This window comes from Calidris pugnax, unplaced genomic scaffold (genome assembly GCF_001431845.1).
Source record: "Calidris pugnax isolate Ruff unplaced genomic scaffold, ASM143184v1 scaffold111, whole genome shotgun sequence".
In the NCBI taxonomy this organism is placed as follows: domain Eukaryota; kingdom Metazoa; phylum Chordata; class Aves; order Charadriiformes; family Scolopacidae; genus Calidris; species Calidris pugnax.
In genome coordinates, this window is record NW_015090872.1 from 8,770,760 (window position 1) to 8,842,848 (window position 72,089).

Consider the following 72,089-nt stretch of genomic DNA (forward strand, 5'->3'; position numbering starts at 1 on the left):
GTCTGGGGAGGCTGAGCCATGCAAAGGAGCCTCAAGAAAAAGACTACAGGGGAACAACTGATGCACAGCAGGAGTTGCCTGGAAGTGGTGCCCCTCTGCCCGCTGTGAAGGAATCATCTAGGGAGAAAAAGATGGGAATGAAACTGACTTAGGAAAAAGGTGAAGGGGGAGGCTGAGAATAAAAAACATAGCTTAGAAATACGTTAATCAAACTTAAGGTTTACTTTTAGTTCTGGCTTGCTTCCTTTTTACATCCATTCTGGAGGTTATTTAAGAAAGTCCTCAAAGACCAGTCTAAGGTCTGCTGCTGAGAATAAAGCCACTGAGATGGATAATATTCTTGCAACAAAAGAGTTTTTAAAAAAAATGTGGGAACATTTTCTTGTCATGACTGGGTTGTCTAGATTCTCTATAGCTCTCCTAGAAATAGACAGGAGCCGCTCCTTGCTTTCAGTGAAGTTACTCATTCATTTACTCCCTCATTCAGCTTAGAAGCAGGACTTTTTTCTTTAAAGTTCAGAAAGATGTAGTTCAGCAAGTTTCCTTCTGCAGAGAACTTAGGAGCACTGTTTGAGAGAAAAGCCCTTGAGGCTGACGTGCTTTGCTTGGAGTTCTGCTGAACTGAATTTGCACATTAAGTACTGTACCTTGCTCTTGCCTGCTAAAGCATCCCCTGTTTAAGACTACATGTGTGTGTAAATAAAGGAAAGTGGGATACAGCCTCAGGATTTATGCTGTGTCATCTGTGAACAGGCCCTTTGGGCTGCGTGGGGAGCCAAGAATTGCTGGGTTGTGGATATGCAAGCCATATTGTCCTTTCTCAGTGGTATGCTCCTGCAGCAGTGATTAGAAAGGCAGCCCCATACCACTAGAAAATTCACCAAGCCAGACTTCCCACAGCTGGATTTTTCTAGTTTAAGCTTACTTTTGGACCAGGGCTAATGTAAAGCAGACTTAACATATGTAAGATATAAGTCTGTAGGTTCTTTAGTAATCTTCGTTCTCTCTGCAAGAGTATTCTGTTCCAAATAATGACATATTATTATTAATAATGAGGGGATGGATTTGTATTGCTTACTCATATCGGTGAAATATTGCCCAAGTGCATGATCCTCACAAAGATAAGAATGCATAATTGGACTTTAGATTGATAAGTAACACTAACAATTAAACACTCGTCTTGAGTAGATGTCCTGAATACAATCACTTCAGACTTTAGTGATAGTTTTCAGGCAACTGTCACCAGGTTTGTGGACATATAAATGAGATCAGAGTTTGTCCACTTATGTTTCTATACTCTGCTTGGTTGCCTATAGCCGAGAAGGCTGACATCTATTAATGGAAAAGCCTTTGACAATGACACATCTCTTTTCGCAAGAATCTGAATAGCAGTGACAGATCAGGATCCCCATTTTGATGTTCACTGTATATATTTCTTTTCTCCTCAGTTCAGCCATACTCGTTTCATTAATTTGGGTCAGTTAGGTCAGGCAGCCTTATAATTATCTCCCAGGACCAAAGCTCTGGCTGAACTTTTAGTTCAGAACATTGTATCTTTGCTGGGACCTGGTGGGGTTATCCTCCATTTCACTTCAAAATTATGAGGACCAATTCTTCTGTGCTTGTGTATACTTTGTATACCTGCCAAGTCCTCTCCTTCCATTCCTTCAGGTAGTCTCAGAAGTGACTGATTATAAATGCTGATCTGACTCTGTAAGCTTTCAGCAGCACACCTGAGGTTCCCGTTTTCTTTCATGGTGAACAGTTTTTCTTTCTTTCTTTGACTTTTTTGAGGAACTGATTCCAAAGATTTTATTCACAGTAGTTAACAGGTGTGAATTGGTGTTTGCTAGCATAAGTGTCGTGCTGGGTAGCCCTTTGTTCCCTTCCTGCTGCTTCCCTGCTCTATTATGGCAAAACTTACTTTAATAGGAGTTTTTTTTAATGGTTTGTACAGTGTGTATTTTTAAAGCATATTATGGAATAAAAGTGAATACCTATCAGAACAATGTGTTCCTATGAACCTCTAACAATTGGGCAGATCCCTTGATTTCAATGGACACACTCCAGAACAAGGGACTTGTACCACCTGAGCAGGAGTGCTAGAATCTGGCCCTCAACAGATGCATTTTTGTTTCCACCAGCATGTGCCAATTAAAATTATTCTGCTGTAATAAAATATCAGGAGACAGAAAAGGAACCGTTGTGAACTGAGGCAATACTGAAGAGTTAAGCGTCTTTTCAGCTGACACAGATCCCCTGCTCCATTGGTGATCAATGGTAATAATGACATCCCCTTTCCAAGGCAGTGCTGGACTGCTGAGGGCTGATTCTGATGCCAGTGGCTAGTGGGAGTTGTTGAGGGATATTCAAAGACCATGTTGGATGGGCGGCAGGAAGATCTGAAGCCACCAGAGATGTGGAGCAGAAATAATAGGAGGAGTGGTAAGAATGACACCATTTCCAGAATGTCTGAATTAAGAAGGTAGGCAGGAGAGGCTGAGCTATGTTTGAAATACTTTGTCAGCTCAGTACCAAGTAATTGTACACCGTTTCAGCTACTAGTGCCTCAAAAATGAAAATGAACAACTGAAATTTTTAGTTCTACAATTCATAATGAAAATGGTTTTAGACAGCAAACAAAACAAAAAAAAAGTGTTTCTTCTGAAAAGTATTTTCCTTTAAACGGGAATATATAAACTGCTGAGTTGAGTCTCCAACTGTACTCCTGTTTCATGTCTTCATAACATGATCCAACCTCATGTACACTTCTGATTTCCATAATGTGAATTGACACTGAATTCTGGGCTCATACTTAAAGAAATTTCTTATTTAAAAAAAACCCAAACAATACTAAAGATGAGAATGTCTACACATTTGGGGCTTTTTAAATTTATTTATTTGCCTGTTTCTCTTTACTGTGGCTGATGTTGCTTAATAAGAACTGCAATGCTTATATTTGCTGGCTCTTTCTGTAATTACAACTCAATTTCTATGCTGGTAGCTGTCACACAATTTCAAGCTGATTTTATTGTTACAGAATTTACAAGATTTTACTACTTTAATAGCGACACTTGCCCCTCACAGTTCATTTCTTTCTCTGTTTTCCTGCTTGAGAGTTTTAATTCTAGGTTTATATTTTTTTATACATGCCTGTTTAAAAACTGATTGAGATGGGAGAAATCCAACATCAAACAGTACAAGAAAAAAAAAAGGAAAAAAACAAACAGAGGGCTTATAAAAGCAAAGAAAAAATTCGTATAAAAAAGAGGAAACTTTGCTGTATCACCAGTGTGCCAGAGTACAGCACTCCTATACTCTTCAAACATGTTTCCTTTTTTCCTCCCCATATTCCACCTCTGTTAAGAGCTCTCAGGCTTCTTGCTTTTCCCATAGACTTTGTAACAAACCTTGCAAAATACCTGGTGCTGCCAGAGGCAGGAAGGAGACCTCGATAAAGAAAAGAAAGGTTTATGCTTTGAAGTAGAGAGCTCTTCAAAACTAAAACTCTTTGTGAACCTGCAGAGGTTGGTTGCCAGTAACTGGGAATCAAATCTAGAAGATCCATTTTTTAAAGGTAGGCGTTGGAAATGATACACCAATTTAGCCATTGGCTACTGACATGAAAAGCCTTGCAAAAATGAGCTATAGCAGAAATTATTTTTTTTTTTAAATTGTTCTTTTGTTGAAAGCTAAACATATTGCAACAAAATCTTCCTATTTTTTACAGGAATGATTGCTGTTTCTCTAAAGTCCAATATGGATGCTGAAGGAGGAGTAATATGGTCCTGCATCCCCTCCCCACGTGCAGACTCACACTTGAACATCTAGAATCATTTTGCCTGGAAACAGACATTTTGACACAAAACATTTTCTCAAAAATAGTCATATGATTGTTTTCAAATAGTTAGATGAAAAATCAACATTTTGAAAGTCGATGCAAAGTAACTTGTGTTCTCCAGATAGCTCTATTCATGTATTCTTTAGCTGTCAGAAGCAGAACTGTAGTTCACAAATTACCTGCATTACATTCATATCTTCCATTCTCTGTTAAATCATGCACACACATTTTCAATTTATTAGCACTGGATAAGTGGCCAACTATGTCTAGAAGCCTTGTAATGTGTAAATTACCCTAGCCAGTTCTAAGAAGGGATTTGTGTCCATGAAAGTGAATTACTCACAGATCACAAAAGAAACCACCTTTTCAAAATTATTTCAGATGGTCTAATTATCTGCAAAATGTAGGATTGGTTTTGTGCTGTTGAAATTTGTTAATATCCACCAAAAATGCTCGTGGCATTTTTGTATGCACAGCAGGAAAATCAGTATGGAACTGGAACTTGTTGTTAATAAAACTTGAAAAGCACAGCTTAAGGTCTTTGCTGAACTATAAATGGTTTAGGCCTCTCAAGTCTACATACTGTCTTAGGGTGAGAACATATGGAAAAGACACATGAAAAAGCAATTACAGAAAAATTTGGGTTCAGGGTATTGATATTATTAATTAGAGGTGAATAATGCTGATTTGAAAACTTGACACTCTAGAAATGGCGAAGCAAAGCAATCACTAACATGTCTGGAATTCATATTACCTGTCCAAGCAATTTTCTTTCTCCTCTGTAAGTGCACGGTATTGTTCATTTCAATGAGATATTACAGACAGACACTAGACACTCAATTCCCCCTTCTTCAGACAACTGGGATTTAAATATCCATTCAGTTCAGTAAATGGTATGTCTATCATGAAACTCCTTTTTAACTCTGTGGTTGCATACGCATGGTTGATATATAATTAATAGGCATTCTGCATCCTTCTGAAGAGCAGAAATATGTAGAGTTTTGTTTTTTTAATTTTTGATACAGACAATGGATGAAAGGCACCAAATATATGTAAAAATTATAGTGCTACATGAGGAAGAAAACCCTTTTACAGAGGGTTAGATCAAAGACAATGAGGTTGGTGATATACTGAAAATTAGTATCTACTTCTCTCTTGTATTAAGAATGGTAGGTTTCTCTATCAATAAAAAATGTTCCTTTGTTATCCACATATATTTTTTTATTTCATTTTTCTTGAATTAGATTTAGCACCAATAGTAGGTGCATGCTGGGAGTGGTTCCTAAAGATTACCTGGGTGTGGTACTCGGTAGGCACATTAAACATGGTGCGTTGTCCATTCATACAGTACAAGGGGTGCAGCAGAGTCTGCTGAAACTCCTGAAAGGAGTTCCTGGAGCTCAATGTTGAAAGTATAAATAGAACATTTAAGTAACGTCAGGTCACAGCAGGAAAGATAAATTAAACTTTGGAATCAGCATTTAGCACTAAGACTATAAGGAGATTCTTTTCTTCCAGGTTCACTTTTACAGGACATGAATATGAGAAGCTATTTTGAGCTGAAGAGTCAATAGAAGAGATTTTGGAAGAAATAGGAGAAAATCAACAGGATCTAATGATGAGGATCAGATGCTGTTTCTCCAGATAGAATTCAATGGGAAAATTACTGAAGTTTAACTTCTGTACCAAGTAAGTTAGTATGATTGCAGTTTTTATGAGAACAGATACAATTTTGTAGGAGTTCAATGAACAATGTGAGTTAAGATTGTGTGGTGAAGATAGTAAATCTGTGATTTCAAAAAGCCTTATAAAGGATCTCTAACCCAAAAGATCTTTAAGAAACTAAGTTCTTAAGAAATACGAGAAAACGGCTTGGATTAATAACTGAATAAAAATAGGATACAGTGGGCAGGAATAAAATAACTATTTTCACAATGAGGAGAGGTTGCTGTTGGAAGCACAGAGGAACTATGCAGTATGTATATCCGTAAATAACTTTTATAAAGGGAGGGGAATGATTCAGAAGGTGCCACTGTTTGCAGATAATACAAAATTATTTAAGGTTAATGGTTCTACAGCTGTCTGTGAAGGTTTGGAATAGGATTTCCTAGCCAAGTGGGAGACAAAATGATATAGGACGTTCAGGGTGTGTTCCAGTTTCTTGAAAATAGACATCTGGAGTCACTTGAGAGGGTACTTGGCATAGCCATGTAATTGTGGCAGAAGTCAGACACACAGCTCGTCCTTGTCTGTGACATTAGATGCTTATGTTTGGGAAACAGAGTCCCATTCTTAGTGCCTTCTAATATATTGTAATACTTATGGAGAAATATAACCTTAGGCCTCTGCAAAAATGGCTTGAAAAATGTTTAGATAAGAGGTCTTGGAGCCAAAATGTGTTATGATTCTCTGAAAACGTCAGTAGTGGTCAAAATTGCAAATTGATTGTTAAGCATTATTAGAAAAAAAAAAAAAAGGAAAAAACAATTACTGTGTTCCTGCATGAACCTGCTATGAAACCACAGTGTCATGAATACTGTGCTCAGTATTGATCTTCCCACCCGCAAAAAGATATAGGAGAAGTGGGAGAGGAGTACAAGGGAGACAGGAAGAATGAAGCGGCTTTCCTGTGAGTTTGTGTAGATTAGGACTCTTCGTTTGCAAGAACTGTGTCAGAGAGAGAGAAGACAGATAACTATGAAAAACCATGAATGACATCAGAATGTGAATAAGGACTCATCATTCACTATTTCTCACAGCATGAGGCAAGGATCCCACAGTAAATAAGCCTTTTAGATTTAAAATAGAGAAAATGCTGCCAGTTGGCGGACTTTGCTTCTACAGAAAACTGTGGAGGTTAAAAGTATAGATGGGCTGAAAAAGCAACAAGGTAGTCATGTAACGTTAGTTCATCAGTGATTCTTAAACAAGATGACCTGGAGGCAACACCAAGCTTAGTAAGTTTATAAGTCAGTAGTATCCAGAGTGGAGGAGGAGAAACTGAAGGAAAAATCACTTTTAAAAAACCTGCTCACTTTAAAACTTTATAACACTGCCTCTGCTTTTCTCCAGCCAGTGACTAGTGTCGGAGCCAAGAAACAGAGTTATGGAAAATTTGGTCTAGCCAGCATGACTGATTCTGCACTTTTATTATGAGATCCCTCCCTTTGATCTGTAGCACACTGGCTTCTCTGTAGCGTAAGAACATGGAGTAAGCATGCAGGGTCTTTTCTTCCACGTATGTACAATTGAAAGCCAAGAATAAATTTTTAAAAAGACAGAATATGCTAAGAGAAATAAAAGAACCCTTCAGGAGGCTTCGCCTCAAAAAAATTCATTGTCTTGTATTTGGCTATATCAACATTAAATCATAGAAAATACATAATGTATCTTCTACTGATAGTCCTGACTGCAGACACAGCCTGAAATCGTCACTGAGTTAGAGACACTGTTGGAAGACAACAGCTTTTGAGCAGTTACAGAAACTTTACACAATTGTTCAGGACAGCAGGTGTGCAAGGGAAATGCTGGATGATGTAGGTGCACATGCTAAATTCAAACTTGCAGATGTTGGTTAAGAGAGTAGGGATAACACCGGGGAGAAACAGAAACAATTCCAAAGGTCATAATCTTCATGGATTTTAATGACCAGAACTACTAGTGGTTGATTCCATAACTCCTATTTCTAATTGGCAGCTGAAATGACAAAATACTTCCACACTGTTCTGAAGTGTTGTGCTTTCCCCTCTTATAGGTCCTCCACAGCCTTTTTCATCCAAACAAGGGTACCTAAAGCTCATTCATACTCGCATGAAGCAGTTACGCCCAAATCAAGTATATTCCAGAACGCACTGGAGGAAGCATCTATTCAGTCTGGCTCACTGAGTGAGTTCTGCAGGGTTTGTGTCAAATCAAATGCCACTAGAAAGCCTTTATGAGAAGTCATTTCTCTCTGACGTGCCTGCTAGATGTTTTCTGCCACCTGGGATTGTTCTGAGCTTTTGTCTGTCCAGGTAAATGTGTTGCTCTTTGCAAGGACAAGTGACATCAGCAGACAGACTTTAGAGATGCAGCTCTCTTTTAGCCACAGAGTATACTCATGAATAGTGTTCAACTTAGAAATTTTTGCAACTCGAGGCAATGTAATGGTTACAGCCACAGTCCTGATGTGAACCATAAACAAACAAGTGATAGAATAAAGTAGGCTCCTAATATTTGATATGAATATTTCCTAAAATTGTGATTCATTTCTACTGTAATATCTGCTGATCTCTTTACTAATAAATCTCAGTAAGTGTTTTAAATTTGCAGACAATTGTGTGTGTGTATATACACACACATATATACATATGTAAGTATATGTATATATACATTCACACACATATATATGTATGCACATTTTTTATATATAGATATAAGTTTCCTGAGCAAGGGAAAGATGAGCCAAAGTCATAAGTGATACTCTTGTGATTGTGCTTGGATCCCCACAGCAATGAAGCTGGATCTCCCTGCCTAAGGAGAGCTTTGTGCACGCTGGGAGAGCAGCCACCATAACTGCTGCCAGTGCAGCAGGACCGTTGCCTGCTGACAAGCCCTTTGGCATTGTTGGCCCCTCAGGGTTTACTGGATTGCTGGTTTGCAATCTCTGTGAAAAGCTAGGAGCAAAGAAAGCCACAATATGGTAGCAAGATGCAGCAAGCTCCCGGTGAACTATGAAATAGTTATAGCAGGTAACACTGAATGGTTTGGTCCCACAAGGCAGGCAGAGAAGACTGTACTGAGAGAAGAGCTAAGGAGCACAGGGGATGCACTTGAATAGGCAGGGCATGATAAAGTCTGTACTTTGTTATATTTTTGCAGAAGACTTTTTTGCCTAGCCTAGACAAGAAAATGAATGTCACTAATGGGGAGGTCCAGTTTTTTCTCACTCAACTTATTTCTTTACTAGGTAATTATTGGACCAACAAGGTGATGTGCCACAAACCAGGAGGACTAATGTGTGGGACTGTACACCTTACCAGGTAAATTACAACCTCAGACAGCATACAATAAATAACAATAAATAATAAAGGCCTTACAAGAAATGGAGGTGGAGGAAGGACAGTTTAGCAAAAACATCTTGACGCTTCATGAGGATAGCGGTACACAGAACTGGCAAAAGTCGATCAGAGTCAGACCTTGGAAACCACATTAAACAGATGGCAAAAGCTTTCTCAGTCATATGAGGTGAAAATAACCAAGAGAATCACTGTGCACTGAGGATAGAATAGAAATTAAATATGATAGGTGTGACCCAAAAACTAAATTAAGACTTTGATACGGAAAAAAAAGATGAAAATGGGATTAATTGAAACATGAATTTGTTTTTTAAAAAATCATGCAGATAAACTTATCGCACCCCCTTTATTTTAATGACAACTTGATCACTGAGATAAAGCAAATGCAGTAGATTCAACCTTTCTGCTCTTCAGTAAAGGATTTGATACATTACTACATGGGGAATTATTACTTAAATTGAAAAGATAAGGACAAGTATCAGGACTGTAAGATAAGTGAAGTGACTGAATAGGAGACGAGAGTTATGTTGAAAGGATTTCTCTCTCTCCCTGGAGGAAAGTTACTAGTGGAGTTCCTTTAGGATTGGTCTGGGGATTAATTTTATTTAATATTTTCCTTAATGACCTAGGCAGAAAAAGTAGGAGTGTACTAATTAATTTGCTGATGATACAAAACTGGGAGAAGTCATGAATACAGAGGAGGATTGGAATATTATACAGGAAGAATTAAATGACCTTGAAGACTGGAGTAATAGAAATGGGATGGAATTTAAGGTCATGCACTGTAAGGTCATGCACTTAGGGACTAATGAAAAGTATCTGCTATGAACTGTAGGCTCATCAGTGGGAAATGACAGAGAGAAAAACCACCTAGTTGTAACAGTCAATCACGGAATTACTGTGAACTACCACTGCACTTAAACTACAGAAAAGGAAAATGCAATTTAAAGATATATTGAGGAAAATATTTTTAATGAGGCAGGAAGAGTATCCATGCCATTGACCAAGGTGCTTGTTAGATATCACCTGAAATTCTGAATCCCTATGCTTGGGGTGCAAATATTTTTGAGTTTGTTTTGTTTTTTTTTTAAAAAAAAAAACCAAAAAACAGGTGCAAAGAGTGACTAGTATGGGGATCAGAAGAAAGGATGGCCTGTCTGAAAAGAAGCTGTGCCCAGCAAAGCAGAGGTTGAGAGGGGAAGCAATTGCTGTCTATAAAAATACAATGAGGTAAACACCAGGAAGAAACAAAAGCTCTTGAATTCACATGATAATTTTGACATGAGAACAAACGGACATAAATTGGCTATGGATACATTTGGACAAGAAATGGAGAAAAGCCTTCTAGACACTGGATCCCTAAGTACAGGAGTGTGGGAGTAAACACAGGGCTGGATAGATTTATTAACTGGGTTTATGTGATGTGATTCATGTGCTGGCACACGTTTGAACTTGATGACTCCTGGTCAGTCCTGTGTCCTATTTTTCAGGCAGTCTTGCTTCACAGTCCTTTGCTTGGCTTATTACATTTTCTTGTACATTCTCGGTTGCACTTGTGGATGTATTTTACAATGTAACCTCCTCCTATAATACAAATATTGAATATTATCTTTCGTTCGTCTGTTCTCTACTTTCCTGAGAGGCAAATAGCAACAACAGCCCGTGTCTTGCAATGACCAGAACAATGGAATGAAATAGAAAGAAAACTGCTATTTCTTTACAACAAATCTGTTGTATTGCAGCAAAGAATATAAAATCAGAATAAAGTTGTTCAGAAAATAAACATCTTGAGTCACATCCACTCAAAAAACACACTCAGAGGTAAGAACAATTTGATTGAAAGACGGTCTCTGATTTTTGTCTTGTTTCCATTCTGTATATTTATACACATTTTTGGAATTTGCGTGAATACTTTCCAGATTTAAAGTTTGCTCAGTAGATAGACCAAACAGTTTTCATGATGACCCGTTACAAATGTTATTAAGTTCTTATGTTCATGCAGTTCCTGCTCAGGCAATAATTACACTTGCAATATTGATAGGAATTTTTTTCTGTGAGGACGACAGAGTAATATTTTATAACAATAAGTTTGTTTCTTTGTCCGAATACAAATATTTTCTTTTCTTAACCAGACCACAATTGTTAGGTTATAATTCCTCAGTTTTACTGCACTGCTATCAACAAGAATAATTGGGGGCAGAGGGGGGGAAACCCTCAGTTCCCTCTCTGTTGAGTGACATGGCTTAATCATAATGAATGGAAATACTCCCAAGGATATGTACTGTATTTGTGGTGTAAAATCAAAACAGTCATATTGTGTCTTTAATGCTGTCTCAAATGGATACTCTCATTATTGTGTTCTGAGAAATTCTCTACCCTAGTATGTCTCAAATCTCATTCTAATCATTATAAATTAGCAATGCAGAGGCTGAAAAGCAGCAGCAGCGTACTCTGATACTGAGTAAATAACGACAACCCTGTGTTTCCCAGGAGAGGGTCCTTCCTTTATGATAAACCAGTAAATTGAAGAGGTTTCTCACTATTTGATTGAGGAATTACAACTATTAAAAGTTTGAGATTATTTACAGTGACTACTCTATCTGACAAATATCGAGTTACAATACTTAGTCTGTGTAACCAACAGCTTATTCCTTTTTTTCATGTGCTGTTGTGTTGTTTTTCATCAACTTCAGAGACAATGATGCAAAATAATGCAATGTGACACCATGAAATACAATAAGATGTGACATAACACATTAGAAATTTAAAGAATGAAAAGCTTCAGTCACTTCAGGAAATAGGAACCCTGTCCAAATTTATTGTGACAAGTAAGAACAGTGCAAACACTAAACACTGTTTTCAAACCAGAGGGCACCATTGTTTTTTGACCACCCAAATTGCTTGCAGATACTGCCGTCATCTTTATTTTTAGTTTAATTTAATAGGCGCAGAGCTGGGAGCTTTTTCAGTTTGGGTGGTGTTTTTGTTGTTTTGGGGTTTTCCTCTCCCCTTCCCCCAGCCTGGCATTAGTATTTAAATATCTAAATTGGCATCTGAATGACTTGGCGTGATTGTCGGCAACTTTCCATTCCAAACAAACCCGTTCCTTGACCGTTTCAAAAAGATGCATTGCTAACATGCTTCCAAGGATTTTGTAAAAATCCAATTCTGTGAACACAGGCTCAAAATGAGTGAACAAAAAAGCATCTGTGTTAGCAGGAAAGAAGTGTTTTCAGTTCATATCTAGGGTATGCTAATTGAAAATCTAGAAACAGGCTGCTTTCCTGTAGAGTACTAAAATGAATTGGAATATGAAACAACTCTCTTAAATCTGACTACTCCAGACTTTTCTTCCTCACATTTTCACTGTCATCTATTCATATCTGTCTGGTGGTATTTAGGTCTGCATTAATGGATTAAAGTCCACATTGATCTCAGTCGGAAAATATGAGTTGCTGTTGCTGATCACCCTATGCTATTGCCAAAGCCTTCTCCTTTGCTAGTAAAGTCAGATTCTATTGAAGTCTATCCCAAATAGTCATCTGTATAAACAATGATATGTGATTCTAAACTTCAAGCACATTTTCTGACCAGCTGTACTAACCATTTTTATGTAAGTTTTATTTAAGGGCAGCACTACCATGCCGTGAAGTCAGACAATGAAGAGATGAAAACTATTTTTTTTAAGCCATTTTAGGGCCTGGATGGCTCATTTGATCGGACACTGGCCTTTCATCACAGTGAAAAGCAGCTCATATCTAGCCTCAACTGTTGTGTCCAAAATTAATCTTTATGGGATGCTTATAAAATGTTTATAATGAAATAAGTACAGGGATTCTTGGTTTACTTGCCAGTACAGCGGAGAAGAACAGGGAGCTGTCAACTAGTGTATATGCAGGTGAAAATTACGTCTCCTGAAAGGGATTTTTAAAAGTGCAAAGCTCATACAAGAACCTAGCTAAATGAATAATAGACAGGTGACTGCTAAAAAACACATCTTTCCTGGCAAATCAAAATTAAATAGTACAGCAAGTCCTTCTAAATCAATAAGTGCTATAAAAGTCTCTGTGGAGATTTATTTTTGTGCACAAAAGGGTAAAATCCAATGTTCGTTGAGATGGATGAAGAAATGAATTAAATATATGTTCTTATGTGCTGCTTCTGCCACTTTTAAAAAGATAATGATTCTGGACCAGATCCTTAGCTGAATGACACATCTGATTAGCTCCAATAGGTGGATTTTGTGGTAAATCAGATAGTAATATATAATTATGTAGCTATTTATTTTTCAGAGTTATATCTGTCATTAATTGAGTTCTATTTATTACATCAGCCGAGAAAATGGCTCAAAAATATTCACCTACTTTTTAACATAAATTGAGATCCAAATGGGTACAGTTGCAGCAGAAAAAATGTTCTGCAGTGAATGTAAGGCTGCTTGAGCAGCTTTCTAGACTTCATTGCCCTCAGGCAGAATAAAATTTGATACTGATGTGATTTAAAGCCAGGTTTTAATGTATTTAGGTAACTAGCCACAGTTCATTTAAAATCTGGCCTGTAAGTGTTATTGTCTATTTAAAGAATTACTCACAATCATATGATCACATGATACTGAATTTTCAGTACAGCCAGGAAAACAATCCTCCAACTTTCCGTATTTTTTCACTGTAGTCAAAGAGCACCTTAACTATTTTTTTTTTTTTAAATCTGCTGGAATTCAATTAGGTTTTTTCTCCTTATAGGTTTAATGATTATTATGAACTTGGCAAGTTAAAACTAAGTATCAAAAATTTATAGGCTTTGCATGAGCTAATTGTTGGATGACATATTAAAATAAATAGGCTCCTTTAAAAATACAAGAACTTTTGTGGAATAGTCAAATTATTGTCAGCCAATGAGATTCTACATGTATATATAAACATATGTATATGAACATATATAATGCGTTCACGCTATACAGATAACACTGCTAATGTAGGTTTAGCTTTAGTTGGTGGCGGGAAAGGCTCCAATAGGTTTCTGGGGCTGTTCCTATTACCCCATCCTATGACATGGGTGCAGATACATTGCAGATAACCTCCCCCATTCCTGTGCTCTGCTGGGAGCTTCAGGCCGGAAGAGGGACAGCAGGGGTGGGTTAGTGATAGAAGAAGAGCTATTGACTTTGTCCTTAGCCAGTGGTCTTCAGAGCTGGCTGACTGCTTTTACAGAAATACTAGTAGCACTTTTCTTTTATACAGGGAAGTTATTTAGGAAGCTGCAAGACTCTTCTTACCCCCCTGGGATGGTTTGGCTTCAAACTGTGCCTTCCAAAGAGCAACTTGCAACTGGCGCGGCCTACTGCTTGTATTGTAATTTATGAACCCAGTGGTGAGTAAAATTGTTGTGTATTCTCTGTTCTTGCAGTTTCCAAGTGCATGTTCCTCTGTAACAGCCTGCCAGTTGAATGAAGGTAAAGGTTTGGGGGGAGGAGGACTTTGCCTATTTATTCCTTGGTTTCACTGCTACAGCTGCCAAGAAGAGAACAAATTGTAGTGGTATCTTTTGTGATATGGACATCTGCCCACTGAATCCGGATAAGCTCACCAACACGTTCCATGTAAGTCTCCAGACAGCCATCATATGGTAATGACTTCCAGTCATCAAGGACCCATCCAGATTCAAACCTCTGACCCAGAGGGGAAAGTTTTTCTGTAATTCATGTTCCTCTGAGCTCACCAGTACCTCACCAGTTCGCACTTTGATTAATACAGTCAGAAAAGAATAAAAACACTCTGCAGACAAAACTGATTTTAAGCACAAGATTTTGGAATCGGGTTCTCCACTGTGTTTTCTGCAGCTTCAATGCCATCAGCAGAAATGTAAGTTGCATAGCCAATGTAAAAATTATCTATACCAGCTTTTGGTAGAAACAATTGATTTTTTTTTTATATTTTTAAATGTATACCTCCTCAGTGCTGACTTCTGGAAAAAAGCTGCCTTGCAATTTGTAAGGATAACTAGATGACACAGACCTTGCTGTTTCATGGGCTGAAGGATCAGTTTCTTAATACTTGTCTGTACTGGAATTAGAACTATAGCAGGAAAGGTCTATGAATTGCGCGACATTTTGAAGCAAACAGGAAACTGAACAGCAGGTGTTGTTTCCACATACACCAGTATAAATATGGATCAGCTGGTATTTGAAAGCTGTGGAAATGCGAAACAGCAGAATCTGACCCGTTAGTTTAAGCACTCCTTTTACAGGTGTTACTTTGGCATGTCCATGTGATTTTAGTAACAGCTTCAAACCATGCAGCAGATGGGAAATGAGTTGCTAGGACTTTAGGCAATCCTAATATTGCTAATAGAAATGTGTTTCAAGTTCCAATTCAAAGGATGGCATGGCTTTTTCTCTTATCCTTTCATGAATTAGAGGTTGCAAACAGGAAGTCAGATATTAGAAAACAGAACTTCTTCCCTCCCAGCTTGAACAGCCAGGGGTCCTGAGAAAGCAATATGCAACCACTGCCACTTTCAAAGTATCTCTATAATGTGTATAGCTTTAGGTCCCACAAAGGCAAACAACCTCTTGACCTCACGCGTCCATTGGTGGGAAAAAGGTTATATGTTACTGGGGCTGTATTTTGCCATATCACAGATTATTACAGCATGCAAGGTAAAGATACTCAGCAGGGAAAAAAAATATAAGAAAGAATGAAAGAAATGCTAAATTTTAAATTGTGAAACCACCCACCCTACTGCTTATTATTTTAAAATCCTCATTTAGCGTTCAGTGTAACAAACTGAAAGGCTGAAGAAAAATATTTTTAACTCCACATAGTGTTATTTTCTGTAAAATGGCAAGGAGATTTTTAAATGGTTTCGCATTCTAATGTGAGTACTCTGCCTTAGTGTATAAATGAAGGGAAAATAAAAATCAAATAATAACTGATCTTTGCCATGGTGTCCAGATTAGAACCATGTTCTGTGCAGAAGTGATGGGCATGTAAACCCTTCGTATCAGGAGATCTGTCTGGCACTCATCAGGCAGTGTTACTTGATCACAGCTGGATAAAAATGCACACCCAGGGCAAATCTGTAAACACCAGCTTAATCTGCATGGGAAAAGTTACTGTCATCTCCTCCGACAGAAAAAGCCTCCAGGACACATTCCAGCAGTAACAGTCACTTCAGTTTGTTACAAATGTTGTCAGATTTAGACACAAAACCATTATAGATGTCAAAAAGCTACAATTGAAAAAATAAATGTATTGCTTTTTAAGTATTTTATTTTAGAAAAATAAGGAAAGTCAGTAGTTTTATCACTATGACCAAAAGAGTGTGTGTGTTGGGGGGGAGGGTATCCCTATTGTACAGCAGTAGCTAAAAAGCTACATTTCAGACTGTAATTCACAGTTCTCTAAGATAGCTTCTTTTTTACATCAGGATATTTTAAAGAGATTTTTCCTTAGGGAAGGGATTGTAATTTGATAATATTTTGCAGGAGTTTTCTTTGTGCATAAATTAAAAACAACTCTCTCTTTAGGACATGCCAAAACCTACTTTTGGCTTCTTATGCCTCTATCAGTGGTCATATTTGCAATTTGCATTACTCTTGTAATCAGCCGTGGAAAACACCCTGAATCACTTCATCATCAGAATAGGTATAAACTAATGGAAAAAAAAGCCAGGCTTTAATCAACTCTAGACAGTTTAACTAAAATAATGCAGTTAGAGATTTACAGCTGGCTTGTCTTTTCCAAGCAGATATTCCCAGTTCTTTCAGAGAGATTATGCATATGTGCAAAACCAAAGCAGGCCTTGGGACTTGATTCAGCTGTCCAGGACTGGCAATGGGAAACTTTCGCTTAAATTTAATGTGAGTTGGACCAGACCCCAGAGTTCCCGATATGAAAATCCTAATGCCACAAATTCCCTCTTCGGTCTCGTATCTTCCCTTCCACCCTCCCATGCCCACACTCCTGCATAACAAAGTCTCAGAATGACTGGTTTCTGCAATGTGTTAAGTGGGAGGAAAGGGAACATTGAGAAGAAAACTAGGTATTTGGGGCTTTCTTCAACCCAAGATTAATGTCAAGAGATTTTTCTTAGCATTAGTGTCAGTGCTAGCCAGGAAAAATGATCCCATTAAAGGCCCCCTCATGAATAATTCATGAGGCCCAATTTAGTGTTAGTACTGAGGGTGAGAGATAAACAGGTGATAGAGTTTGTAGGGAAACCATTGCACTTGGCATGGTCTTTTGGTGTTATTAATATTATTTTTTTCCTAAATCTCCATATGTATTAGAGGAAAGAGACATAACATGATTTTTAAAACTCAGGTTACTGTTCAACTTTGAGTTGAGGATCTATGTGATCTGTAATTCCAAATCATTAGTGATGAGCTATTCCCCCTAAGTGCATTAAAGTAGAAAGCTCCGTAGACAAGCTGGTAATTTAGAGGCTGTGTTTGGCAACAGGATTCCTCACTTTCCTGTTCTCTTCTAAGTCCATTGTGAATATGGAAGAATAGTCACTGAATGTAGCAATTAAGGGGTTTTTTTCTCCCCAAATTAAAAGTTACATTTTTGCAATAATTGCTGTAGTTGAATAATTTATATCCATTTAAATGGAATAGCACTTAGCACTGATGTTTACTGAAAACCTTTTTGGGTTTAGTGTAAAAAGGTGAAAACAAAAGTGGTGTAGAAGAGGTAGGGGGAGGCCTGTAAGCATGAGATTATTATCGTGCCTGTGCCATTCATCAGAATTCAATCTACAATTGACTTCTTTAAATTATAGCATGAGTAGGTATATTTCAGCCAAATAGAAGGTATGAGATGGTATTGGGGCTGGTTGAACCATTCCGGCTGGGCACAGAGAAAGTTCCTAGTGAGGCAGTAGTAAGGAGTTTTCAATTTAAGTAGTATGTCCTGCTGATTATCATGCATTTAGAAAACTAAAAAGTAGAGACGAGATGCACAGTAGCTAAAGGTGACTGTGTGTCGTGCCTTTTCCGTGCTGCCCCTCCTAAGGCCAGGCACAATTAAAATCTTTGTGTCCTTGCTGTGCCTGTGCTCTGCAAGCTACTTTCTTTCTGACCAAGCTAAGCATGGGGAAATGATTACCAAATACTCAATGGGTTTGTTTCATACTGTATATTTTGCCCTTCTCACTTTTAGTTAAAACACCAATAAAAAGATTAATTCAAAATCCCTGGTAACTCTGGATGGACAAAACAAGACACAGCTGACTATACACGTGCTTGCTGGCCCTGGTGATGTGATTGTTTCTATTTTATAATACCAATTTTTGCATTCAACCATAGCATATTCTGATTTGCACCAGTATAATTCCATTGCTACATCCATATTGCAAGGAAGGCAAGTGAGATCAGCATCCATCCTCCGGTGTTTATTTTGATAAATATTTACTGAAGATTGAATTCTACCAAAAATGCCACTAGGATTTTGCTATAAATAAAAATTATGTCATTGGACTTGTGGCCTCTATTGCCAAGATCTGTGAGCTGTCAATCCCAGATGCTCTTTCCCATGCAGTGGCTTCGGTTTGCATGGTTGAGCTGGTTTAATCCAAAACTAAGATGTCTCCACCAGTGAGTGATTGGCCTAGAGGCATGAAGTGACAGGACAGTACTTCAAAATTAATTTACTTAAGTGATGTTTCTGGTCTTTCTAGAGTGGTCACCTCTGTGGGACATTGGTTTTATAAGCTAAATGCACATTTCTCAGTGTATAATAATCACTATCCCCTTAAGCCCCATAGGGCGACATAAATCTACTTTAAAAAAATTCTGCAGTGACATGTCCATGCATATGATAGTTCAAGTTCCTATAGTAAAAACACCATCAACTGTCCAAGTTTCTGTTCTTGAAAACAATATCAATATATTGCGTCTGTAGTAAAAAAGTTGTATTTTTGTAACTGCTTCGTGAATCATTGCAAAAATTGAGCAAATAAAAATATTCTCTGCTTTGAAATTTATGTTTTATCCTCAAAGTGGATAAAAAAAGAAAGTGATATGCAGTCTCGTGATCCAGATGTTGAAGTGAAGAAGGATACAGCACACAGAAAATAGGTTTAAAGCATCAGGCTGAAAATGTATTAACCTAATTTTAGAATTCCATGTTCCAATCAGTCCCCGGTTCTTAACTGTAGAAGATATGGCTTCATGCCGATGACAGGAGATGGTTTTCTTTCTACCTATGCTCTTCAAGTCACTGGGAGATTCATCTCATTGCTCAGCAGGAGTAAGGATAGGGATAATGTACTGTTCTCTCTTCACTAGGCTTGAAAGGTTCCTCCTGCTGCAAGGATCATGGTCAAATATCACCTGGCCCCAAACCTGAGTTTACCTGGGGATCTACTCCATGGATTTGTTGAGAAGCTAAAATCGTGATGATGGTACACAGTTATCATCCTGCCCCATGTTCCTGCAAGTCCTCACAGTGAGTGGTACCTTTGACAATGATGTTGCTTTCTTCCTTCCTTCATGTTGGTGACTACAAGGTCTTGCAAGATGGGAGTAGGCAAAATCCAGTTTTCACTGCAAGAATGGTCTGTCTCCTTCTCTCTGAGGCATTACAGGTTTCTGGGAGTATATTTGCTTGCTTCTCCGGTGAAGCACTATTCCTCAGGAGCAGGAGGAGTGGCATTTTGATACACTGACATCTGGGTATACCTTTCTATTCTAAAGATGATTCTTTAGCTCAGTTGTACAAAATTCATGTGTTGAATATATATTCATTTCTTTGGATGGTTGGTAGCTATGTAACCTCTATGCTGTATGCATTTCTTCAGGTATCAAAAATATGCACTTTTGCAAGTTTGGGAGCATCTGTGTTTTCTGTTGCATTTTTTGAGGTGCTGTGTAAACATTATTCTTCTGCAAAAACGCTTATACCTTGGATTATGCTTGGCACCAATTTACATTGTAATATTACTGACACTGCCATTTAATTTGCCTAGTTGCCTATGGTCTAAGTGTAGGTAATTTACAAACCTTTAACAATGTTCAGCTTTCCTAAATGGTAGGGAGAACTGCAATTATACTTAAAATGCACTGGTGCACTATGTGTCAGCAAAAAAGGACCTACAAAAGACATAATTACAATGTAATTGCACACAAGTTCATGAAGTAAACATACATTATTAGAAGGCACTCATCTATTCAATTTAAGTGACATTACAGATAACATATTGCATAAATAGGAAGCCATTTTGTGACTAGTTAGTATAATAATAGGAGTTGAAATTAAAATGTGGTATATGTATTCGTAAGAGCACTTCAAGCTTAGCATCTGCTCTATAGTGGCTTGCATTATGCTCCATTTCCATTTTTAAACATTTGAATATTCTCTAAAGATATACACCAATAAATAATGACACTATTTGGTACCTCCTTAAAAAAAAAAAGTTTCAAACAAATGTTTAGGCTGCCTAAGGCTATCTTTAACCAAGAAAAATCTCGGAAGCAGGAAATGGTCAGAGACAGCAGGGAAAATTTTCAGTGGTTGTTTTTGATGAGCAGAATTATTCCAAACTATGCAAAAATCAAGCTCTATTTAATTTTTGGTCATTTGAACATCACTGTAATAAAAGCAGTATTACTGCAGTCCACACCCCATTCCAAATGTACATCCAATGGTAACCACCAAAGATGCAATACCAGCATCCTCTTGCCTCTGCTTGGTGAGATGTGGGTACGTATGGGGGTCAGTGGTTATCCTACATGGCACCAGGCAGAGGATCTAAGGTGTCTGCAAACTTTCTTCTTGGAGGCCAAAACTGCAACCTGAATTGCATATTTTAGGGAATTTGGCCTTGTACCTCTTTAATATATCTGTTTAATAGCTGTTGAATAAGTATGTAGATTAGATTTGGTCACTGGAAGTGAATGGTCCCCCTGGATCACATCCCTTCTGAATTTTCCTCCTGAGCCTGACAATTTCTAGCAGGATAGACTTTGCAGGAATCTCAGGCAAATAACTGACTTATTCTCATAAAATCTCTGGAATACCTGTTCCTCACATGATGACACCATATTCTGCTTAATAATTTTGTTGGTTTTCCTGCTTGCTAAGGAAGCAGTGTGGATCCGATGTTCCTGGTCCCTCGATGAAGCAATTCAGCTCTTCATGCAACGCCCAGGACGTGTTATGCTCCATCTCAGCAAGAACGTAGAGCCAGAATTGTGAGTTCAGGGCCTGTATTGTTACCAAAAGCAAAGTTATCGCCTTAGACTATGCTTGTGTTGTTAAGGACCTAATTAGTGTAAAAACCCACTTTATTATATTAAAAAAAGTTTCTTTATTATTAAGCCCTTGTTATTTTCTGTGCTCTCCCAGTGAAAAACACAGCTCAGTTTGAAAGTCAGGCAAATACCTTAATGCTGCTGGAGACAGCTATTTAATGTTTTACTTTTCTCGTGCGACCTTATAAGCAGTCTGTCACTGTGTAGGTCCAGAGTAGATTGTTTACTTTTAATTTGCTCATAACAGCCTTCCTTGCCAACTTTTACAAACAACGTGATATCATAGATTTTTACTTGGGATTCCACTCTGTTGAACGCAGCTCAGATTTTTTTTTTTTCTTTTCACTAGATAAATATAATAGTAGATTACAAACTTCTTAAGTATTTCCTTTTGGAAGACATTGTCTGATACTTGATATTGTACCAGGGCTCAACATAAATTGGTTTAATTCCTTGTACCTGCTGTGTAGTTAGATGAGATCAACTAGACAGACCTTTCCCATTGGTTAAAGGTCAAAAATAGCCTAAAGACATGTTGTTTACAGCACATCATATTGAGAAATATACTTTTCGTAGCAGGCATGACTATATTTTCATTAGCAGTGATAAAAAAGCTTAAACAGCTCTGCGGATATAATTACAGAGGATTATTTTTAATCACAAACCTATTTTTAAGAAAATGGAGAAGAATAAATTTTACCAGAGAATATTTTTATTATTATTTTACTATAATTATTACTATATTATATAAAATGTTTTTTTATTTCCTAATATTTGAGAAACTCTAGACACTTCAGAGTAAGAGTCCTATTCTGATGACATTTATATAACTGTAAATAACTTCACTGATGTCTGGTCCTATGCAAAATTATAATAGAGTCCTTGATGGCTGGAAATGATGGCTGACATTGTTGGATTTTCTCATTTTAATTATTGTTAGATGACAAGATGGAAACTAATCAGTTTATTTAAACTTTCCAAATTATTTTATCATTGCAAAAACAATGACATTATTTTTAATGTTTTGTAAGGTAATTTTATAAGTGTTTTATAATCTTTCTCTTGCAGAACTGAAATTCAAAGATTAAATGCATCTTTGCAAAGAGTGTGTAATTTTTTTTAAAACTCCAGTTTAAAAAAAACCACAAACAAGATTAAGAAATATAAAGGCTGGGTTGTTGGGGTTTTTCTGGATGATGCCTTGTATTTTACACTGATCTATAATGGTTGGGATTCAGTGGTCACCAAAATATTGATATCATCCTGTTTTCAGACGTTGATATTACTTTTTACCTTTTTTTAGGAAAAGTTCTCAAAATTATTTGCTAACTATATAAACATATCAAGAACGCACAGCAAGCACTTTAGCATTAGATTTTATATTTAGTATATATAGTTTCATATGCAAAGACTTATTTCTATTATATTTTCTACAAAATAGACACATTACAGGTTTGTCACTTTTCTTTTATACTGGAGCCCAAAATCTCAGTATTTTTACTTGACGATGGTTTATATGAACCTATGAAAACATTTGAGGGTTTTCTTGAAGCATTTAAGCTGGAAAATAGCTTTTTATTAGGCTAAAATGTTTCAAGTTGACAATTTCAAAACAAGTCAGTAATGTTTTTTATTTCAGAAGTCATGTTCATTGGTAGGTGACTACTTCATTAAGCTGGCCTTTCATTCTGATGAGACAAACAGAAAAGTGTTGAGACTCAGATGTAACCATTATTACTTTAAAACTGGGGGGTTGCAGAAACCTAAATTTTTAAGTAGTGTGCTAATATTAACTGGAATTTACAGCAATGATAAAAGCTATTCACATGGTGTGGGCGAGGGACCTGGATTTAGAAGCCTGTGATCCTTCTGTAGCTGCGGAAGACACAGACATCTCCAGGGAAGGATTTGTCAAAGTTAAATGATTACAGGATTTCATTGCAGGGAAAAGGGCTGCTCGAATGGACCATGTCAAACAGCATAATACTAGTAGAGTGAGAGTTATGTCTAGAAGATACGAAAAAGGTGAAGGTTTTGCAGTGAGGTATTAGTTATATGGTAGATAGCATGCCAATGATGAATTTGACAGTTAATAACCTATAATGTCCAAATGCAATATCTGAAGTAAAAATGGACATGATTTTTCCAAAAATAGAGGCATTGTTCTGTGGTGTTGACATCCTCCCAACAGTCATATCTGTTCACACAAGTCATATTTGAGAAGAGGGAATAACATTTTCAGTTTTATATGGCTTGACATTTTCGGAAAACTAGACGGGGGAAGATCTGGTAATCCTGCAATTTACAACATTAGATAATTAAAGCACTGAAGAGGAGGGGAAAAAAACAACAAAATGATGATGAAGAGTGACTTTCAGACATTTGTGATGGCAAACTTGCCTCTCGTGAAATTTCCCGAGATTTCATAAAAGATATGTGCTCCAGCCTTGAAAAGCCTGATTTTACTACAGAGGAGAGCTCTCGACTCCAATGATCTCCAACCTGCTACTTGACAAAACACCCTTACATGATGACTTCTGAGGTGCTTTGGAAAATCACGATTAGCTAATTTTTTGCTGCATTTATTGGTACTGGAAGCTGCCGATGTCCTAAGATGTGAAAACAAAATCAATAGTAATGTCAGACAGCATACAATTTTTGAATATTCTTTATGATATCTTGAAGTCACTATTATGCTTAATTATTCTTGGTTTACCTTTTTAAATGATTGTTTAACAAAAAAATTGATACATATATTACAACAGGGCTTAAATGCAAAGAGTGGATCTTAAACGTTCAGCAGGTGGTGAGTATGTGTCTAATGTGGACAGCAGAGTCCATGTTTGTATTTTATATGACAAGAAGCAGTAACTTGGTAATTAAGTAAATATTGTAATAAGTATGGCTCTGACATCCACTTGAAGCTTATAACTCCCCAGGGAACAGATGCTTAATTTGTGGCCGTGATAATAACAACCTAATGAACCTCCCATCTTACTGGATAGCTTAATAAACTTCAAAGAAAACAAAACAAGAATCTATGAGTAAAAGTACATCCTTAGCTTTTCATTAAACAAAATGAGCATGAGTCAAGGCCCAGCATGGCTTCCAAAGTTAAAGCTACCAACTACAAAGCAAATGTATGCAGAGAAATGTACAACAAAAGACATAGCTTTTAAACCTCCAGTTGAGTTTCCATAAATGTTGCTTACAAAAGCTACCATTCTCTATGTTAACAAAAAGTTGTGGATATGTTCTTCACTAAATCCTCTTTTCCCATATAATCCACCTTGTGCACTTTATCTCAAGTGTGTTTTATCTGATCTAATCCTGGGCTCATTCATTCTCAGATAGAAGCAACAGGATTATTTCACACTTAAACTAGGCCCAATCTTTCTGTGGGTCCATAAGAGGACACCTGGGTAATGAGAAATTATCTATGGAACAAAAGATTAAGCAGGTGCTAGGAAAAAAAATAATTCTTTCAAATTCAGCAATTTTTAAGGAAAACATAAAACATTTTTATCAGAAAAATGTTCATAGGAGGCACAACATTTTAAAAGGAATGAGCTTACACTATATTTAGTACCAATATTACTTGGCACAAGTTGTAGTAGAAAAAAACAAATTCTGTTTCGCTCACCCTAGAGTGACATTGATTTCCCTGGAGTTAATGGATGTAAAGTGTGCAACATACAGGATACATCAGAGTATGAGTTTTAACCAGGCCAAAGAGAGCAGTCATACCCAGTGACATCTTTCTTCCTTGTTCTACCAGCCCTTATTTTAGCGCACTCTCAGTTAGGGGGAAGAAGAGGAGGAGGGAGACTTCGTGGCTCAGTAAATTAGCTTCAGATATTTTTGTTTTTTCTTTGCAGTACTGGTCAAGAGAATTTAGGAATAAAATCAAAGCCCTCTGTTCCCCCCCCCCCCCAAGTTGTGGGACATGGATTAGCATGAACCTAATTCAGTCTCCTTTGCTTGACTCAGCAGAAACATCACATAAAAAATTTATATGTGCATGTGTATCTATATCTATTTAATCCATATTTATCACTATATCTATAGCTAAATCTATGTATCTATGTCTGTGCATCTCCGTTGGCTTTTAGAGACCACAGGATCACCTCAAATATTGTCTTCTACCTGTTTCCAGTGTATATCAAACTCTTGATGTGAAGATGTGAAAGCAGAGCAACAATTTACTGTTTTAAAACTCTAGACCAGTTCCTTAGGAGACATAAACTGGTATAGTATGTAATTATTTCCCAATCATTCCCTCCTTCCCCAGCCTCCTCACAGACCACTATACAACAGCAGAGAATCTGTCCCTTAATTTCTTGAGCGCAGTGGGACCGTGTACTGATGACTTGAATTTTGGCATGGTGGTCTTTTGAGTTTTCTTCTTTCCAAAGAAATACCACAGAAGTACAGTATGTTTCACAGGATTCAAATGAGTACATTAGTGACTTATTACACTAGAGATTGAAGACAGATACACTTTAGAAAGAAAAAAAAAAAAAAGAGTGGATGCAATCTAAATCCTCAGGCCTCAGGATACAGACTGATCTTCTGCTTAACTGGCTAATAGGGAAGAAACATCCAGTAAGTTATCATACAGCTGCACAGTAGAGGTTTGTTTCTTTTTTCCTTTGTAATATGACATGACATGATGTCAGTCACAAAACAAAAGATGGAATGGTCAACAGATGCAGGATTTTTATGATCTGTGTCTTGCTCAGGTGTAAAGATGAATCTGGAATTTTCACTGGGCTTGCAGTTTTGGCAGGGAGGGCCCCGCTGCTGTGAGATTTCAGCTTCTCTAGATTATGCAGGGAAATGAGATTGTTCAGCACCTTGCAAGGGTACAGATCTATGGCTTGATAGAAAGCAGAAGTGTGTTTTCCCAAAGCACTCCAAAAATAAAATAGTCTAGCTTTCGCATTTTAAGTTATTACTTAACTCACGATGTATGCTTTGTAGAAGTAATGATGCCTTAGCAATACGAAGCTTCAGTGGAGAATTTTATTATCAAAGCTAAAATGTTATATTGAGAACTGAAGTGAAAAGCTATAAGTGCTTTCTCTTTTGAATTGTATACAAGTGCAGTTATATTCATTCTCAAGGCTTGCAAGCCACTTTTCAAACTGACGTCTAGGTGAATCTGTATGAATAACCATTTGTTAAGTGTATTTCCATATAGGCTGAAAATAAATGAATAAATAAATAAATAGACGTACTATTATGTAGATGAAAAAAATCAATGTGACTTAAAAGATTGTTTGTCCCAAATCAAGTTCTTTAGATCCTTTAAATACTTTAAGAACATGACATGAAATAAATGATATCAATTTATATTATATTATATTTCTTTGTGAAAATAATGAAAAGTTTCAGTTTGAAAATATTTCTTTCTGATTGTGTAGAGGCATTTTTCTAAGTGGAATAATTCCCAAATTCATCAACTGAGGATGGTTGCTAAACTTTTGGGTTTGGTTTTTTTTTTTTTGTGTGGGACAGCTCATTTATGGACTATTTTATCTGACAATTTAATGCAGTGTATTCTCCCCCAGATATGCTTCTGTTAAGATCCTGTGGATGACAGAAAAATACAACTATAAAGAAAGGCAAAATCAGAATAGTGCTAACACTGATGAACGATGGTATGAAAAGAATACTCATTTTTCTCCATACACATTTGGCAGTATGGAAACAGCTTCTTTTACTTTCAATAAGGGAATCTTTGCTCACCATCAGGGTCTCCCCAGCTCCTCCCAGCTGGTGGGACAATCCCAGCACACTGACCATACAGGTGGAAAGTGGGAAAATAGAGTAAATAAAGAAATATCCAAATCACAATAAAGTGCAATTAATAGTCTTTTTAGAAATGACTGAACATGGAGCAGCCATTCTGTGTCACCTGCAGGAATTCCTCTAACCAAGGACACATGCAGACTGATTGAATTAATTATCCTTCTGAAAAGTGGAAACAGTAGTTCAGTACCTGCAGTTTAAGATTATTTAGCCCAGGATCTGTTACCCAGGATGTACAGTAACGTCTGAGAGCAGTTAACAGAAATGGAAACAAAGTTAGGTCCATGGACTAGGTAAGATGAAATTTTAGATTCATTTAATGTGTACATTAAACTCATTTAATGTGTACAGTTCCATATTAATTTCAAAATTTACAACAATATGATGTTAGTGAAAAAAAAAATCAGTAGACTTTGAAGATCTCAAAGCTTTTAAAAATATACTTTAAAGATAATTTTTGCTTTTTACCAAATTCGCAGTAATACATATTTGTCAGTATAAAAGGTATTTATTAACCTTATGTATGTATTTCCATTTCTTTATGATAAAATGCTACTTCAAACAGAGCTAAGATATGTGTCTGTACGACTTCAGGCCCCAAAATAAACACTGGAATTACATTAAATTCAGGCAAATCAGTTAACTTTCCTTGTTCTTTCATAAAGTTCCAAAAATATAGCAATTGAGAAGTGACAATCAGAAAACGTTTCGTGGAACAAATATCACTCTTAAGTAATCAAGACTCGACAGAAAAAGAAGAAAAGAAATCTGTTTGCTAAGGGTCATAATTTGTGTATCAGTTGCTTTTCTCCTTTAACTGAATAATGCAATAAAAAAATGGCTATCTCTCTTGGAGCTATGCGACTGCTTTAAAGCTGATAATCCTTTCCAGCCTGGTTAGAAAAAAAAATCCTTTGAGACAGTGTTACAGAACTGTTATGAAAAAAAGATACTATACTGATATTTTCAGGCTTAATTTTTGATTAGTTAAAAACAATTTGTTCTTTCTTCTGTGTAATGCGTCTCCACCTATGCAAGGACCTCTACTTACAGTTTGGATGTGAAGTTTAAGAAATAAAAGAATGACTTGCAAAGCAATACAGTGATAAATAAGACAGAGATGGGCATATCTTTATATATAGCATATAATTATATATATATATTTTAATATAACCCATCTATCACTACACTATGCTGTTTGCTCTTCTGACCAATAGATAGTGGTAATTATCTGTGTATAGGTACATGTATGAGAAAGGGAGAACAGATGTCCATGATTATGTAAGTTATGGTAATTAACAGTACATAAATGAAACAAGTTTGTTTTTGTTGATGTGTCACTTGCACACTGCTCCTCTTGAGCATTGGGTTACATCCTGTACACGATCGCCTTATTGTCTACTGTCATAAAAATTCCAGTTCTGTTTCTGAGCAGTCACAGAATGGGACTTGCCAGCTGTCATGGAAAATGTATTCAGTTTCATTTCCACTTAATTTATCTAATCTTAATTCTATTATTATTTTATTACAATTATTTAAATGCTTGGGGCAACAATCTAAAGTAAAAACAAATAAACAGTAGGAGTTCCAGATAATTTGTAAGTGATCTGAAAGGTCTAATGGAAACAACATCATTATTGCAGTTTTATTTTTTGAAAGGTTAATATTATAGAAGCTTCATCATTGCTGCTATAGTTAACAGTCTGTCAACACTGACATGTTAAATTCCTGCTTCACGAGATTAATGGCTAAACTATAAAAACTCACTCTGGACAAGTTAAAAAAAAAAGTTGTGAAATAGTGTTTAGATGTTCAAAACCTTGTAACTACATGCTTCATATCGCATTTTCATTTTCAGCACTATCAACTTGAAACACAGAAGAGCATCCAAGGTCCTGATCCAAGGTCGTTTCTGTTCTGCTCAACACTTTCACGTGGAGGCACCTGCTTGCTTCCTTGTCTGTAATGAAATCTGAACACAGGCTTAAAGATCCGAAAGTCCAAGTGTTGCGACGAACGGAGATGAACTGGTGGTTTGCCATCCTGGGCTCAGCCGCTCATCTCTCCTCATCCTCTTCAGCAAAAAACGTGAGTAGCTGCATTCAAAGCAGTACATAGCAATCATCCATCTCACCTTTGAAGCCTGAGTTTGTTGGCTTTTGGGCTTAATCATAACCATTAGCTTCCATTTAATCTCTGAACCCAGTCACCCCGGCTCTCACAAACGTGCCAGCCGCCCTGTCTGCTGAGTCTGTATAGCCACTGAGCCCTTGTTACCACTCATTTGATTTCTCCATCACCTTTGTTGCCTTGCCTTGATCCTCACCATAACATGGCTGGTTTATGGTACCTTGCAGAGAAATTTGGGGGTTCATTTTCTAATGCAATGAGTTATTTATTTCTGACATCCTAATCTTCTTTTAAGATCTTTTTTTCTTTTTTTCCTTTTTTTACTGAGCCTTTAGAACAGCATATTTCACTGTGTTTATGTGGTAGAAGCACATAATAAAACTATAACAACTATTCTAGAAATTTCATGTAAGAAGCACGAACCTATTAAATTCAAGTATTCTGTTGGTCACATAATCAAATAGTGGTTTAAGTTCATCTGCTGCATAATAAGATATTTGATTTGATTAAGAAATTACTGTAAAGTATCCTGGGCCTGGTCTAGCCATCACTGAAGATGGTGCAAGGTTTTCTAGCAATAGAACGTAATGGGGATCTATTCCTATTATCACTATACACAAAAATAAATGGCTGAATCTGGGGCAACAAGAATTCAAACGGAGGGTTTTGAATGACATCTCAGCTTCTAACTTCTGGGAATTTCAGCAGCAGTCAGCATTTCTTTAAAAGAAATTTGGATTTAACTGGTGATAAGCAGCAGCATTGTTACTTGTCGGATTCCTCTGTCCATCTGATGGGAGCCACGGGAAAGAAAGACAAAATTTCAGGGTGGACAACTCCAAAAGTGGTTTATTTAGAAACTGAAAATTGACTTTGTTTTCTTGCAGAAACCAAATGTGTTAGTTTGGTTTGGATACAGTGTGTTGACAAAGGGTGGTTTGTTTTTCCTTTTGATCTAAACCTGATTGTGGAGATACAGAAAAAATAATCTGTCCTGAGAGCAAACAATGATCCAAACTTATTGTTTGCTTGAAATGGCTGACCTCGCTAGGGAGAAATATCTGCACAGATGATTGTGCCTCCAGAAGTAGTTGGAGAATCCTGGCAAGGAACTCGATGCCTGTGGGAGCAGTTGCAGGGTTCTTTGCTCTGTGATCCAGAAGCTGTGCAGCACTGGTAGGCAAGCCGTGTGCCTGGGGAAGTCTACTCTGCAGAGCCTGGCCCACTTCTCCTCCTATTGAAGTTCTTCTGAGGGGAACCGATATTCTCTCTCTCCAAAGGGAGTAGGGAAAGGCACAATGAGACAAAATCCATGCCCCCTGTAGCGGCACAGCCTGCCGCAGTGCAGCGCCCGGGCAGGTGAGAGCTGTGCTGATGGTCACCCTGTCCATGGGCTGGAGCTTTCATCTCCGACCCCGTTTCCTCACGATGGACACTGCGTTTCCTCCTCCGGTTGGCATGAGAAAGCTGTGAGACTGTGACACAGAAATCACCTTGTAGCTTGCTATTAAGAAAGTTTAGCAAATTGACTGCTGCTAAAATAAGAGATATGAAAGTGCCATCTGCAGTTCAGTCACACGGGGCAAATCTCACAGGCCTTACGCAGTCAGAACACCCATGGAGCGCGCACGGCAGGAGCTGACCCGCAGGATAATAGGGATGCATACTGAATGAATCGGAAGTAACACCTGGCCTTTGTCTGGAAAATTACCATTTTTTTAGGCCAATCTTCAAAGCTGAACATTTCTTTAGGACTCTGGAGCCATTGAGGAGGCAGACAAAAGGAAGAGAGTCACGGAGAGACATGTAAAAGCTGTAGACCCAGCAGAAAGGGCGGGAGGGTATGCAGGAAGGCTGGGGGAACAGGAGTTAAACCCTCAGTGTGAAATTCCAGTTCTTCCTGTGCAGATCAGTTTTTCCAAGGGTGAAAGGAAAATGAATTTCCCAATGCATTTAAGTGATTTCATTACACAATTACGTGCTTGCCTAAACTTTAGCCACATACTGTTACCCATCCTTGCAAGTAATCAGTTTTTGGTCTGTGTTTTACAACATGTACTTAGTGTAAACATGAAATACATTCATGTCTGTGTCTGCAGAGACACATTCATCAGACTCTTTGCACTGTTTCTTGTTCTAGACTTAGGGAATGCATCTTTCCTGGATAAATATACATACCATAGAAGAAGAATACTTTATCTTTAGAAACAGCCAAGATAGATTTACCACATATATCTAACTAACAGAAAATACTACTCTTCTATATTAGCACTCAAGTTTCCAAACAGTTGCTCAACTCATTACGCTCAGGTGCAAAAGAAACCATTGCACAGTTCAACTGGAGGGGTGTATGCAGAATACTTGGCAGTTGCATTCTCACAGATATCTCTCTCTAGTCTGAGACTGATCCATCATAACATATGAGTAGGTTGAAGTTGGTAGAACGATGCAAATGCTTAAGATTTCACACTTTCTCAAATGCTTACTTTTCTGGATCAGGCTCTTGTGAATAATTGGGACTGCAGCTTCTCGTAATTTTTTGGGGGGCGATCAGGTCATAAAAATGAGAATGCCATCTTTGTAGAGACTTACCAGTCACAAACTGCAAACTGATCATCAGCAAAATTGCGTGTCATCCTTTCCTAAATCAGATTAGTCACAAATCATTATGAATTGAGCCCTAAAATCCTGATGTAGTTTGAAAATATACAAGTTTTTATGAAGGTTATCTTGGAGGCCCAATAAAAAAAAAACCCACCAAAACATGATAGCTTTTAATGCATGTGATGCCACTGCCTAGCAGCTAAGAAAAAACATCAGGGAGAATTTCTGTGTAAAGTTACAATCTTTTCAAGAGCAAGTCAGCTAGCTGACCTACAGTGCTGAAACCTGCTGTCATTGCCAGCAGCCACCCTCAATATTTTTACCTTAGTTTGTCTTCACTAGCTCACGGCTCTGTGCCAGCTATGAGCATTTTGGGTAAGTTATGCAGTTTTGATTTGCACAGGCAGGGAAAAATCCTGCCACCTCATCTGATGGTGGCACCAGGTCTACCCAGCCTGAGTTTTTCTGGGCAGTTTGGCGTGGGCTGTAGAGGTTACATCAGCCTCCAAGTTGGCCCAGTAGTCTCAGAAAAATCTCTACAAGCATTTCATGCACAACAGGGTGCTACTGTCCTGGGAGAGCAAGCCTGTGCATAGGTATTTACTCAACAAAAATATTTTTAAGTTTGGTACAAAGCAAGGAGCTCAAGCCACAGTTAACATCCCAGTGACATGCCACGTTAAATTAGGCGTAGCTGCCTCAGCACTTTCTGTACAGTGTTAGTCACATCTGTGTTACACCTTTGCAGAGATACTTCTTGAGACACGAAGTATATAACAAGTCTTAGTGCATACCAGGTTCAGATGTATAATATGTCCTGGCTGAAGAAATAATTTTTAGTTTATGTTTCTGTTCATCTATCTTTTCTACTACCAGAATTGTTTTTCCCCCATATTAGTCTCTCAGTCCATAATTAAAGGAGCAGATCTGTCTATTTGTTTTCTGAGCACCTGTTTCCTGTTTTGAAATGTAGGGTAAGAAATAGTGTATATTTTTTTCCTGAGGGGAAAATCCTTTACTCCTAGAGCACAAATAAGGTTGTTTATATTTGCCTCAAGTGCCAGAACTTAACATACTTATACTCTAGTTATCCAGCTGACATTCTGTATTTATTAGATTTTTAGTACAGTATGTGGCATTATAATCAATGCACTATTGACAAAAGCACTTGGATCACACACTATTTATTTAATTTACTACACTGACTCTCATTTAGTAAACTTAATACATACACTGTGTTTTCCTGGCACATTCAGATACATTATTCAGAAAGGGCACATGGATTGCACAACAAACCACTCTAATGTCTAAGTTATGTCACAAGCCTTTCTGTAAACGGTTGATCATTAACCTATTCACTGCTGCAAACCTAGCTTGCTACACATGTGTTGGGCAGTAATTTGTGAAGTTTGGCCATAGTTATACAGCATTTTTAATGTCTGCTAGAGTCATAACACAAGAAGCATTTTATTGTAACCTGCAGGCACCATAAATACTAAATCTCCTCCTCTTTTATAACCAGTTATATCAAAGCCAATCTGATTGTCACTCTTTTGCACATAGGATTCTCCCGTTAGTAAGCAGTCTTATATTACAGGCATAAAACACTGTTAAGCATTTTAGCTCCGCCAGACTAGCTGCAGCTGTGTCACATTTGTGTTTCCTTATTTTATGTGTGCCAGTTATCTAGATTAAAGTTGGAATAGCATAGCACTCCACTAGATGACAGGCTTGGTTTAAAGCCAGACCACTTAGTGATGCTTATCAAACAATTTTCAGCTACATACAGTAGCATAATTCAAAAACCTGAGAAGACTCTAAATTATCAGGCATGCCATGAGAGATCATTTCTTTTTTGGATGGAAGATTAAAATGTTCCCCTTGCAAATACGTGGAGTCTCCCTAGTCAGAGGCATCAGTGAAATAATCTGATTTCATTTTTTCTACTCAGTTTTGAATTTAGTGTGTGACCCTCATGGTTTTGGACACACACAATCTTACCCAGTCATTTGGGGACCAAGATGGAGAACTTGTCAAATCAGTGGCCCATGAAATTCAGAAACTCCTGCTTTCAATAGCTCATTTTTCTGTTCTTTTTTCTTATGCTCATTTTGTCTTTCTTTGCTTGGTTGTGGTTTCTAAGCTATTAATGACTGATTCAACTCCAACTGAGGGGCTGCCTTAAGGCAGCTATGCATTAACTTGCAACTCACTTAGATACAAATTCTCCTTGAGCTTCCCACTGGTTAAGGTGGGACAACCTGTGCTCATAGATCACCACATGTATTTTCAGGAAGAGTGTGATTGCTGATTGTGACCCATCCTTGAGAGACAATGCCTCCTGAGAGGCAGAGGGGGACTTATTCCTGTACGCTGCTGAGTGTTTAGACTGGTGTCATGACTGGCCTTCTGTGTAGGCTGTTATAAGAAGGAAAACCTGGTCTCACCATCCGATGCCCTTCATTATCTGGTCCAAGGAACTTCTTCAAAGCAAGATCACTTTTTGCACTAGAAAAGCAAATGAAGTAGATTATGTGGAAGGTAGACTGTAACCCAGCTCCGAACCGACAGGTTTGCCTGTTGCCGCTGTGGGAAAGAAACCAAGAGCTGTGTCCTATACAGACAAAGAGGTTAACAGCCTTACTGCATCACTGCCACCTCTGTCACAGCTTGGGATGGATGTAGTGACCTAAGTTGTGCTTACAGCTGATTTCTTGCACATTGGGGAATGACAGTTAACTTGTGTTAACTTCAGAGAGAGAGAGAGAGAGAAGACTCATTGCCTGGCCCTACCGAAGGAGAGGGAGAGAAACTGGGCTGCCCACTAGCTTCACCAACATCATGATTTGAAAGAGAAAGCTCTGAGTTAGCAACCTCATACCTCTTCACTCTTTTTGATTGTAATACCTCTTCTGCTGTATTGTAGTTTATAATAAACAAGCTATAAACAGCAGCAAACCATCTAGCATTTAGTAAAATGCCATAAATGAATGGAGTTAAGAAATACCTGGTAACTTGAGCATCTGTAGTGATAAGGTTACAGCTGAAACCTTTCTGTGATAAAAGCAAAGAAGAAAAAATGGATTTTGATGCTCAGAAAGGTTAAAGAGTTAATGGTATGATCTTTTCAAAGTCTGATTCGTTCATTATTCTCTTCTCAGAACAAAAATAAAACATACTCACCTGTCCTTTAGACTTACGTTGTGTGCATTGATATTCGAACATCTATTCAAAATGTACTGCACACTTCCCTTAGCAATATCTGTCAGTGTTTAAATATTACAGACTTGATTGTTCACTTTCTGGAGTCAGTGGAAATTTTCCCACTGATATCAGTGACGGCAGAATCTGGCCCCTAACTTTTAGAGGATTGAAGCCATCCTTAGAACAGCGTATGCTCTACTCTCCACTTTCTTTGATGACTTCTAACATTCTTTTGATGTGGACTCCTAAAAAGACATTTTCATCTTTGGATATATGTGTTTTAAAAGATGAAAAACATTGAATAGCAGAGTAAGAACATTTTGTGTTTCAGGCCACAATCCCATTTAAACCAAAACTTGCTAATGGCTATTAGATGAAAGAGAAGAAAATGTAGAAGAGTAAAAATGTTGGGCAAGCAAGATAAATAGCAACTAAACAGACACTCTTCAAATTCTTGGAAATACCATACTGTTTGGATCATAAGTGTAGACATATGTGATATGCACTGACATAGCATAAAAATGTCACTTATGCCCTGGTGTCTGTCTATGACTATAAGCAGGATATTCAAGCAGAGGTCTTTTTGTGAGCATCTTGCTTCTGCTTCTCTGCACTCTGCAGAAAGATTAGTTAAGAAAAATGGATAGGGAGGTAAATGCCATTTATAAGTACAGAAACCCTGTGCCCTGGCATGCTGATGGTGGAGGGAGGGGTGGTCAGTCACAGCTCTGATTGACTTCATGGAATATAGTTGATGGTACAGTTAATGGAATGTAATCACATTGTTTAATGTAGTATGCTGGAAAGATGCTCCCATTTTACAATGATATGTGTAGTGTAAAAGCTTGGAAAGAATAGAATAAGATAGAAAAGAACAGAAAAAAAAATACATAACAGAGTAAAATTTCCTTTCAGAGACTGGGGGTTTGACCACAGCTCTCAACTGACTTGAACTGCCTATTTATTTTATTTTTTCTATCTTAGTGATTAATTATTATCAAATATTCTTTAAGAGCTGTGACGTCTTCTAAATGTAATTACTTTCTCTTCCATGTGTAAATCAAGTTCTTTCTTAAAAAAGGAAGCAGTTTATACTTAAATTAACTACTTTTATCTGCAATTTGCAAGTTAAGGTGTATGTAAAGCCTGTGGCTATACTAAAGGCTCAGTTGTGCCTCCTAGGCACAGTGTTAATTAAAAGGTGTTGTGGATTCGTACCACTCTGAGGGGAACTCTGGAAGGGATTATACCTTAGAGAGGCACAATGCCTCCAGTGCACCACAGCATGTAAGTAAAATGCACACGCTGAGCACCACCCCTGTTAATGTTCCTCGGGATCTCTGTGGGCCCATCTCCTCCCACGCCTCCTCATCCACTTTGCTGGGGTTCCCTCCTAAGGGGCACGGGAAGGTGCAGTCCTGGCACTCCTGACCAATTCCTGCACACCAAGGGAGAGGTGATGCTGACATCCTTATCCTTGCTGATAACTATTCAGAGGCTGGATACAACCTGGTCAAGGATAAACAGAAATTGCCAAGTGTCATTCCCGAGATATACTTTCTCTTTTTACTCAGTGACAGGTCTTTTAAAGTCTGACAGTGTGCATGATGCCTGACAGCTTCTTACATCTTACCTGAGCCCATCCTACATAGCTGATTTTGAATAATTCTATATCCAGCGTCTGGTTTTGTTCTCCTTGATATTTTTCATCAGGGATCACTTTTCCCTGGGGTAAATCTTGACACCAATGAAGTTTTATATATGGTTTACCCCTGTGCAAATAAGATCTGCATCAGACCCATAGACCTTTGGTTTAAAATATTAACAGTATCCAAAGGACATATTCCAATCTCTATGTAAATAATGCCTGTGATTAATTTAATGCACATTTAAAGGTTTTTCAAGGCTCTATTACTCACTGGATTAAATGTACGTTTGGGTTGCATATTATTGTTATTGTACATCCAATAGATCTAATGCAGCCCAAGGTGATTTTTTATGACCAAGTAATAGACCACTGAAAATAGGATTTATTATAGAAATGCCAAGACACTCTTATTTATAGTATAATAGTACAAATTGCCACTATAATAAATACTCTTTAGTTATCAAATCATCAGTCTTTTATGGTAACATTGACAAATGATGCCATAGGCAGTATGCTATTACTAATGTAATGTATTAACTTTCAATGTTAAATTGGTTATTGGATCTGGAACACCTGTACATTATGTGACGCAGTTCAAGTAGAACTTGTGACCTAAATTTGCATATCTGTACAACAAAATGTAACTACATATAGTGCTTTAGACTATCTGCATATGCAATATAAGAGCAGTGTCTCTGTCAGTCCACAATCCAACACAGATCCATGGATTTCATCCACTTAGAGGAAACTGTTACCAGGGAATGACTAGAAGAAAAAGTTAAAAATCATGCTGAAAATTTTTGGTAAGTAATTGTCATTATTTGTCCCAAGAGAAAGCAGGTTAGTTGTTAAGAGTTGATGAAAACAAAATAAAATAATTTATTTATTTAAATTCAGCTTTTTACTGGCAGGTGTGTGTTTCATAAGAAGCTGTTCACTGTTACTATACAAGAAACAACATTTAATTATATATATTTGATCTGGAAAAAGAGCAGAACCAAGGTCCTTTGTAAGGGTCCTTTGTTTGTATAAAGTAAAATAAAATAAGCAGGCAGGATTAAGAAAATGTTATAAAAGTAAGCTTTGCAAGAAGTATTTATTTGAACAATGAGATTGGCAAGTCTAATAATATGAGAAATATACACTTAGCAACTTTTCATAGCTTAAATCTGTGGTACTCAGCAGGTACATTTTTTTATCCTCAGTTCAGTCCCATATTCCAGTACTAGAAATCAAAATAATTTAAATCATTTTTAGTCTCAGAATGAGCAAGTGTCCAGTGCTATTTAATTTTATAAATTTCATTCTTCAACGTAACCAGTAATTCAGAATTTTAACTGTTCTTTTAATACATCAGGGCTTGATTGGAAATAAATGAAAGTGTTCTGTTTGTCTTTCTGGTCAGCTGGAAAATGTTTGTTTTATTTAAGAGAAATTTAGGACATTCTTTCTAGTAGCCGGTTAACTGTGATCAGTTGGTGCCAATGCACTGTACAGATTTTAAAGGAAGCTAAGTAGTTTAGACAGTTAATTGGAAAAAAGTAGTAATCACAATGGGACATGGTGAGGATTTTTTTCTGTGTCTTATGTTATGTTTTTTACTGACAAGATATACTTAGCACAAGAAACTCATAGTTTCCTGCTCTCGGCTTATTCTCCCTCCAGCCTCACAACTCAACTAGAGCAGCTAACTGCCTGATCAAACTTAGGACAGCTGGCTATCACCCCCAGACCACATCATAGTGTGGAAAAATTCATGCTGGATCTCAGGCAACAGTCTCTTCCCTGTCTGCCTGTCCACCCCGATCCAGTTAACGTGGTCTCTTTCATTCGGAAATTCTTGCACTTGAAGACACAGCTTTATCCCAGGTGGAAATTCCAGGGCTTTTACACTCTCCACCTGAAAAACATTTAGACACTAAAATATATAGCCAAACAGATATTTCTGCAGTCATCTCTACTCACATTTGGCCAGCAGAGTGTATGTGTAATTTTATTAATTTACATTGACAGTTAACTTTAGACTGGGGATTAAGTGTTCACAGCAAAGCATCATTAATAGGCAGTAAAAGTAGGTGTTTATGTCTGTCTATCTGTTTGGTTTTTTTTCTTAGTAGAAAGCATCCCTATTTGTCCCAGCTACCTTTGCACACATTCATAAATAGTCATCTAAAATGTAATACCCTTCAGTCCCCCTGTGGGAGTGTCCTCTCTTCAGGTCATTTAAACAAACTCTATAACTACAGGATACAGTAACTTAAAGTCAATTTGTCTCGTCAAAGCTTTTGCCCAAATGAAATCTTAGGTGCCTGATGGACCAGCAGTTGCTATGAAAATCAATGATCTGGAATTACCCAGGGCACCAGTAAGAGTCTGAACCACCGCCTAAGTCCTGTTCTACGTGTTGCCTACGTAAGAGAGTTTGTCACCAAGACTTCATTTTGCGATGGAACTTTTGATCTAGGTACAAAAAATAATTCAGCACTAATTTACACCTGCAGTTACTTTTGGAGATGCAATTATATCTGCTATCCCAAAGCCGGAGGCCAAGTCAAAAATTCTAAGATTCAGATGCTAAATGGATGGTGGTGATGTAAAGGCCTCGAACAGCTGCCCATGCTCAGTTCACACTTGATCCCAAGCCCATTGAAGTCACTGTGAATCTTTCCTTTGACGTCAATGGGCTTCAGATCAGGTCCTGAGCAATTTTTTAAAAACCTCAGACAAATCAAAACCATTTCCTTTGGAATGAGACTGTTCACACCCCTTGGTGAAGACTATTTCCTTTCCAAACACAGCTTTCATACCAGAGTCACGTCAGCTGAATTTCTATTTTTACCAAAAGCTGCATTTTTTAAAGAAGCAGGAAGCATATTTTTTACTTATATTTCATTTATTAGCAGCTAAGCTGTTTTTGTTCAAAGTTTCAAAAATATTCCCAGCTGGGCAGGCCAGACCTACACCCAAAAATGGGAAACATTTTAGAATGTTATGGCTATTTAAAAATACCTTTTTTTAAAATGAAAACTCCTTGCAGATTTAACCATAGCAGTGACCGCATTTTATGTGGTGAGGTGCTGACCCAACACTCTACAGCTAGTAGACTCCAGTAGATTGTTTAGTCTTATAAAATACTTGATATTATAACAAATGTTATAATTTGTGTAACAGAACTAAAATAACATTGTCTTATACAGAACAGTGCACTAAATACTATATAAATTGATTTAGAAATGTTTCAAAAATGGAAACTGAATGATAAGATATAGACCTGGGCGGAGTTGATCCACCTTCCAGGCACCATTTCTGTATAACAGTTTCCTGAATGTGATGGGAAGATTCTTGGATGATTTTGTCAGTGGAAAGCAGTCCTTCTGATGGCCAAGAGAAGAGTGAAGTGTTCCCCCTTTATTGAAGACTGTGTGGTGGACGTGTGTTCTATACTGTTTCATCAACACAGTAACGGCCAGACTTAACTGTTAAGACTGGTGTGTGCCAGTGTTGAAGTAGATCATCCTTTCAAGGGATAAGGGTATAAGGTCTCTTTGCTTCTTGACCTGAAATAACTCTTTATGGTAATGGAGAGACTATCTCAATTAGATTAGGTGACTTGCCACAGAAAAAAACTCAACTTAGATTATCTGTGTTTTCTTTTTCTGCTCAAGTATGGGCATGACAACCCCACCTCAGTGATGGTGATCTCCTGTTTAATGTGTGATTGCCACTTTACTATGGGAAACAGAACTCTCTAAACCTTGTTTCCTGAAGAATCTCCTAGGGGACATTTCTTGCCAAGTTCACCGCTGTGTTTCTGTTGTACTGGGCCTTCATCCCTTGTGAGAACATCTGTGTAAAACAGATGGATACGGTGATCTTCATCTATAGTCTCCCCACATCATTTTCTGAGTATTCTGAAAAGACGTACCTCTTGGGGGCCCCAGGTCTGTGATTGATTTTGATGCAGGAGCAAAAGCACATGTTTTGCAGAGGAAGAATGTAGATCTTGTGGGATAACTTAGAATGCACAGTAGTCTTGAGTAGAAGATAAGTAAGTGAGATAAAGCCAGAAGATGATTCCCTGGAGCCTGCCATTAGAGGAATAGTCCAAGCTATATGGCAGACAATCCTGAGATGAGACAAAGCAGAAGAATGGAGTACAGAAAGACAACCTAAGAAACCTCTTGAGAATGAAAACAGCAACTAAGGAGCCTGACTGAAAACCATTGTCAACTACTGCTTCTGGACGACATCACTTTCTTCTCCTACGGTAATGAAAGAGTTACTAAGAGGAAAATTTATTGTCCAAAAAAAGGCTTGTTCTAGCACTTTAAAGGGGGCCAGTATAAGGGACAGAGATGAGTAGGTTGCCATAACATGTGAAATTACCCCCAAAATACGTACTGTGCCTCACATGAAAAACAAGCAGACCAGGAAGTACAAAATAAGCCTTGAAGGCAGTGCAGGGGTTCACAAGTTTTTTTGGTGTGAGGGTCTTAGTGGCCTCAGCTGATGTCAATTTAAAGAGACAAATGATTACACCAGAGGCAGAAAAAAATAATGTGGTATTATTCCCTGAGGTATCGATATCTCATCAGACATGTTATTTTTTTTGAGTTAAACAACAAAAGAAAAAGGAGTTGTGGGGGAGCCAAAAAACAACCAAAATACCCCAGACCAAAACCACCACAGTTCCGCCAAGCATGAATTTAACCAACTGGTTGCCTGGCTTTATTATGTGTTTTTAATCCCACGAAAAAAAATGACATGCTTATCCAGCTAATTGGGACCCTGCTTGCATCATGTCAGTTCAGGAATCCTAAAGAAAAGGGCTATAAATGCACACAAAAAGAGAACTTAAAAATAGGTAGTCATCCTGTGGGTTTAAGCATTTACCTAGCATATACCGGATTCCTAGTCCTAACTCATTTCTTAAACTGCACTGGTGAACATCAAAGAGTACAGCACAGAGCATGCTGAGTCCCAATTACACACCTCAAAAGTAAATGTTACCTCAATGGAAAATCTTCAAAAATTCTAAATTAAATAAAGGCCAAGATGCCCAAACGCTCCCTGAAAAATATAGACCCTTTCTTCATTGATAGCGATTGCTTCATTAAAATACATAATTGTTAATATACAAACTACATTGCTTGTTGAAAAACTGTTTTAGAAATGTGTTAGAGCACATATGGATATTACTGCTCTTTGCAAGATATCAGGAAAAGAAGTGTCAAATAATTAATTTCAGTGCATTCCTATTGTTTTTTAACAAGCCGTCTTTAGAGACAGGAAATCTTTTCTGAACACGGCTCATGTTTCAAAGAAGAAATAGAGTTAGTACAAATAATTGGTGCACGTTGAAGTCAGAGGAACATGAGTTGTTTTATTAAAAAAAAAAAAGAAGTCTTTAAAAGCTGTGTAAACTCTGTGTAGCTAAATTCAAGTTCAAAGAGTTATGTCTTTCACATCATTTAGCAAAAAATCATGGTAGCAACTGTCTTTGATTGTTGGGATTTTTTTTCTTTCTTCCCATAGTAATGAAGAGATTTTTCTCTACCACCTAAATCCAGTGCAAAGAAACAAACTGGCAACATAGCCGTAAAATTAATTCAAATAAATAATGAATAAGGAAATAGGCATAATGGCCTTTAATTTCAGTTGGACATCCTCCCTAACCTTCATGCCAGTGCTCACATGCATATTCCCATCACATATACTTGCCTTCCTGCAAGTACATCTGGTGAACTGGCTGTGGCAGGTGAGGGATAATGAAGTGCCTTCTATAGTCACCAGCACACCCACTGTTACTTTCATGGAAAGACTTTCACAGAAAAATTGCTATGCCATGGCAGATATGTCAATACGCTACCAGGATAATATATATCCAATACATAGAAGTGTGTGTGTGTGAAATGAACTAGAATAGACCTTTCCTAAGGAAATTAACATAGACCAGAATTGATAAAGTGTGCTAAGCCTCTTTTATTATTATTTGGATTCTAGTCTGGTTGCATTGCAACTGAAAGTTTCTAGGGCTAGGAGATGTGTCAATACTGAAACACATAGCAGATACTCATTTCTTAATTTATTTCTGATTTTCAACCCATGACGATGATATCTTTCCTCATTTTAATGGATTTCTTTACTGTTTTTTCTCTTTCTTTTACTTTTCAATAGTTCTGTCCACCATAATTCTGGAATTTACTTTTGAAAAGAATGGAAGATTGTGCAAGTGAAGGGGGAGAATTTCCGGTAGATTTCATATTAAAAAAAAACAGCTTAACTTTGTACATCACAGTCTAAAATTCTTCAACCAGTCATTAAGACCTTTTCTTTTAAATAAGCACCTATGAGTAATGCCCTTTAATGAGAAAGTTTGTGTTATGTTAACACCGCTTTCTGTTGTGAAATATAGCAGAAAGTCGTCTGGCTTTGCCTGCATTGGCAGCCTCTGGCTGCCAGACTTGAGTTTAGGTGCTGCCTGCACCCAGTGCCAAAAGAGACAAGGAGAGAAGCAAACAGTGGAGATTGCAGGGCAAGTTCTCAGCAATAGCTGTGAGCCTCACTAAAGGAAATATTTATATGTAAAAGAAAACATGGATATAAAAGTTTTTTGGATAATTCTGCTTGATTAAGCAGTCGTTATGGCTGGCAAGGGCTCTTATACATCTCAGAGTCAGGTGTGGTTGATCAAATATGGGCAGAAGCAGGTTTGGATACAGGGTTAGTGAAACCTATAAACCTTTACATGAAGATAGGTAGCAGCCGCGGCAGTACTGAAGCTAAAACACAGAAATCACACAGCAGGGAGGCAATGCACAGTAAAATGTGAGGAGCTCTGAAGTGTATGTTCTTCTCTTCACTGCTCTTTTTTTTTTTATTTTTTGCATGCTTTTGATCATTTCTAAAATAGTTGAGAACTGCCAGTTAATGCTGAATCCAGATAAATGACAGCAGTTCCTACATGTCTTAGAACATGTGGGATGATAAAGGTTGCTTTAGGTACAGACTTTTGCTGGGGGTTTTGCTACCATAAGGGCTAATGGTTTACTTTTTTTCCCAGGAAATCTTGGATTGTGGACCACAACTCATTAGTCATTCCTTGTGGCTCAATATCACCTTCAGCATGATCCAAACCACAAATGTGAGTCACTAATTATCTATCCTTTGTTTCATTAGGATCAAGCAAGGCATTTTTTATGGTTTTCATTATTTTTATTTTTTTATTACTTGTTTTATCAGGTTCACAAAAAGAGAAATTTGTTCTTCATTAATACCTGAACATGAGGTACATTTTTTATTTTTGGTTGCTATTTCAATTTTTCTGTAACGCAGAATTGTCTGTTCTGTGATGCCATAATATCTCTTGCTGTTTTGCAGTGAATCACCAGTTTCAGGAGAGTCAGAGTGTGAGGAAAACTTGGTTTCAAAGTTGCATTAAAAAGGATACTTCAGCTCAGACTAAATAGGATAGCCTTGTGCCTAGATGATATCAGCATTTTTTGCTATTAGCAATTTTAGTACAGTGGTACTATACTAGTACAGACTACTTTTAGATTTCAGGTTACTTGGTTCAGACTGCAGTATGTGGAACTTTTCACAAGCTGCAGTGCACTCAGCCCACTAAAAAAGCTGATTTTATACAGCTTTATGGATCACTGCTGTTAAAAAAAGATCATTTTCAAAATGTCTTTTTAAAGCCCTCTTATTTCTTATGACTGTTTTACCATTCCTTGCACCAAGAATACCAAGACAAGCTGATATATTCTCTTGTAGTTTGAATTGATTCAGGGATTATACACAATATTTCTGCATTGTAATTCCACAACAATTCCCCCAAGTTGTCTGCATGCGTGGAGAGCTCTAGATGTACCTACTTTAGTTCCTGTGAGCCTAAACAAAGAATCCACATCAGTACTTCCATATTTCTGCCCAGGATTTCCCAGACACAAATATGTGTTCACATATCCTTAAAATATTTGAGGTATGCACAGTAAATCCATTACTTTCATAACATGTCAGATATACTTGTGAATGTGCGGAAGAACTGGACACCACATGCTAAGTAGCTATTATTCCTCCCAGAAAACGCAGATACACTGTGAGTGTCAGAACCGCCTGGCAGCGCGATCCAGCCCCTTCTGGAGTCATCAGACCTAAGGCAGCACCACCATCCTGCAGGGCAGCGAACCTGCTCTTCCCAGCAGAGTGCTGCCCACTTACACAGTGCACACTTATACAGGCTGCCATACACCTAGGAAAGAGATGTCTCCTCACCACCACCAGGCACTACATTTCGAGGCTGAAGAGCGGCAACATGAAAACCCCTGGGCAGCTGGAAACCCCCTGGCAACGCAAGACCACAGGAGTGCAGCCTTCTGCCAGTTCCCATAGAAGTGATGGAGCTTTGCTGGTCAGAGTAAGGTTAGCATCTGACCCAGCCACTTTTTCTCTCAAGAGAAGACTTTGGTCTTTGGAATTGGGTGTTACCATAGATCAACAAACAGAACTGACAAAGGGTAGAACGTGCATTTGCGTAAGGACAATAACAAGCACATCAAGAAACCCCAAAATGAATTAAGCCAATAGAAATAAGCAAAGCAAAATATCTACATCTATACACAATCAGTCTAGAGAAAGATAATATTTACAACAGATGTTCAGCTTCTTGCCCATTTTCTGCAATTCCAAATTTCAGGAGACAAGCATTGCTTTGGCAATGTTGCTGTACGTGTTTAATGCAAAGTATTTAGAAAGCACTTTAAAAAGTTGACATTAATGTTGGGGGGATGAAAAAAGAAGAGAAAGGGAAAAAAAGGAAAAATGTAGGTGAGATGAAGGAGCTGGAATTGGCTGTGTTTATTCATCTCTACATGCGAATGTTGCTGGTACGCTTCTTAAACCTGGGCACACTGACACGTACAGACAATCAGGCACATTGAGCCCAGCAGCAGGGGACAGGGGAAGCAGCTGAGCCAGGGAGGAGACAAATTCAGGGCAGATCTCAGGATGGCAGTGGAGAGTGTGTCAAGAACAGGGATTTTATCCTAGGAAGGATATTTTGTTATTTCGGGAGACTTCTACTTTAAAATCCAAAAATAGGTTGTTAGGCATGCAAGGTTTAATTGCTGCATTTCAGCCCCCAAAAAGTAATGAGCAATGCAAATTTAAAAAAAAAACTATGTCCCTCCTTCTTCTTGGACAGCTCTGGTAAAAGTGTATGAAGAACATAACGTAGCTTCCCTGTATTAATATACAGTATAAAGAAATAGCTCTAGAGCTCAGGACACAAATGGAGCTTTAGATTAGCTGTCAACAATGTCATATCCATGTTAATAATGCCCTGTTCATGCCTGGGGCTGACAGTCTTTCTTATTTTTATTCACAAATTCCATTTAATAACAGCAATAAGTCACTCTAGACAGTGCATTTCTAAGGGATTTTTGCACTTCTCAGGTGGTTAAAGTCACTTGACCTTCGGCCTCATGCCTTAAAAACTCCCTAAGAGATGTGCTAAATTGCCCAGAAATACATTGCCTGTCATGTCTTGTTGCTTAATTAAGGGCCAACCTAGATGGCCTATAAGGACTGCCCTTAAGTAATTACTAATTGATCTCCTACTCAAGAAAAATGAATAAATTCCACAGCAGCCACACTGTCACATGGCATTTACTCAAATTCATATTCCTCCAATAGAGAATGAAAAGCACACAGCGAACGGCTGGATTGAGGGCACAAACATCTTTAGAGTGGTTAAGCCTCACTCCCGGAGTTTGTCATGTCTTATTGGCTGCAGCCACCACGCTCAGCCCTTCACTTGTGTGGAAACAAAATACATTGCTTGAAAAACAGAGTTCTTACAAACTAAGGAATATCTGGAATTTTCCATGTGGATCTTCCTACTTTGAAAGGTGTTTAATCTGTGTTACAAATATCTAACCGAGGAATCTCAGTGAGAGATTGATAAATTGTCACCTGATGAACGTTAAATAATTGTAGCCTACCAAAACAGCCAAAGGAAACAGATTTCAAAGCTCTTTTCTGAAGAAAGGCGATAGGATTTAGGTTGGCACAGGAGAGGTTCTTGCAGCTTTTGTTACCCAAATTGTTTATCAGAGTACATGTAACACTTCCTGGACTTGTTGCATTTTCTGTCTGAAGCTCCAGATGGTCCAAAAAAGTGCTGATAGCTTCTTTTTTTTTAAGATGATGACAATGCTTTGTGCTGCATCAGAAATCTTGACTATGCATAAGAAAATGCTTTCAGGTGTAAGCAATATGAATATAACGATCTTAAGAAATATATGGATGAGTATTTATTAACCTCCTATTATTCACAGTAAGACGGTAATGGGTAAAAGTATATGTCAGAGTATAGAGGGTAATCGGTAAAAGTATATGTAAGAGTATAGAACTGCTTCTATGCAAGCAGTTTTTACGTATCAACTTCCCACACCTACATTAGTGGTTTACACATCTCAAAATTACTCATAGTAAAAAAGGACCTACTTTTGAAACAGTTCCCTTGGACACATTGCATGAAACCAGGAGTCATTGGAGTCAAAGATAACATTTCTGTTGACTTCAGCAAGGCCAAGATTTTAGTCCCATTGACATGAGTAGTACAAAACCATACAAAATTTGGGGAATACTCTGGTACGTGATAATATATCGTACAGCAGGATAAGCCAATTTTTTTGTTGCCTTGTACGAAAAGCTGCAGTGGTTCCATGCTTCAAATGATGCTGTATGCAGGGCTCCCCACATGCCTCTGAAATTGCATTAGGGGAGGAGCAGCATTTGCACTGATTGAGGAGAAACTGGGAATCTGAACTCTGAAAAGACACTCTGAACACTGCAGTGGCACTAGCACTGATGGCATAATGCTAGGAACCATATTAAGATACCTGTCTCACTTACTAAATGCTTAATTGCTTTCCATATCTTTTAATATGTTAAATGTCATGAAGTCGTTGTACATAAAACTGTGAATATTATGGATAGCTGGGACCTGTCACATAAATACACCTTCTTGTCATTAAAATTATGTAACTGATTGCGATTATTTGATTTCAACATACTGTATTAATTGTTTTAAAATATCAACAGATTGATAAATGAAATAAAAGTGCTAATCAACAGGTATTCCTTAAGCCTGTTTGAAACAGAGATAAACAGCGAGCTGTGAAGGGCTGTTTGCCTCTAACTGAATAAAACCAAAGGACTGAAAAGCACAGTCAAAGCGGACAATCAGTCCTCTGGGTACTTTCTGTAAAAATTACATCCTGTCCTATTTCTGCAGTTGATGCAATTCTGCAATAATATGTTTGATTAAGCTGGCTACCAGCAAGATGTGTAAACATATGCAACATAAGCTAATTTTTTGTGATATAACATTTTCACAGTTACTCATGGGTAGCAATGAACTGGCATTTCTAGCAGGAGGTTTTTTCCAGAACCTCAGAGCTCAACTAGAGGTTTATCACGTTAAAATAATCTTAACTGAACACCAATATTCATGCATCATTTTGGTGTGGCAGGAAAACATGTTCCTTTAAAAATAAGGGAATAGTAATACCGATAATTCTGATTCCTGGATGTGCCTAGTTTCTTGCAGCTGAAAAGGCCTTTGCTGTCATCATGTTCTGCAATGATTTTTGTGTTTTTCTATAACATTTTTCTCCCTACACATGTGGGTTTTATATCCTCTTCATGTTGGTATAGCATGAAGTCTTATGTGGAATTTAGAGGATCTGAACTAAATGTAGCTAAAAGGAACTTTTGGATGAACTGCCTGGGATTTGTTCAGATCTGTTAAAGTAATGGGGGAAAGCACAAAAGGATAAAGAAAAGAAAGGCCTTAATCTTTGTTCCATGAGTGATAAAGCAGCATCACATGGGTGAAAATTGGCCTGACCTTCACCCACATGATGCTGCTTCTGCCTCAGCCACTCTTTCTTTGCTCTGATTAAGTGAAGATAGCCTCTTTCTCTGCAAGGAAAAGTCAAAGAACAAAAAAGAAAAAAAATCCTGTCTTAACTATAAAAGGTTTATTTTTTTAATCACAGTTGGGCTCATACAAGCCAGTTTCTAATCTTATTTTTTTAAGCTAAAAAAGTGCCTTTTTAGAATTTCTTTGGCTCGGTTTCTTTAGCCCCCCCCCTCGAACCTCAGGCCCTGGATCTTAACTTGCTTCCCTTGGATGTGCTTTGTTGCTCATCTTCACTTTTACATGATAGCTGTTTGACTGTTCGCCAAAGGATTGCCCCTTGGGGAATGGAAAAACTGGAGGGAGGGAGACGAAAAGCGGTACTCAGCTGGCTTAAATGGCATGTACTGTATATCTATTGGCAGGGTATTGCCAATGCTCCGAGGAAACTTTCAGTGCTCAGCCTTTACCACTGGATGCCATACACCAACTGAGAAACGGTTTTATGTATCAGGTTATCCATGTTCTTATAGACAAGAGAACTTTACTGCGACACTGCTGTCAAACAGCTCCTGTGACTAATATTTTTTACAGCATGATATTTAGAATTTGACAAGGATATAATAATTCATTCTCCAGATAGCCAACAAGCTCGGAGAGCTGGTAATGTCTTCAAAGGTTTCAAAAGGGGCCCATTGAAATTAGTCTCTTTTTTAATGGGTACCATGTAACTAATTTTTGATTACACTATTGCAACAGGATTAAAATGTGTTTTTAATTTGACCTCAGCCTACTGAACATCACTTAAACTCACAGTTATGTAGGTGTATGTATGTATCTTACTGAGAAAACTGGCAGAGATCCAGTGAATTATTGGCTAAGTCCACAGGCGAGCTTCAATTTCCACCGGTCATTTTTTCCCTTGGGAGCTAAGAATATATGATGCTGTGCAACATAATGGAATGTCACAGTAATGTGTAATGTCTGTTATTGAATTACATATCTGAGGTAGGGAATGAGGAAAGACCTCCCCAGCTTACCTACAAACACAGGCATCAGATAGCTTTTAGCTGGAAATGCTCTGTATGTTACTTAGGCACGCTATATTACAAAATGGCAAATTACTTAATAAGTTCACAGTAGTTTCTAAAATTAAAGTCAGCCATATGGATACTAGCATGCTCTGTGTAAGTCCAGTGTGACTACTGCTGATTAGTTAGTGTTGGAAACAGCAAACATAATTCACTCTGTTTAGAAATTCTGCAACAGCTACAATTTATAAGAACATGCTTAAAACAATACTGCTTCTAATTTTGATATGTGAATACACTGACACTAACAACATCTCTTCCTCTTTGGCAGTGGTTTCAGAAGCATCAGCATGAGTTGTTTTCTGGCCTGGAGAGACATTATCTAGCTATACATCCTCACATCCACAGCTGAATCGGTTATTTTTTTGTGATATAACTGAGAGTTGCAAGACCTACTTTTTGAGTGTATAATAATAATGGTCACACCATCTAAGAATATGTTCCCGTTTGTTTTCCCAAGTAAATTCCACCATTGTGCCCACAGAGAGTACCACACAAAATGTTGTGGTTGTAAATATGTTCAGTAACAGTTAAAATTTGGACTCTGATTCAAAGCCCATTGAAGTCAATGAAAAGACTCCTATTGACTTCAGTGTGCTTTGGCTCCGGCACTTGATTCTTTATTTGGAACTTGTAATGATTATTCAGTGGAAGAGGCAAGTACTGTGAGCTTTGGGTGCTGTAGTCCTCTTGCTAAAAATAAAATTAAATATATAAGGAAAGAATTTTTTAGGGGGGAAAAAATTATCATTTTTATAAAAAGTTTAAATCACTGCTATTTAATACTTATGTACATCAACACACACACATTTATACAGAATCATGCATGCTTGCATAATGCATATAAACACACACAGTTTCTCACACCCTTCCCCCATGCTTATACAAATCATATTAAGAGTTTAAGATATAAACCTCTAGGGTTTGATACATTGGCCAAAAGAGGAGTGTCCAGTGGCATCTGAGATGCTATATGGCATCTGCGACAACCACATGAGACAGACAAGTATGACAAAGGGTCTGTAAGAGTCATATTTTCTTCTAAATTGGCAGTAGAAGGCCTGGTGGCCTTGCCAGATGGCATCAGGGTCCTGATTTGAGGCAACTAAAGGGAATTAGCCCTTAGCCTCAGTAGTTAATTACCAATAAGGGTTTATCAAGGTTCTGTTTATTTTGTCCATAGCCATCTTACAGAATTGTTTTTAAGCTCAGAATTTGACAAACCAACTGGTTTTAATTTTGTGGCTTGAATCATTATTTCATTAACAAGAGGACAGCATTCATGATGGCATATAAAATATTGACGCAATAGGCTAAATTTAAAAAGATGGAACATACTGAAAACCACATTAAAAAAACAAGAATGTGTTTTTATTTAAACCACTAAAAATACTCTTAAAATACATTTTTGGCTGAATTGTCTGGTTCTCTCAGAGTTTCTCAGTGCTACGGCGTTGGTTTCACACGCCCATAAAAGCTCACGTTGGGCATACATGGGATCACCCTCCCCAGTAAGGAGGGGAGGTAGTTTGGTAGTTTGGTAACTTCACCTGCTAGTTAGTAGCTATTGACAGGGCTAATGTGAAGCTTTCCTCACCATCAGAAGATAATGAGGTGCAGTACTTTCAATTTAAGAGCCTGAATCAGCCATCATATCTTACTGAAAATGCACGTTTCTACATATTAAATTGCTCTATGTACAGCATGTTTTGTATGACTTTTTCAGTTCATGGCAGCTGCCTCAAACAAGCTTGAAAGGCTCTATTATGGTCTATTGGGTCAAAAATGGCTTTTTTTTTTTTAAGTGCCGAAGTACTTAGTTACAGTGAATTGGTAACACAATATCCACACCATAATATGCATATTGTGCATGACAAAAGGCGAATAATTTGTAATCCCCATTTAAAATAAAAGCATAAATACCTACTGTATTCAGCAGATCTGAAATGTTCTACCAGTACATATTTAAAAGATACTCAACATGTTCATGTGAAAGACCAAAATGGTCTGTACTTTGTTTATGCAACTTACTGAACAAAAGTAAGATTTATAGCTCTTTTTGCATTTTTGTTTACTCCCACTTTATTATTAACATGTAATTACTATTGAAAGGTAGCTTAGGAAATTCACAAATGAAAATCTGCATGTAAATAACTGGAATGATGGGAGAATATATATTAAGTCTATCACACATGCAATCCCCCGGTGTAACATAAGTTCAGAGGTGAGAGGTGTCTCATCCTTCTTGGAAGACCCATTCCTGGCTTTGTCATTCATACTAGGAATCCCTTCTCCTTGGAGAAGACCAAACTGGGGAATAATGTAAGACTAGTAATACTAGTGACTGCTGTACTGTATGACCACTGTCCTCCAAACAGTCCTTATTTACCTTACTCTGCCTTCTCTTCCTCAAAGATTTTTGCTGATAATCTATATAAATATCATCTTTCCTCCTTTTATATTTGTTTAGTGATTCACATGTAGTATACATAGTATGGGGACTTGTGTTCATTTATGAAGCCTGAAGATATTGTTCATTATGTTTTATGTGCCAGAATAGATAAAAAATATTCCCAGAAGGGTACATGTTTAAACTGGCAAAGAAAATTGATTGACATCTACCATAAGTACTTTTGTCAAAGCTTTGGCATGTTATCAGTTTACAAAACTCTTCTAATGAATAGTGTCCATACTCACCAGATGTGCTATCAAGAATATGCCAGATACTTGTAAAATTCTGTTGCAGTCTTAATGCCAAATGTTTAAAATACAAACAAGTTAGGCTACAAATTCTGCTTGATAGATTTGGTTGGCTAAAGAGTTGAGCCTAAGGGGTCAAAGAATGTAAATAATTCTAGGCAGGAGCCAACCCTCTTGGCTAGTTTCAGAAAATGTGCATTATTATCTCTATGCTCAAACACTAAATTGCCTTGTATAAATTTGCAACTTTAATACTGATGCAGGCAGAACTAGAAAATGCTTAATTAAAATAAGGCTTTATCTCTGTATCTGAGAAATATTGAATTGAATATTCCTGTTTGTTTATCCTTTTATTCCCAAATGCCCATTCGGAGCTCATAAACATTATTGTTTTCAGAGGGTACAAGAACTAAAACAAAGTCTGTCATGAACACATTTGAGGGAGGATTTAATTCTTTCAGGCTCTTAAGACACCAAGAGTTTGGCAGAAGTTTTTTGCAATGCCTTTTACTCCCAGTTTTGAAAGAAATATCCTACAGAGTGCTTGCTAAATTCCTCAGCGCGTGATAGGCCTCACCTCAGGCTGGGTTCACATCTGCTCTGACTACCTGAAGTCAGCAAAGCAGATAGAAGATATTGGTGAATGGGACCTTGGTCTAGGTTTCTCCTCAGACTTTCTCTGGTATTCAAAGTCTTTTTCCCCAACCACTTATCGTGACATTCAGATATGCATTTATGAACTTCTATGACTCTAACTATTAAACACCAAGTAAATTATTTTAATTAAGCAGTACATATAAAATATTTTGTTAAGGTCTAATTATTTTCTTGGGCTGTGTTCCTGTTGGGACAGATATGTTAGTAACAGAACATCAGACTTCGTCTTTGTTCTAGCAAGCAGATGACACATATTTTTGTGGATTCAGGTAAGAGCTGTTGCACGTATCGGGGTTGGTTTTATTTCATTTTCTTGATAATCTACGGTAAAACTCTAAAAACATTAACTTAATTATTACCACTTTCTTATCAACCTCCCACCAATCATCCAAACAGATTTTAGATACGTGCTTGAATGGTCTCAAAAATTGGCCCAAGAAAATCTACGTTTATTTTGTGATATTTATTTGCAGTGTTTGCTCCCACACTGTCCCTCACAACATAAAACTAGAGAAGATCATGGTTTTTGTTGTGGAGACTGTCCTCTGTTCCACTTGCCATAATACTGGTTAAAAAGGGTCCCTATTCCCTCTCTGGATTTAGGAAAATTCCCCACTGCCATGGGATTAGAGTATGAACTCCACTACTATAGATGTTAAAAACATTATTTGTGCATTGTACTAAAATATTCACTGTCCATGTTTTCAGGTGTTCCCTTGACTCCCAAGTATGTGGAATGGGTATTATTTGGCTGGTCTTTCCCCACTTGCCCCTGCCATAGGAGGGAAATCCTCCCTAAAGGCCTGGGAGACTCAGTGACACCTCTTCTTCCACCAGCTTCATTTCTTCTTACTAGCTCCTTCACAGAGTTACTGTGCATTCATACACAGTAATATTTTCAGAATGCAAGTGAATAAAAACCCCAGAGTTTATTAGGATGTGTGTCAAAATTACAAACACAGAGGTTGGTATATATGCATGCTAATCATTTCTAGTTATGCATGAAGTTAATTTACAGAAGGAGATTTACATTATTTTAATGGCATTCTGTACAAATAAGATTCAATGATTTCAGTTTGGTTTTGATGCCTTTTTGTGTTTTGCTTGTTTTGAAATATGTATTAATTTGCTTTATCAATAATATGAAAAATTAATGGAGCTCTTATTAAGGTTAAAAGCACCTCAGAGAAGTCATCACTTGTCAGCTTTTGTTTTATTACTATGATTACAACAAAGTTGTGTTGTTATTACTGGCAAAATAATTACTCCCTTTTCCCTGGCAGGTTTCAGGTTGCTTTCCTGCTCTTGGTCCTGGGTAGAAGCATTTGGAAGCCGTCCTTCAGAGTTACACAGAAGTGCTTGCAGAGCAGCAGAGAGGTAGGAATGGTACCCATGTGTGCTCTGTGCCAGCCCCTTCCTCAGCCCCTGGGCACGCAGGTGCTCACACACCATGTCGGCTTCTGGGCTTGCTGGGACAGCTCTGCGAGGCATCCCTCTGCCCCCGCACGCTGCAGCTCCTCCTTCCCCTAGCATGGGACACAACTGTCCCTGACTGTCTCTTCCTGAGCTTAGTTGGATTCTGCTCACTGGCCTAAACCAGTGGAATAAATATCACAATTTTTCCCTTAAGAAGTCTAATCCTTCAGATTTCGTGAAGGCAGTTTTCCTGTTGATTTCAACAGAAGTTGTATCTGTAGACAAATGGCAGGATAATACCCATGTGAAATATAAGTGGACAGCAGCATCAGATCAGATGGGTAGAGAGAAGAGACTGAAAGGAAAATGATGATGGGGCAAAAATATTCCAACATCTTCAACCTTCATTTCAAAGCATTTGTTAAGCAATGAAGAGGGTCTCTCTTTGGTTAATGCAATTTAGCGGTAATTCTTTGGCAAGGAGAAAGGATCCTTTCACAGCTGTATCAACAATATCTACTCTTTTTAAAAAAATAGCAGCTGACTTGACATGTCAAGCATCACATATTTGGCCATGAAAGCAAAGTATAAGCCATGCTGGCCAATAGCACAGACTTGGAACGATGCCACTGAAAAGTTGGTCTGTAAACTGATGCTACCTTATTTCTTGGATTCTAGGAGGGCTCGCTGAGATTTAACAGCAATGCAGAACTACTACATTCCTGGTAGATATTTCTTTTCTTGTTACATGAGATCCATGCATGAAGTGAAAAAGAGCAAATGAACATCAGGTTTACATCACCACTGATATGTGAATGATTGATCACCCATTAAATCACATACAGAGCTGGTAACAGCACACGGGGTAGCGTTAAAGTAAAAGGTTTGATATTCTTTACTCTAATTAAACATGGAAATAATACGATGCAGTCAGTATTGTAAATGTTATTGCAAATTATAGACCTAGAGGAGAGGTGTTATGCCACCTTTATAGCCCCCAGTTCCTGGAGACTGTGACTTAGACCTGCCTCAGGGCTGCCCTAAATTACACCAGTTGGTAATGACTCCCAAAGGGCTGCTATGCATCTAGTGGTTGCTGGAGTGTAAAGTACTTTGGCTATGCCAGCAGCCCATCATTTCACAATGGAGGTTGAGAGCAGCTGGCATAGTGCTTGGAGGAAATCCCCAAGTAGTGGTTTAAGACATTTTTCTAACACTTTTTGTCATGAGAGTGATATAAAATAAAGGCCAGATTTCACAAACACACAGGGGCTTTTTCTTTCTTATTTAAGCATCTGTAGTCATGGGTTGATAAACTTGGAGAGGAGGGCTTCTATAGGATTTCAGAGTGGGTATCAACCTAATATTGCTTCAACTTGGCGATATTCCAGACCTCTGTCCTGGCCCTGATTCCCTGCTCAGTAACACAGCCTGTAGCACCACTGGCTGTCAAAGGCATACTCCTGATTTACATCTGTGTTAGCAAAAGGAGAACTGGATTCCCCCTTGTATGTACAAGTTTTTTATTTCAGGCTCATATTCCTCCCTTTGCTGGAGCTGCCAAAGATACCAGTGGAGCTTGTGTTTATAGAAGATCTTTTGAGTACATGTATATGTCGCTCATTCAAAAACTCAGCCAATTCAGGCAAAGTGAGTGATGTATGTACTGATTTTGCTGTACAGTGTGTGGGTGGGCCAGCCATTCTTACACAAATATCTTTAAAAGTCAGTTATGAAATCATTACTTAATATTGGCAATTTGTGGGATTTGATTTTGATGTATCTTCAGGATGCTCTTAAGTGAACATTCTGAAGATGATAACTGAAGGGGGAAGAGTGATGGTCCAGCACTTCTGGCCTCTTCCTGGAAGGTTCAGAAAGTTGTGAGGGAACTTCTTTAGTGCCTTGTATGTATTCATAGATGGACACATGATGAATTCCCAAAAGAAACTGAGGAAGGTGGATCAGAAAATCATAGAATGAATCATAGTAAAATGGTCAGAAGGATCATCTGGCCCACCATTTTGCCTGAAGGGAGGATTGTCTTCAGCTAAGTAAATTCTAGTAGCCTTCTGTCACTCTAATTTTTTAATTATTGAATGATTTTTCAATTGTAGTAGCACCTGTTACTATCCTCTAAGCAATCCACTCCAGTGCTAAGCTACTATTTCTGTGCCCTGGATTGACATCTTTACGCTAGAACTAATATGAGCCAAATATTGGAGGTGAACCACAGCCGCCTTCTTTTACTAGATCCTTCCTGGAATTTGGAAAGAAGCCTAACTAAAATTAAATATCTTGTAGCCTACATATCAAAGGGTCTGAGCCAGAATTTCTGTACACCTTAACAGTGTAAACTTGGCATAACTCCTTGCAAGCCAAAGATTTTACTCCACATTTCCACTAAAGCAGAATGCTGTACCTGAGGAAGGGAAACTCTTTCACTATAATGTAAAACCTACAGATTTTTGTCTCCTGTGTACTTTTAAAATTTGTTCTTGAAGGGAGAAAGGCGGGGATGGATAAATATGTAATTAAAGAGAGCTAAAACAGGGGCAATAATGAACAAATACCATTTTTTTTGCCATAGTTCTTGAAGAAAGCTAAGGTAGAGGTGTAGAAAATCAGTTACAGTGATGCACTTCACTTAGCATGGGAGTTCATGCAGCGCAAAGAGCTTAATGTGTGCAGCTGAGCTGGACCTAATGGGCATCAGTTGTTATCTGTGGAAATGGAGTATGTTAGAGGCAGCCTGGCTACTGTACCCATTTCTGATGGCTAGTGGGATTTTCGACACACTAGTGACCTTTTCTTACTCATTTTGCTGAATTTTCATCCAATAAAAGCCATCATCTGCCTGGTCCACCCAACCCTGTATTGTGCAGTCTAAGTCCATTGGTGGGGGTTTAGTGAGAAGCAGGAGGGAGAAGAGAGGGAGCCTGCAAACATAAAGCTGGGACTGGGGAGCAAGGGGAGGTGCTGGAAGACCTATGCACCCACATTTTTCTATAGCTTTTTATATATGCTGTCATACATATATGTATGCATATATATATGTATAACACTTTCTACACTTCCCTTATTTCTCTCCCAAATAGCCAGCAACTGCTGTAAATCTGCCTGCAGGCCAGCAGAGACCATTGCATGCTGCCTTACATGACACAGAGCAAAACCCCTTTCTCCCTGTGCCTCTCAGCTCTACCTGTCCCACAGCACTCCCACACGTGCTGCAACACCCCTGCAGTCAAATCCACGAGAGAATAAGCCCCCCAGTATACCACTAATCGCTTTGGCTCTTGCCAGTTTTGCAGACTGATTTATATCCCCCAGCACCTTCATGGCCCTTTTAGGACATCTTGCATAAGAAAGCAGATCCTGTTCTCACCAGAAGTAGGGATTTCTGGAGCTCAGTCCTGCCTGAGGAGGCTTAAATTTAAGGAAGAAGGCTCCCCATATTTTCTTGGCCCACTGCACTTACATGTAAAGACCAAACAGAGTGTAAACTTATCTCTGTGGGACCAAGAAGGGTTTTAAGTATTTTTCACTTGAAACAAACACCTTGCTTGTAAAGAAGCCCTGTGAAACCTACCATAATTCATCATAAACTTGCAATTTTTTAAGGAAAATGATTATATACCCCGTCTAACTGGATCCAGTTTAATAAGAACCTCATTTATTAATTATATACCTTATAAAGTTTCTGGCATATGAGGAAGTTATGAGTAACTAAGTATGGAGGTTCACACAGCAAAAACTTATTACCTGTTATTGCTGTTCCTTGACTATTTTGATGGTCACATGCTGGGTATGTTTACACAAAAATCAGACTCTCCAACATGATAATGTGAATTTAACATAAATGTTGGTGACTGTTTTCATTATGCAGCAAACTACTGCTCTTCAGGGTTTATGCGTGGATAACTGGACGGAGTAAGTGTCGCAAATACCAAGTGGTATTCCTCCAGAGAGTTGCAACAGAGGTGCAGTAGCCCAATAGCTCTGATTTTCAAAATCCTGACAAGTTACCAATACTTCGATCAAACGTGAAAAGAAATACAATTTTGTTCCAGATCATTTAAAACAAAAGCATTGTTTACTTTTTACTTTTTCCCCTCCTCTTTTTTTTTTTTTTGGTAAAAATGGTGGGTTTCTTATTAAACAAGATCAGCTTCAATCTTACTTAGGTGAACATTTGACATTCCAAATGCATGAGTCTCTTTGCACAAAGGCAGAGGATTTTTCAATGAAATTTAGCTCTATCTTATAATTCAAATGGATTCTAAGGGTTGAAGTTCTAACAAAACCCAAACCAATCACAATTTTAATGACATGCAACCAAACGGAATACCTGGAGTAGGCTGAATCCTGACATAGGTGAGCAGGAGCAAGATCCAGGAAGCAAATTTGGAGTGCTGGGGGTTAGAGAGAACACTTTTCCAAAAGCACAAGTGCACAGAATTTAATTGGATAGGTTGTTTCCTCCAGGAGGGAAGATCCGTGTTTGAAAATGCTTTTTTTGGGATGGGGAGGCACAACACAACATTTTTGGGGGACTGTGGGAAAAAATGTTTGCCAGTCTGAGTGAAGGAAAGATGCTGTTTATTTTCCCAGGAGTCCTGCGAAGGCTACTTGGAAAGTGCAGTGATTTTTGACAAATTGTCAAAATCCTTGAGACGGCTCTGATGCTGTCAGAGCATTTTTCTCTCACCTCACACAAAGCTTTTCAACTCTTCCTATTTTAACAATCCTAACAATAAAAAATCATCGGATATTCTTTTGCTATTTTAAATGGCTATTGTTCCATTGTATTTAATCATTAAGGAACCAGAAGGGACACATTTCATTGAAAAATATTCATTTCACCCTCTGTAAACAGCAACTTGAAGCATTTTAACAGGCTCTTCAAACTGTTTGGGCAGAAATAAAGCAGCATCTGGTTTGAAGCACACTTTCATATTGTATTGTTTATGTTGATAGCTTAAGTTCTTTGCTGTGCATTGTTATTTATGACAATTGAATGTAGAACATTTTTGATTCAACAGAGTGCTTTCATTCTACAGCATGGGAATAAAGCAATCAAAGCTAAGGTGACTTGACTGATTTCATTTAGAAGGTTGATTCCAGCAGGCCTATTAGTGTTGAAGTAGAAGGGAGGGGGAAGGAAAGGATGGAGCAGGTAACTAAGGGATACAAATTAAAAAGGGTGAGAAATCTGGGAAAGAATCCTGCTGACGGTATGGACTATATGAGAAATTTCCAGGAGTCACTAAAGCCATGGGAAGAAATTGCAGGAATCTGTCCAAACAAAAAGGCAAGAATTCTATATAGATGTTTCTTTTCTTTTTCTTTTTTGCTAGGGAAACTTGCAAGAAAACATTGATGCTTCAATCCTCTTGTCTGCTAAGCCAATAATAAATGCAAAAATACATGCATGTTTTTAAAAGCTTTTCATTTTGTTTCCTATATTATTTCAGAGTTAAAAACAAAGCAAATTATGCTTGTTATAAATGTAAAATGAGTCAAATACCAAAGTAACCATGGTTAATTTCTGCAATGCAGCATTACAGTGAAAAATAACTAACCAGAAATAACACAGGTTTTTACCACTAGTAGCAGAACTGTCCCGTTTCTGGTCACTGAAGTTCTTAAAGAGGCTTATCAGAATGATGTTGCATCCAGACATTACCTATATATTATATATACGTATATAAATTTAACAATAGATAACTATCCAAAATATATCAACCCAGGTATTAAATATACAGATAAATTAACTAATCTAACCCTTAATGCTGATCTTATGGTAAATGTGAAAAAAAGCCAATGAACTGCTAAAGAGTGAAGTTTATTTTTAAAAATAAGTTAAAAGTATCTATTTCATTAGAAGTGAGTGCAGTATAACTAGGTTCTAAGGAAATCTGTTTTCTGATTATTCTAGGCTTTAAGGGATAGAAACAGTTTCAGAAACTCTAATAAGCATTACACATTTCCAAAGGAGCTGAGAAAGGCATTTATAATTATGATTCTGACTTTTCGGTTTAATTTATTCTGTCCCATGTTTCTATTTACTGCATAAGGTGCTGATTTTGAAGCCAGACCAGCTAGCTTAATTTGGTTTCAGAGCTATTTCCCGTAGATCATCCAGTAGGACTGAGGTCCTGTAGCAGCAAGCAGAAGGCCAGCTAGCCCTAGAGTTTGCTCCCAGGCTATATGTTATTTTCTTAAAGACTCTTATTAGACTTTCTGGTTCCAGCCATGTTCAGCAGTTCAATATCAGCAGTATTCCACTCAAAGGACTATAATACAATTAAGTATCTTTTTCCTGTTGTAATGCTGTTATATATGGTAGCATCTTCAACTTGAGGTTTGACAGAGCTTTTTAGTCAGGGTGAATTAAGCACTGTATGCCTTTTTTGCCTGCTCTCCCCTCAAGACTTCGGCTCTCTGCTATTTAGTTCCTCTCAGGCTGTTTTCCTTTCATTTGCCTTATTAGTAGGTAGGTCAGTAGCTGATGCCACCTACTGTGGGCATCTAAAGGCTTTTCTTTTGTTTCCTTTTTTCCTAAAGCTTGAGAAGTTACCACTTTCTTTAGCAGTGATTCACAAAAGATATTAAAAAATCATTTAAATCTCTTCTGATTAGAAAAAACATATACTGCACCTTCCTTTACAGGTATGTATACACCTTTCTTTATAAGCATCTATAATCCCAGTGCCTCATCCAAATATCTTAAACTGACAAAGGTAACTAAAAATCCAAGTATGTTACAGATATATGGCATATTAATTAACATCTTTCCATTTTCAGAGCTCTTTTCATCTATAATAGTCTGGCATGGTTTTTTTCCTTCCCCTACTCAGGCACCCCTGGAAGCTGTGGAAGGTCAGACCTTGGCTGCGTTGTTAAGACAGAGGGACAAATTAGCATCCATGTATCAGGTCTGCATGGCCTCCCTTGAGCATTTTTCCAAGAATCTGAACAAATGCAGAAGATTATATTGTACTTCTGGGTCATGCTTAGCTGTAGAGGAGTGTGAGGCAGCGTGTACATGTGCATGTGTACACATCTCAGTAGGAGTAAATAAACTGTGTAAGAAAAAGCTGTTAGTATGGAAAAAAAAAAGTGTTAGTGTTATATTTGTTCTCAAATGCTGGAATGATCAGGCAGGTCCTGCGTGTGTCTTTTTACTTTAGAATCTAAGGTAACTGAGAGTTTTCCGATACTCTACCATTCTTCTCTTTAATGCTGTGCTCTCATTATATCCTTCCCTTCGAGTCAATCATTGGCTTTGAGAATGGTCCCACTAATGCTCTTTTTCTATGTTACATCCTCTTCCTCACCAGCTACTATTTTATAGCATCCTCTGAGTTTAAATTTGAACTTCTCTTGCCCTGCTGGCTTTCTTCTACTCTTGGGCACACTATGCAGATATTACTCTCTGTACAGGTCCTCTGTTACCTTGCATATTGTTTGAGTTATGGCCCCATATCTATCCCCTTCTATGCAATATTCTTTAGTCATGCAATATTCTTTGCCTCTGTTGTAACCCCTGTTTTCTCTATTATTATACCTAGTTTCTGCTAGCTGCCATTGCTCCAGTGCCTGTGCTGATACGGACCAGTCTACAGAGTATAATGAATAAGCTGCTGCGGATTTAAGTGAGTACATCACATATTTCTCTTTTCTGCTATTTAGAAGGAGGTTTATGGGTCCCGACAGTTAGTAGTACTAAATCTATACTGACATATTGGTCTCTGAAGTTCATAGACAAGTTTCTGAGCTTAAATCACTGATGCAAAATCTGGGGTAGGAGGTCTCAGATGACAATTTCAAGAAATTTGTTAGTGAGAATGGCTCCATGAACTGAATTTGCTGGTACTGGAACCACAAGGAGCTCCACACCTAATTCATTAGGTTGAACTTGTAGAATGATTGTGGCCATTTCAAGTCAGTCCAATTATGTTCCCTCCTCATTTTGCTGGTTTTCTTGCACTGCAAGCTCTGGAAAACAGCTGCACCATTCAGCATAGATGCCCAGTGGTGTGTGGCCTTGGGAAGGCTCTCACAGTCATAACCACCTGCTCTATATGTCAAACGTACCTACCCAAGCAGCTACTCTGAGGCATGACCAAACCACCTGCAGGAAGCAGTTGTTTATGCAGCAAAACCGGGTCTACAGCACAAAATAGTGCTCAGACAAATGAAAGAAATATGCATATTCAAAGCTATAGTAGCAGTCAAAAGCTACATCCTCTGCACAGAATTGGAAAGGAATAATAAATACCCCTGTAATACAACACAAATCAATTCCTGTAATAGCTTGTTTACCAAGTACCGTCCACCCTGCTGCAACCTCTCCTTCCCCTTCTTAAGTGTAGCTGCATTCAAAATGCCTGGCTGCAGAACCACAACAGTTGCTAGTGTAAACAAAATTGCCCCAGCCTGCAGAGAGCCTGCATATATTTGGCTAATATATATCCACAAATGTGCAAGATACACTTAGTTATTTGTATTGGAGTACTAACCTATGCAACCAACTCCGTTGCAATATAGCAAAACTAGATCTTCTGCCTTGTCTGTGTTGCATTTCTCTATAAATATCAGGGGCTTTTGGATCTTCTCCACAGTTTATACCTCTCATATTAAGCACTAAAGCTTTTTTTTGCTTTATCGTCTCTTCTTATAGCGTATACAGCATTCTTGTCTTTTTGAACATTTCAGAGGCCTGTCTCCCAATTACTCACAAACACAGCAACTCAGATTTCTCTGTTACTACCTTACACGTCACTTTAATGTTTCTGTTTGAAATGAAACCAAGAATGCAAACTCTCCAAACAGTGAATTATCTTTGACATGTAGACATTCTTTCACGATGCTTTCTCTTTGGGGACTGTATTTGTAGAAATTTTTGTCCTCATACTCCATTTCATATGGCTTTTGCTAAGTTTAAAATTTTCTGAAATGATTACATTTAATTTACCAATGAACAGAGTAGCCATATTTTCAAAAACATTTATGAAATAAAATTATATCTTCAGCTGATTCTGAATTTTCCACGAGACACATCTTTTGGCTTTTGTCAGCCTTGACTTCTGGATTTCAACAAAGTTCTTAAGTGTTTAAATCATTGCTGATGGTTGGAACTGAGGATTAAAAATCCCCATTTAGAGAGCTTTCCTCACAAATTCTGAGCACTGTCAGACACCTTATCATTTTCAATGTGATATTCATGTCAATAAGAGGCCAATAGTGCTTGTTGTGAAGACAGATAGGGGATTGAACTGAAATAGAAAACTGACAATAGAAAAGTTGTGCATCTGATTCACTGTGGAAAGTTGACTCTGTAAAAAAGAAATTTAACTGGCAATACACAGTTCTTTTCTGGTTTTTTTTTTTAGCAGAAATGCTAAAGACTACTGTCCTTTTTCTACCAGAACAGCAATAATTTGGACAATAGGTGTTTGCATTTCTTGGTTTTGGAATCTTGACAGCTGCTATTGCCAGATCCTGCCTTCTTGCATTGCCTTTGATGCTGGAAAAAATAACAACCACAGCATGTTTAATTCTACTGCCTTATAAACATAAGGGGGAAAAATCACTTAAAATTACTTCTGGATTTTCATTAATAAGTTTAATATAATCTCTTAAGAATTCTTTGGCAAAGCAACCAATAAGAACGAAGGGATTAGAAGCTTTAGATTTTAATGAGAATTGGTTGGCTGTGGTTATTTCTCGTTCTGCACAATCCATCGTCAGAAGAATGTGTATTAAGATTTCTGTGCCTAGAATCACAAAATCAAAGTATCGTATTTGCATTACTCATGTACGCTTTGAATTGGACTAGTCAGATGAACAGTTTTAAATGTGCACATTTGATTTTGTTGGCCATTTTCCCTTTGTTTATAGGCAGCACAGATTTTTAGGAAGGAATTCGGTGGCCAGCTGCCCAAATTAAAGAATAGTGAAAAGATCAAAGTAGTGCATATTGCTACTGTGGTAGTTATTAGCATTTGTGATACCTTATTCTCATGACAGAACAGAAAGTGGCATAACATCAATCTTGTTTTGTTACAAAAAATAATAAAAAGGGGAATTCGTACAAGTACAGCTGTTTTCATTATAATCTCAAGAAAGTAATGTCAGAGTCCTCTTCAGGGGCTGTAATGAAAGGACCTTTGAAGAGCTAGTGTATTCTTCTGTTAGTCACAAAGGTACTGTACGCAGTAATTCCTTTTCTTAAGAAATGGCTGTTCCGTTAGACCAACAGGAACTGATCACGAGGGTCCCACTATTGCTGAGATGGGGTCATGTAGAGTGGAAATATGAGCTCTATAACCCTTGACCCCTTTCCCTCTTTATTTCGATTCCTTTAACAATGCATGGTTGGCAGACAAAAACAATGGAAAGTTCCAATCTCTTTTGTTTGGCTTGGGAAAAACTCAAGCCAGCTCAGTTTTGTTTTTACCTAAAAGTATGTCTGGGTTTCAATTAAAAGGAGCTACTTTAAGTTTTCTAGTCTGTGAAACTTTGAAAAAAGCCATTGTTGCCCATCCATGATCTAAGCAACAATGAGATACAGATTCTCACAGTGTGTCACAGTAAAACTACTTCTAATTTCTAACCGTAGAGGCTAAAAAAGGATGGACTGCTGGCAAGTTGGATTTTTTAAAAACTACACACCCATTCATGTCCACTGATTAAACCATTACTTTTAAAACAGGATATAATATTTTAGCAAGTCTGTGTCAAGGAAATACTGACAAATAGCACAGTTGCAAGCACTGGTGCAACTTGGGAGCTTAGCAGATGATGCCCTCACCCACCATCCCTTACAGAATTGTTGCATTTTTTATTATAGTGGGAAACTCGATTATCTGAAAAGTCAAAAGGACTCCTAAGAAATTAGAAATTGAACTTATATTATAAATTAAGATTAATGACATCTATTTCTGATCTGTTCAGAGTATTATGCACACATGCACCCATTTTGGCAAATATGGAACTTCATATTTTCTCTAATTTAAGGTTTAGTAAAATTTCTACCTTTTAACATCATTAACATCAACTCGCTGTCTTCTTTATAACATACCGAGGTACATAAAACAGTGATTTCTCCTACAAACATCTCCTTAGCATCAGCAGGTGAAGAATTGGTCCCTGCTAGCTCACTGTTAGTCTCTGTATTTGAAGAACATTGCATGACGTAGCAAAATTCAGATGTTAGTAGTTTCCAGTGTAAAATTTATAGTAAACACACATATTGTAAATCATCTGCAGAGAATTGTATTAGCTGACACAAATTTGTCCAGCACAGATTTGTCCAACACGGTGGGTATGATTGAATAAAGGGAAGACACAATCGAAATCCTTATCGTCTTGAAACATCCATAATTTTCATAACATCAGCAGTTTATCTTTGCTCCATTTTGATGTTTACAATTTACAGCTCAGGGTCAGTCCCCAGGTATATGAACTATGTAAATAAATCCCTTCCTAAATACAGGTCTTCCTCCAGAGGAGACATGGAAGATTCTTCCTGTAAAGAGCTTAAGTGTTCCATTTTTGGATGGAGTACAACCAACTGAACTACTAAGCAGTAGATTCAGTATAAGACTCAGTGCAGGATGCTTAATTACAGCTTTTGAAGGACCACAATTGAATCATTCTGAAGAGTTTGCTATTCCTAGTTTTAATTATGCATTTCCAACGGATATATTTTCCAGGTACTCAGCCTTCACTATGTAAAAAATTTCCTCTCCAAATCTTAGATTATATCTGATTTTTTTTTCAATTATCTGGTTACCAGTACTTGGTGTTTAGTTTGCAATATCACAGTGTGTGTCCTTGGTTCCACTGATAAAATTTGTTTAGGTGCAGTTCTGAGGAAGAAGTTACTAAAAAAGAAGTTTCAGTGTGAATTATGAGCCTTGTCTGGTAAAATTTTGTTACTGGATTACCAATAATTTAATGTACATACAATTAAAGATAAATGTTTATAGTAAGGATTCCTAAATTTGGGATTGCTAGGAGTTATTTCAGTCTCAGGACCAGCCTGGAATGATAAGGACGTAATGGCTAGACCTAAAGTAGATGAAAAGCCTTGCTAGATTCCTTTTGAATAAGACAGGACATATAACTTGTTGCTCATTGCTAACCACTTGACCAGCTGCAGGAAAGAAATAAATGTTCTTATTAAGAGTAGAGCTAAATTAAAGAGTAGATGGTGCTTCTTCTCCACCTTCTCTGTGGGTGCTGAAGAGAAACTTTTGTTACCTTTTCACACAAAATCCATGTACAGAAGCAAAAGGTACCTAAAGCAGGGAATTTCCCTAGGCTGACCCCTAGTTCTTGTCCAGATGAGTACCATCTAGGAAATAAATTCCTTTATAATGTGCAATTCTAAGTGTTATCATATTGTTGACACACAGTATTTTGATCAAAGCCCACACATTCATATCCTGTTGCTTGGAACAGAAGTTATCTCTTTTTTTCTTTCTTTTTCTTTTTTAAATTCAGAATTTAAGGCGACTGTGAACCAAATTTTGCTTCTAGATGTGTGCATGGCTTCCACTGGCTTTTATGAAAACTGTGGGTATGCCTCTCAAGGCGGAATTTAGTCTGGTGTATGGTTTTGATTCACTCTGTATTCCTTTAATGTTCAAAATCTTAAAGATTATTTGGATATAATACATGAAAGGGAAGACAATATCTGAAAAAGGACAGAGAACAATTATTCTCTGTTTCAAGGGTGAATTGCCTTAAGTGAGCAGAAATCAGTCACAGGAGGCTGCTTGCTTCACTTATTTTTCTAACTGCTCTAGGCAAATAAAGATTAAGCCATTCTTTTATCAGGCAGGCCCTCTCCCCAGTATAAAGACATAATCAATCTAAATCGAAGGCAACTAAGAGATGCACTGAGGTTTTGTGGGGCAAGTTTTGGCTGTATAATGACACAGAAGTGTAGGGTAAATTTTGGTTTAGATTTTAGTCCAGTATAGTCAACAGAAATTGAGGTCAAAGATAAATACCTGAAATGTGTGTTCCAAGGGTTTATAATAATTTGTTGAACAGTTGATAAAGGAATGGTGCGTGTCATCCTTACATATTTTGCATAGAAAAATTTATTGTTATAAAATATGGGAAGCTAAATACAAGATCATCTTAGTTTCTCAATACAAGATCAAATCAGGGTGGATAAAAATATTTTACTCTACATTGAACTACAGCAACCCTTAATCAAATTTAATCCTGTTTCCCTCTTTTGGAGATCTCAACCAAGTTACGGTTCAGAGAGAAGGCAAAAAGTTCAGATACCCTGGGTTGTCAGGAAAGATTAAAAAGGCTAAATCTTATTTTTATACACGTCTGTACAAGTTCATGATTTTGATAATAAGAAGCATGTTTTATCCAACACAATCTCAGATTTTATTCTGCAAACCCAAAACTTAACTTATGAGCTATTTCCAAGCCCAACTCAAAATCACATTTATCCCAGTTTGCTCATAATAGAAATGACAAAAATAAAACCTTTTTCTGAACTCAGAAAAAGTATGATTTTGCTCGCCCTCTGATGATCAGAATAAAAGGGAACAAAGACTCAAACTACCCATAGTCTGAGTTTTTAAAAAGAAAATGTAGCTTTTCTGCCCCTCTCCTCTTACTTTTTATGGTTAGGAAAGTTTTGTTGAACTCTACTTTTGTGTATTTCTGAAACTGGGGCATAGAACCAAGAATGCTCCTTGGTGAAAGATTTTATTTACACTTAAAAAGCCTTATGAGTTCTGCCAGGTCAGTTCATATTTACAGGAAGGAGAAATAGCAACAAGGATGGTGCAGAGCACAGCAGCCACTGCACTACATAAATCATCAGTTAAGTAGAAATACATGTAAGTGCTCATGAATTTTACTCTCGTGTAAAGTCACACCTGAATTTTGTTGTCATTTCAATGACATACTTTTCAGCTTCCAAAAGGAGGGTTAAAGTAGACTTTGTGGCACTGATTAACTTCTGAGGTGAATAGGGGTTTTAATAGCAGCTGAGTAAAATGGAGGGACCAAAGCAGTACCCAGGAACAGTATTCAGTGCAAAGTTTCTGTTCTACTAATAAATAAAAGGGCAGCTTCCACTAGAACTTTTTCTTGGAACCTTGAAGGCTCCAAGCCCTGGGGCTGCAATGGGCTTCCAGGAAAAACACAGATAGAGATGGCTCCAGGGAGATTTTCACAAATGCAGAATGCAGTCTGGAGTTAGAGCCCTTGTTCCTGTCTCACTGTGGTGAAGAATCTCCTCCTGAAGGTGGGGATGGATTCCAGAAGCTGTGTCAGCTGCAGAAGTTGCACTGATAGACAGGTAACCCTGCCATGGCAGCTGTCTCCTCTGGAGGCCATGTACACACCACCTTGGGTCCATAGTTCCTCCTGCTACATCTTGCCTTTGTGTTCGCAGCTAAACATTTTTTGCATGAAAAAAAACCATTTTGCAATAATATTTGAGCTTAATCTAAAATATGCAGCTTAAAGCAGCCTTTTAAATAAACCACAGCATCTCAACCGCTCACAGATTCTCCACGTTGTTTTGTTTTTAATTGTCTGCTCCCATCTTTCTTGGCTCAGCTCTGATGCTGAACTTATTTTCCACATATTATTAAACTTTTAAAATATTGAATTGCTCCAGTTTTATGTTGATATCACTGTTAAAGCCATAACTGGAACATCGCATTTCACTCTTTCTGCAGGTAGCTTTTGCTTTATTGTGTGCTGTAAATTTTCTTCTAATCTCAAGGCAAGATGAAGTCAAAAGGCCCTGCCTTTTCTTCAGTGATTAGAGATTACAGTGTGGATTTTCTTTTGTGGAAAACACTGTGAATTTAAGCATTCTATAACAAAACCAACCAAACAAAAAGAAATCAGTGAACTGAAACACTGCTAAGGGTAAGCTAATTTTTCATTGAAAAAGACTAGCATTCAGCAGCCCATATTTGCCAGCATGCTGGTGTCTTTTGAAATCAATTATTATATTTCATTCACAGAGCAGAGGAAGATGGTAAATTAGTTCAATTGCAGATGAGAACCAAGAACCTACTGGAAGCTGATTTGTTTGTCAGCAGCCAGGAACTTACAGCATGAAGAACATCTGTCCCAGCCATCCTCTGTCATGGGGAAAGGAACACAGGAATGTGTACATGTCAGTTTGCTAGCCTGAAAAATGCCCTTTCCTTCTGAGTGGCTCCCACTTTGCTTGCCTCAATCTTCTACAATTACTTCAAATTTCAAATATTTACAGACAAAATTGTGATATTCAAAGCTGTGACATTCCAAAGACAATGCTTATTGACAGCAAGAGACTTACTTTTCATATGTTTCAAAACCTGGGGAGAAAAGCAATTAGAAAAAAGAAGCTGCCACCCTAGGATGAAGGCATATGCCAGGTTTATCTTTTTACCTAGTTGTCAACTATATTGACCCCTAACTGTGGAAGAAGGGGATCCCCTTTTTGAATTATGCTCTTAAGCCTGAAGGAAGCTCTTCTAGCACTGTACAGGAGGTGCAGGAATGTGCTACTTACTGATGACTATCTTGATAGAAAAGAGTTGTTGTGGTGGGAAATGGAAAAATAAAGAACAATTGGAAACGAGGGTACTTACACCTTGGTTCCACTTTTAGGAAATGGAAAGGTAACTGTAGAAACACCAAGTGCAAGTAATCTTTGACACCCTCATCATTAGGAGGTTTTTAAATTTTATTCATGTGGCTTGTATTCAACCTGACAAGTCATGTAGCGATTAAAAATTGGAATGCTGCAACAACAGTGTTAGAATTAGGATCAGTGACTGGTTTAACTCTCCCTGACAAGGAAAGCCTGGCAAATGACTCGGTTCCAGCCAGTAGGGAATCTTCAGCCTCACTGCGCACTACCAATGCATCCTGACATGCCTCATCAAGACAGCCAACATGGACCTAGCAGATGCCCTCAGAAAGTTTCTTCTTGCCTTTCTTGCTCCTATGCAGTTTGTCACTGGACTCCGGAGTGAGCATTAGGTTGTGCCTAATGAGGGCTAGATGCATTTTTCAAGAACTTACGTAAAGCTTGGAGGTAAGGAATTGGATTTCCGGATGTGTTTTTTCCTCCTCACCCTTCTGGAAATACAGAATTTTTGCAATGACTCAGGCAAAGGTGAGAGATTTCAGAGCCCAGGTTCTTCCGTGATGAAACATTAGAAGCTGCTAGAAGAAATTACTAGGGAGCAATTACATGATCACAGAGGACTGAAATTTCCATTACAATATGTGGGCTCTGCCATGGGTCCTACAGCATTCAGACAGCCTCAGTGATATATTCAGATAATGATTTTGGCTCCCCTGGTATCTCTCTCTCTCTTTCTCTCTAATAACATGCTGCCCTTTATGCTGTACAGTTGCAGGACAGATGTCTTTGACTGATGTGTTTGAAACATGGGTGGCTTAATATCTATGTTATAATAATGACTGATGTTTGGTATCCTGGGAGAACATCTCTCTTGGCACTTAAGATATAAAAAACAAGTGACATTTTGAAATAAACAAGGTCTACAGGTGGTAGAATTAGCACTCAATCTGTCATCCTGCACACAAGGCAGAGCCTCAGCCACCAGAGGATACAGAACAGAAAGTATTTTGAGGTAAGCAGACTAAAAGTTTCAGTCCATTATGAAAAAACTAAAAGACAAACCTTACTCTCTCCAATGTTGTCGTAGTTCCTGGGTACATACAGCAAGTGGCATTTCCCTGGGCGGAAGGGCAGGGATGAGGGCAGAGTTTGAAGAGCCACAGCAGGGATGTTTCATTCCCTGGGAGATATGGGGCTGCATTCCTTGACAGCTCTCTTAGGGGCAGACTGCAGCACCAGTTTTAGCAGGTGGACAGTCTGTTGACTTCCTCGGTTTTCTTCACCTCATGCAAAATTTGCAAGGGTTGGGTCTAACCTTCAGGTTTGCAGCTCTGTAACCTTTCTGTGCCCCTTGGGGAAGGAGTCCTTCCATCCCATGCCAGCAACTGAGGTTGGTGGCAAGATTTTAGCCAAATACAGCACCATCAATACTCATGGCTCTGCTGGCTGGAGTATCTGAAAGTAAGGAAATCACAGTTTTACTGGAGAAAAAATAAACAGGTGTTAGAGGGTTTTTTAGTTTCATTTTCCCCATCATCAAAATTTAATTCTAGACAAGAAAATCTAAAATTTTAGTGGAAGATTTCAATGTCCATACTCAGTCAAGATCATGTGCCATTCCAGTGTAGACTTTAAATATGCAATTGCAGATACAATCTGTCTCTGATAAAATATTTGTGTGCTGGCAGAAGAGATACTAATCAGCACTTTATTAATATTCATTGTATACATATATGTATTCAGGAAATTAAAAGGTATTTTCAGACAATCAGAGAGCATACAGCACAAAAGACATTCCTAGATAAATTGAACAAGCAGTGGTCAAGGCAATCTCTTGAATTCAGAGTTAGCAAAAGGCCAGCCACTTCATTTTTCATTCACCCCAGCGGATTAAGAAAAACTGAGCTGATAGAATCTTGTGATCCCACCCACTTTGGGTGCATGTTTTCTAATTAAAATGGAAATTTGATCAATTATCAAAACACACTGGCTGATAGAGATGTGCCATTCATCTTCTGTTCAATCCCACATCTGCCTTGGAAGCAAGAGGAGTATTTTCAGGTTCTGCAATAATTTAGACATTAAAAATGCCATAA

The 72,089-nt window shown here is 37.8% G+C and overlaps 1 long non-coding RNA gene across 1 annotated transcript; it reads left to right on the plus strand.

Moving 5' to 3' along the window:
* Positions 1 to 10,626: 10,626 nt before the first annotated feature.
* On the plus strand, positions 10,627 to 43,838 carry LOC106890143. The gene is made up of 7 exons (XR_001412474.1): positions 10,627 to 10,719; positions 14,139 to 14,268; positions 19,190 to 19,349; positions 20,985 to 21,094; positions 28,827 to 29,056; positions 43,618 to 43,698; positions 43,797 to 43,838. It is a non-coding gene; the product is annotated as an uncharacterized LOC106890143 (long non-coding RNA).
* Positions 43,839 to 72,089: the final 28,251 nt, after the last annotated feature.